We start from the raw sequence: 72,089 nt of genomic DNA on the forward strand, positions 1-72,089 counted from the left end.
GAAGGTCGTAAGCAAGGGTATGGTGCTTACTCGTTTAGAACTGGTGACGCTAAATCCGGTGAATGGGATTCAGGGAATCTTGTAACATCTCTTCATTCTACGAGCGAGCCGGTACGCAGAGCGATTCAGGCTGCTAGAGAAACGGCAAAGAAGGCCGCAGAGAACCGGAGACGAGTAGATGAACAAGTGAGTCGAGCTGTGGCTGCAGCTAATAAGGCTGCAACGGCTGCAAGAGTTGCTGCGGTTAAAGCGGTTCAGAATCAGATGGATGGTAAATTTTGTCAAAGTTAGAAAAGAAAATTGTAGATTTTTGGTTTGTTACCGGTTTAATCTGTAACCCTGATTGAAGCTAAAAGAATGTAAGCTTGGTTCAGAGGTTTTTAACAATGTAATTTTCGATCTTTATTACTACTGTAACAATTTGTACATAGAAGAAAATGGGAAATCGTTTTTTTTTTTTTCTTTGTTTTTTTATCGTATCTTTTGAAGAAGTGATGTTAGATTGATATTATTATGATTTTGATCTGGATCACTAACATGACGATTTTATATTTTTGTTTAGAGATTACACAACTAATGGCAAACTTTTTAATCCGTTACTACACAAATTTTATATTATTTAGTTGCCCACGAAAATAAAAATAAAAATTGGGAGAAGGATGAAGAAGAAGATTATGTTCGGCGCTCAGCTTGCCATTCCCCAAAACATATCGACTAAACTAATGACCCAATGTCGTGATCCAGAAAACATCAATTGCATTGGTACCATACTACCATAACACATTTATGGTCTCTGCTCCTAGTATCCGACAATGCAATAATTCTATTTAATTAATTTCTGTATTTTAAAATGCTACGTTATCTGGATTCTTATTAATTTCCACTCTCTCTATTTCATATTATAAATAGTTTTTTAAAAAATTGTTTGTTTCAAAATATAAGTAATTTTTATTATTCCATGTAACTTTTACTTTTATTGTTACATAAAATATAGATTTATTTATGATTGGCTTAACTATACGTAATGTATATATCAAATGATATTTTTTAAAATAATAATAAATTTTTTAATCTTTGTGCATTCAGCTAAAACTACCCAGTAAAAAACAGATGAAGTAACGTTAGCACTTGGCAGTTTAATTTTCCTCCAAATATTCGAGTTTGAATAATACCATACTTCTAAAATATGTTCAAGAACTTTATGTATCAACATATTGACCCCGACTTTGCGATGCGGCGTCAATATCAATGTTTTATTTTGTATTGACTTTACTCATAAAGGCAAATTTGAAATCGGTTTCTGTTCGTTACTTTGAAATTTGAATTCTAGATGATAGCAATGTGTACTTAGTTGTATCATTATGGATATAGATAAGAATATCAGACTACTTAATCAACCATAGAAATAGACATGCTCAGAGCATCTTTAATGGAGACTAGAACTTAATCCGCGCAGGGCGCAGATACTTGATTTAATTTGTGCTCAATATAAATTTATGAACCGCTGATTTTATAAAAAAAAATTCATGTATATTTTTTATGTTTTGTAGTTTATATATATAGAGTAGAATATACTATTTATAATATAGATGTTTGATAATAAATTTTTTATTTGTACATAATATTATATTTTTATTATAACTTAATACAATTTGATGTAATTGTACTATTCATATATTAACCTGTGGTTTTTTTGTTTGTTAATTTATTTTTCAAATGAAAAAAACATACCTAAATTTTTAATTTTCCATTAGTTTTCTATTAACTATTATTAATTTTATGAGATTTTGTTTTCTTGAAAATTGAACTCTCAAAATTTGTATATTTAACTAAACTAAATAAAGTAATACTATATCCGAGTACCTGTATCATCATTAATTCCGAATATACCAGGTAGATGGTGTTTTACGGACGGATCTTGGAAAAATCAGGATTTATATTCAGGACAAGGATGATATAGTACCCTGGAAGGTTTTGACGGATTAATGGGAGCAAGAAATACAAAAGCGAGTCAGTCGCCACTACACTCAGAGATAGAGGCTCTCATATGGGCAATGGAATGCATAAGGAATCTCATACAGTTCTCTGTTACTTTTGCAACGGATTGTTCTCAGTTGGTGAAGATGGTTTCGGAACCAAAGGAGTGGCCAACCTTTGCAAGCTATTTGGAAGACATAACAATCTTGAAGAGAAGTTTTAACAGCTCAGAGATCATTCACATACCACGGATGCAGAACTCAAAGGCGTACAGTCTCGCACGCAGTGCAAGGAAACAACCGTCGCTGGTCGTTCATATGGACGCGGAGCTACCAGTGTGGTTTGCAGAATCTTAGTGAATCTGCTTATGTTGCTGACAAAAAAATAAAAAAATAAAAAAATAAAGTAATACTATATTTAAAATTCTTTTATATAATATATATCATATATTTCAGTTTGTGTTTTTATTTTCACCATAAAGAAATAACAATCATTGTAATTAATTAATTAAATTGATTTTAAATGTAGTGGGAGAATCTGTAAATAAAAAAAATACAAAAAGGAAATACGTAATTTATTATAAATGCAATGGCTACATGTGTAAATAAAAGGAAGTAATTAATCTACTATCCATGTTTCCAAACAATTCTCATTTATCTTTTTTATCCATGTTTCCAAACAGTACCAAAAGGTACTTCAGTTTTAATAATATAGATATTTTTATTATAACTTAATACAATTTGTTGTAATTGTACTATTCATATATTAACCTGTAATTTTTTTTTGTTAATTTATTTTCAAATGAAAAAAAGCATACCTAAATTTTAAATTTTCCATTAGTTTTCTATGAATTATTATTAATTTTATGAGATTTTGTTTTCTTGAAAATTGAACTCTCCAAATTTGTATATTTGACTAAACTAAATAAAGTAACACTATATTTAAAATTCTTTTATATAATATATACTATATATTTCAGTTTGTGCTTTTATTTTCACCGTAAAGAAACAACAACCATTGTAATTAATTAATTAAATTGATTTAAATGTAGTGGGAGAATCTGTAAATAAAAAAAATACAAAAAATAAATACGTAATTTATTATAAATGCAATTGCTACATGTGTAAATAAAAAGAAGTAATTAATATGCTATCTATTTTCCAAACAGTACCAAAAACTACTTCAGTTTTAATAATATAGATGCCTTGAGAAATGCTTAGTGGTGGGGCCCAGCATAATAGAGGAAGAAAGGGTGCCAAAAACGCCAGATTTAGCATCGATGTTTGTACTGTTTCGCGGGTTCCACTGATACGTGGTGGTCCGCGATTGGTTCGTTTTTAATTTTTTTTTTAATCAGAGAAAAACTAAAAAAAAAAAAATTAAGCACGGGTTAGTGGTGCTCTTAGTAGTTAAAAAAAAAAAAAAACTAGTTTGATTACGGCAAGTAGACAATAACACATCCGATACCATACATGTTTCGTCGCATAAAAGAAATGTGGAAGCAGCCATGTGTCTTTATCGATCATTATATATGTGAGGATATTATTGAAATTTATATATCTGACCCTTATCCCTTTCCCTTTCTTATATTCATGAATTATATACGCCACTGATCACATGGTTTCTTGTTGGATTGGTCTCCCTTGGACATCAGATAATTCTCCAAGCAAAGATTAGTATATGTACCAACATCTATTCATTTGGTATATTTCATCTCTATTTCTATAGCAATATATACAATTATCACACATCTATTCATTTAATTATCTTTGTTTCTTACAGCCCCGCATGTAAAATTTTCAGACAGCATTTTAACTCAAATGTTTAATTTCATTTATTTTCAAAGTTTGAAGTCGCTAACAACTCCACATAACTTAATTATCCTGCAGAGAGATAATTACTGGTCTATAGATTCCCGGAAATAAATAGCACTTCGCCCTAAAATTTTCAAATGCATCTATTTTAGGTTTGAATATTTAGCTACGACAACGAGTTAACTTTTACAATAAGAAGGAAAAGAAAAAGAATATTATAATTTCTTTATTTTATAAAGGTTTTTCAAGAATATTTTCAGTTCTAGCATGCATTAATGGTCAACAACATATGATAACATACTCAATAGACATATATACGTACCCTCAATAATTGATTTGTAAGACCTAAAAACTGAAAAAAACATCCACCTATATTTATAAATTATTTAATAGTATTAACTAAGATAAAATAATTTATAAAATTAAGATTAAAAACTAAATAACTAAAGTCGGAAGAGGAGGAATGCGTGTCTATGCTTCATCTCGAATAATCATTTTTCTGAAAATTTTATTATTTAATGCAAGAGAGTGCAAATGTTTCAAAGCAATATTAAACCCCCGTGTAATACTAACTAGATACTAATCGACAGCGCGGATATTTTCGAAAATTCTTTTTAATTGTTACTGAGATTAGAATATATAATCTTTAGAAATCATGATTTTTGAGACTATATTTTTTTCTATATATTTTTTATAATATAAGACGTGGATACAATATACTATTTTTTTTTTGTTTTTGACATATATATATATATATATATATATATATATATATATATATATAATATAGAGCAATTGCACCTGATATACACGGAAAATAAAAATATTTTGCCAGTTGGTTATGTACTGTTCGAGTTTCTATATATTCCAAAACTGACCCTATACATAGGTGTTCGTACTCTATATCGGCTACGATATAGGGAGCTAGAAATTCTAGACGTCTCTTTAATAATGAGCATTTTGTACACTGTAGCACATAATTGAATATATCGAACACTGCAAAGAATCCATCTTCTCCATTATAGCTCACATTACTAAAGTAACAAGAACTTTTTTGCGGAGTCTACGAAGAACAGCTCTCGATTAATTACAGGAAGACGATTCTTGTAGTTATGGTTTCGGCGCGGCTTGTTGACTGTTCAGAAGAACCTGAAGAACCAGACATGCAGAAAATTCCGGAGATGATGTTTGCCGCCCGGCGAAGAACCCGTTGGGGTTCGAATTCTTACTTATCAATCATCCAGTGCTCTACAACGCATCTTTAATGCGTTAGCCGAAGAGGAGGTTGATATTATTAGGCGATCTTCATTTGGGAAGTTGATAGAGATTGCCGACAAACCCGTATTTTCCGGAAGATTTGCGCGATATATGTTATCAAGGCAGCTGAAAACAAAGAAGAAGCATGAAACTTGGTTCCGATTTGCAGGTAAACCAGTAAGGTTTTCAATTAGAGAATTTGCGATTGTGACGGGATTACCTTGTGGGAAATTCCCGCAGAAGTCCAAGATGAAGTTGAAGGCAAAAATAGCCGAGCAACCTTATTGGCCATGTTTATTTGGAAAAGTTGAAGTTGCTACAGTGTCCTCTGTTATTAAGATGCTCTACCGCAAAACGGTTAACAGAGACATCCGTATTGGATATGCTTGCTTGGCATTGCTTGAATCAGTTCTTCTTCCAACTAGTCTTAATATGAAGATATCTAGAGATCATGTTGAAGCTATTAAAGATCTAGATGCCTTTTTTCGTTTCCTTGGGGACGAGTAGCATTTGATATGCTGATGTCTAGTATCAAAGAGAGAGATGAGATAGCTTTGTCTCAAAACACCATCGCATTAAAAGGATTCGCTCTTGCAATACAGCTTGCAATGGTTGCAGCGGTTCCGGCGTTGACTGAGGTTGTGCAAGATTCGTGTTCTTCATCTGATTCTGATAGTGAAGATATTGATGGCAGTGGGCGCGATATTTTTACGAAGAAACGGACCCTCAATCCGGCACATGCACGCAATTTGGACAAGAGAACTGATGTAAGTGATTGTTTGTCCCAATATTAGTTGTTTGTTGTCTATATATAGTACTAACTTGCAATTGCCCATATATCTTATATGAGTTCTTATTTCATATTTGGTTATAAATGGATTAATGTAGCACAACTGAATTACATATTTTTCTTTTGGTTAAGGTTATTTTTCATAGCATTTTGGTTCAAGATCCGGTTCGACCTATTGATGAGGCCATTTTAGTTCGGCATGATGAAGTTCATGATTCAAGAGTTGATAACTTGGTCGAGGGCATCAGGCGTAACTATCAATTCAATAATTCGTATTTCCGCGGTGGGCTTAGAAAGATTGATGTTGTTCATTTGCGAGAAAAGGTCAAATCATCTGCAAAGTGTAAGAGAGCAAAGAAGGTTATTACTACTTCGTCGGAAGCTGAGAACAGTGTCATCGTTGACCTTGTGCTGGACAAAATTAAACCTCAGATTGATGTAATGGATTCCAACATTAAGATAGGTTCATCTCGGGTTGATGCTATAGAGGGGAGTGTTCGTAAACAAGTTGAGGCGTTGTTGGGTAAGTTTAAGGGGGAATTGATTTCATCTCATAAGGATATCGTTTCTGATGTTTGTAAAGACCACCTTGCTGCTCATAAAGGCCCGGGAAATAATCAACCTTCTTCTCCGACAAATGTAATTGTTCCCAGATGTCATACCAGCCATGTTACCGACGCAAATGCAAAGACAACCGAAAACGTTCTACGTGACATTAGTCAATACTCTACACCTCCCCGCTCGAACCGTATTTGTGAGGTACCAATTATGTGGACATAAATTTTTAGAAATTTCTATAACCGTTTATTCCATGTCTTATGAACTAACTACAGTTTTTTATTACATTCAGTCCGATAATCCTACTCCGACGAAGAAAGACCATGTTGAATCTGGCTATGTATGTGGAACTCCGGTAATTCAATCAGGTGCCCAATCAGCTAATAGCGAGAATCGATCTATGCAACAGTCATTCCAACATAAGTTGGTAAGTTGTTTGAACTGTTATCGGTTTTAATTAGTGATCTATATTATATGCTAGAATAGTTTTAATTTATTACCTTTTTTGTTCTTCTAAATCAGACTCGGCAAAAGAACCAAGACAACATTGCGGATGAACCTTCGTTTTCGCTTGGTCTAACTCAGGAAGAACAGATTCAAGAAGACAACCCTATTTTGGGAAAAACTGGTCCTGACCATGAACAGTTGTCTCACACGAATGTTGCTGACAATATTGAAGGAAGTTCATCGTCACGTAGAGAGGCAAAAGACGATTCCATTAGGTCTTGTAGAGGATTACCTTTGTGGGCCTCATTTACTGTCAAGGGCTAGGGCTAGGGAATCTCAGAGGTGCATATTTTCGACACTTGATATTTCAGAGTTGGTAAGGAAGTTCACTAATCTGGAGGCCAAAATGAAGTCAAATTTGTAAGTTTTGTACGTTCTTTGCATTATATTCAGTTGGAAATATTGAATATATTACTAAATGTTCATTGCTTTTGGTTTTTAGTGTGATCAACGTTGCTGGATTAGCTGTGTCTAGAAGGGAAATTCTTCTCATTTGTGAGAGGCAATGAAATTATACTGCCAAGGTTTTTTCGGGATTATAGTAGTATTCAACTATATATTATGGTGGTATATTTGTTCTTATATTATTAATGTCTACAGGTTGTTGATATTCTTATTAGAGTTTTACGGTCGGTTCTTTTGCATCAGTTACCTTCCGAAGGTTCACAGAGTGCTGAGTTTCTTGATACCAAGTTTGGTGCTGCTATAATGAAGAACTTTCCCAAATTCCTTAAGAGTAAGAATAAAGAGTCTTACATATTCCCAAAATCATTGAGTGGTATTTTCCCAACCAAAGAAGCTCCAAAGGTTAATCCAAGAAATTATTATTTTCCATTATATGTTGGGAACAAACATTGGGTTGGTATTTGTTTTGACGCTGGGTGTGGGACTGTCACCATTCTAGATTCATGCTTGGCATTGCACAAGGAAAAGGCATTAGAGAAGATAATTACTCATGTCATACAGATGTTACCGTATCTTGCTAGATATGCTTGTCTTAAAATAGAAACTGATCCAGTTATTCAGTGTTATGATGTTGCTAGGCTAAAATCTGTCGCCCAGTTTAAGAATGAAGCCGATTCTGGTTTGATATCTTTGCTATTTATGGCGAGTCACGCTCTATATGGACCAGAAGCTTGTAAGAATATTGGTGATGATGTGCTGGTAGAGGAAAGTAAGAGTGCAACAATACTGGCGTATGAGTTCAAGGAAAAGTTATAGGGTATGCTTGATGGTGAAGTGTTTGTTTTATTATGTTTCCTCTTTAATTCTTGTAATGAGTTGGACGTGTAGCTGTTACACTTGTATGCGATATGTTGCATGTGTATGTTTTCTATGTTGCATGTGTATGTTTTCTTTGGCTTTTCAAACTCTGTTATGTTCTTGTAATATTTTCATGTATTATATTTGGCTGTGTTAATTTTTTTTTTTTTATACATTTCAAATTGTTGAGGAAACAGCTATAATTGAACATTATTGTATATATGGGAAGTAATCCGGTTTTAATAATAGGTCATTTGAGTTCAGTTACCCGATTAATGCATATGACCCTCCTATTTATGTTACTAGAGGAAAGTATTGTTAGTTTTGATGTTGCAAATACGACAACAAGTGTTGTTGTTGATGTTTACAAGTAGTGCACGCGTATAGAAAGTAGTGTGAGTTGTCTTATCTTTCCTACACATTTTTCAGCTATGTGTTTGTTCTATCAAGTATCGAATATCATCATCATACCTATAGTAGAGTAGGCAACTATGTCCTTCAATTATTTTTGTGGCTGAATTATTGGTTTATCTTATCCATGGACGTGTTACCACACTTCGTCTATAAATTTGGATACTTGTTTACAAGTTATCATCCATTTACATACGGTGAGACGGGAGCAGTCCAATAGAGTAATATTGTTTAAATTTTTTGTTTAATATCTTTTACCAAACTCGGTTTCTAATTCCTCCTTTCTATTTTGTAGATGGCAACTCCATTAGTGTAACTTTATATCACGGTGCATGGCGTCGTGCCGACGATGGACATTGGACTTTCCATAGGAAGCCAAGTGATCTCGGCTGGGATCCTTTGATTTGGAGCAAGAGGCAAATCAATAACGCCTTAAGTCGGGTGGGTTGAATGTGCATAGTACACTTCATAGTCATTTTCATGAGCGGCAATACCATCCCAGTATTCCTCTTCCTCCGTCATGTCTCTCCAAACATTAAGCGGCTCCACTTCTATAGAGGGGTTGAATGGTTCAGAAGAGATGCTGGTTGGCCAATTGGGATTGCATATTGCAACTCCTCAATAGTCATCGGTTCACCATATAGCACTAGGAAGAAATTATAAAAATTAGTATTTGCTTTATAGATTAATTATAATAAACTAAAAATTCATATATAAACCGGATGTTCTTGTTTCCATTTCAACTTTTTCGTATATCAGTCACACGTCAAACAAGTGATTTATAAATCAATATACTACTTTTATATCACATTTCAAACTTTCTGTATATATATTATTGAAGAAACAAATAGTATTACTAGTCATTACGGTTTAATTAGTACTACTACAAGTTAAAAAAATTAAGTCCCGTATACCTTCATCATTTTCAGCGTAGTAGAACTCTTCTTCCGGTGAAATGGTACCGGCTTCTGCCATAGATATAACATCGTCGACGGTTAACCGTGGAAACTCTGTTGCGTTTTGTGCTTGGACATCGTCATTAGGCAGACCATGTACCATTTCTATATCAAGAGCAACATGAAATACAATGAGGAGTTGTGGCTCATTGAACATTATTTCCAATATGTGTTTGCTACAAACGATCGGATGGCCTCCAACCAAATCTATGAAAAATAAATATAAAATCAGTTAACCCTTAACATATGATTTTTAATAATTATTATGGAACTTGTATGGACTAACCAAGAATTGCTTGGCGATGTTGGGCTTCTGATACGCCCTCTTCAAGGTAAGTTGTATCACCTATAGTGAAAGGCGATCGAAGCAAGAACTCGTACTTTGCAACTAGTTCAGGTCCACTAGTTACATAGAGCACCGCCTCAGACATGTAGTCTCTTACACTTGTCAGAATCTCAACATCCTTGTCACATGATAAGGTGATCGGCAGCGTTTTTGTACCATCAGGGACAAGCATCCAGTCAGTGAGTTGATAAGTCAAGGCAACGGGAGTTAGTATCCCGAGATTTAACCTTATACGAATCAACTCGACCAGACTATCAAAGGTTTCGTTGTTGTTGATTATGATGGTTTCACCGTGATAACAAGACGTTACCTCAAACGACCAATCTCCAGTTGAATTTTTAGTCCAAAGCCCTAAAACGAGCTTCACCAATCTTCCCATCTATACAACGAAACAAAAAAATTGCAGCAATTTTCATATACTTGTGTATGGAAATCGTAAATAAACTAAAGCAGCAAATTTTTTTTGTGTATCAGTAAATGATAAACCCTAAAAAAAGGAAAAAAAATTGGTTACCTTATTTGAACCCAATCTCCGGAATGGAACAAAGAAAACTGGATTTGGTGATGCTTCCTTATATCGCCATATTGATCTGGGAGCATGTATTTATAGCAATTATTGGAGGAGAACTTACACAATATCCAGCTAATACGCAAGTGTATTCTGCACCGGCTACCTAGTGCTAGGCATCATGATTCTATTATAGGTTACGAAAAATATCTCTGACAAATGCAATATTATATTAATATACTGTTATAAATTAAACATTGAAATGATCATCCACTTCTTTACCAAACTCAAGCACTATGATCATCCACTCTTTTACCAACTCAAACACTATGATCATCTACTCATCAAACACTATGATCACCCACTCATTTACCAAATTAAGCACCATCTTTGTTATTTTATGTATTGTTGTTCACTATAAATACCATCACTCATCTCACTCTTTTGTACACCAAAAACAAGAACAAGAGTTTATAATCAAAGAACCATTACATCTTCTTCTTCTTCCTTATAATAAACTCTCTCCCTTATACTAGTGTTATTTGCTTCCTACGGGTATCAAATTCTACTCTTATTTAAATTTCTCGATACTATAAATTATAAGTTATTTCTTAACACGTTATCAGCACGATCACTCTGCGATTCGGTAAAATTTATTTGTATCATTTATACCCTGTTATAATGGTCGGTATACCGCCTCTACTATTATTTATATCATGTTATAATGGCCGGAATACCGCCTATATTATTTACTAGTAATTTAATTTATTTATTGGTCGGCCGAGCCGCCTTATATCCTGTTTATTATTTATTGGTCGGCCGAGCCGCCTTATATCCTGTTTATTATTAATTGGTCGGCCGAGCCGCCATATAATTTATTTATTATTCTGCATTGATCGGCTGAGCCGTCGCATGATTTGTTGTCATATAACATAAATATTTCATTGTCATAATTTTTCACTTTTATGAAATTTTATAGATTTGATTGACCGTTTAATACGATATTTTCAGACTAATTTTTGGTGCACTCGATTTAACCCCAACGGTCACAAAGAAAATTTTTCAAAAATTTCCCCTTTCTCCAACGGTCATGAACAGTAATTTTCATCTATAAATACAACTCATTTTCACTCCATTTCATCATCCAAAACATTTCATCTTCTCTCAAAAATTTCAAATCGCTCTCCTCCGATTTTTCATTTCAAGAAAGATGATTCGCGCACTTTTGTTTTTATGTGCCATTTTTATTTGTGTTTCTATTTATGGTTTATTCGTTGGAGAATTTACTCCGAGTGAATTTAAGATGAATATCGGTTTAATTTTATTTACATCGCTTCTCCTTGTAATTTCTTGTATGATTAATGTAAACGGTTTTTAAATTATGAAGTTCATAATAAATGATTCATTTTAAAATTGCGAAATTCTAAAAAAAAAAAATAATATATATATATATATATAGTCATTTTAGACGATGATATATATATATATATATATATCAACGCTTGTCTATATGTAAGAATAATAGTTATTTTATGAATTAAATTTTGCTTATTATACTTTAATATGCTTCATGATTTAATGGTATTAAGGAAACATACTTTATGATTCATGGTCTAACATCATAAAAGAAATTATTTGTAATCGGTTAGTTTTGTTGTCGATTAGTCTTTGGTCTAATATCATAAAAGAATTTGGATTATATGTTGATATTTACTAATGTAATGGCCATGTTTATATGAGCAAAAATTTAAAGTTTTCAGGATTGTGTATTCTCTCGGAAAGATATGTACAAGTTATCAGCCAATTCAGAAACGTGAACAGCTGAAACTTTCATCGCCGATATACTTCTGTTTATAAGATAAGTATTTTTATGCTTTATATACAAGTTTAACAAACTTGATTAGATAAATCAATTTGCATGAAGTTGGCAGTGATATAAATTTGTTCATTAAATTGATTGATAGGTTAAACTTTGTTAAATAGCATGAGAGTAATAATATAGTCTATATAATAATTACTATGAAAGTTTTATTTATTTTCTGATATAATAAGACACCTTTGTTAATACATATTTATATATATTTGAAATATTTTGATTTTATTACCATTTATATTGAGGATTTTAAGTTTAAAGCTTGACTCTAAAAGATCCATAAGTTTTGGAAGATAATATATATAAAAAAGGTATTATCACCTGAAGTGATTACCTAAAGCTCATTTTGTATTTTGCATTTAAAGATTACAAGACCTGAAGTTTGTAAATAAAGCCAACTATGTTGGATATTAAGTTTAAAAGTAAAATTTTTTCAAGAAATTTTTTTTATGATGCATATATATTGAAAAATATCTATTGATAAATCACGTCTAGTTGATTATGATTCATTCTCCTGAAGAGAATATGACATTTAAAAAACTCATAAATAGTGGTTTTAGACGTGAGCATAAATGAGGTCAAGGTCCAAAGAGTTTCTTTATAGAACTCATACTCTCACTTAAAGTTGAGAAAATAAACATGGTAATAAAGAAAAGAAATTATGAATTCATCTGAAGATGAAAGAAAATTTATTGTGTGTACAATACAAGGTAGTAAAAACTTATAGAATGCTTAAAAAGAGGATATATATGATGCTCCAGAAGTGTACATAGTATTACTGCACATAAAAATTCAATTTAAAGTTCTTAAGAATGCAATTTAAAGTTCTTAAGGTATTGTATTTTTATAAGTATCAAAAGTTAAAAATACATAACCCATGTAGGATATGTTGTTGATTAAGAAAATGAGATACATTCGAGATTGATAAACCTGTAGTATTATCATCTCGAGGGGAAGAGTTAAAGAATCTCACTTTTTATGATAAGTCAAACATCCAGAAGATTATGTTTACACTAAAACTAAGATTGATGAATTTTTCTCAAAGTAAATCCATGAGATTTTGAGACACTTATGTTGAGACAATAAGCAAACGAAATGATATATACATTTCAATCAGAAATAATTCTCAAAGCAGTATAAGTATTTTAGAGAAAATATCTACAGCCTCTTATATATTGTACTACACAAAGATTAGTATAATGAAGATAAATGTATAGTAAACTAGAAGTTTACATTTGGCATGAATCAGTTAGACCATTTTGGTTCATTAATAATGCGAATATATACTTAAAGGTCATATGCATAGGAACCAGAAGATTCTTCCGAATGATTTGACAATGTTGCTTACCCATAAGATAAAAGGGTAATATGGTTTTCACCAGCCAAAATAAGATATTGGCATAAATAACGAAGATGTTAGTGGACTGATCACCCACTATGCATTTTTATAATATTGGTGAATTCACTTCTTAAAGTCTTTAACGACTATAGCACATTCACTGAGATAAGTGCTAAACATTTTGAGCAACACTGGTTCGCATCAAGCCAATAAATATTCACTAGTTCTCCCCATCATTGGTATAGGATCAGAAACCAATCATTTTCATCTAAGAATGTTGGATGTTGCTCCGCCACAGAGCTTCAAATGAAGATGTGTTTTCAAATGAGGTTGGAAATATATGTTGGATATAAATCTCTATTGACACTTAAGAATCCAGAGCCATCCCGAAAAATATAAGTAAGGCTATACATGAATTCTAAAAGTGAGTTAGTACTTCCAACATAAGGGGGAGAAAATAAACAGCTGGAAAAGAAAATAAGTTGAAATGAATTATCATTGATCCTCGGGCTAAACACAATGTGAAATAGAAGTCCAAAAGATAATTCATTTCAAAACTTACTAAAGCAGTTGCCAGACACGACCCATATAAATATAGTGATCAAGTCACATATACCAGCTGTAAATGCTCCAATAAGAATAAATGTTCTACAAGAACAATATCAAACTGCTAGTCACGCCTGCAGGGTGGTAGACAGATTGGTTCCAAAGATAAATCCTCGTAAATGAAAAAGGAGCATATATTGATAATGGTCAAAACGAGGCAATATAGTTTTGTATGATCTCCAGAAGAGAAATTAAACATGACTGACGAAAATTCAGGTACCTGAGACAAATGAAGAGATCTCAATAAGTTATGTCATGTATGAAACAAAATGGAACCGATAAGAAAATTGACGTCGATGATATTATACATGCAAAGTAGCAGTTGATATAATAAATGAGAAAGAGGATCATGAAAGAAAGTCTATTGAAAAGTGTACACAAAGAAATGATTGGCCAAATCAGAAAGATGCAATAGACAAAGATATAAACTTCTTGTGAAATAGAGAAGTATTTGGACCAGTAGTCCATACACTAAAAGGTGTAAAACAAGTGAGATGTAAATGAACCGTTGCACACAAAGAAGGATCAATATGAAATTAATTGTGAAGAGACATAATTTCATGTGGTAGATGCAACTAGTTTCAAATTCCTTATAGTCTGGTAATAAAGGAAGAACTTGAATGAAACAATCCACTTGAAAAATGTTAATCCCTGAAAGTATAATCCATGAAGGATTGATGATATCAAAATCATGTTCCCGGGAACTCTGCATATTCGATCGAATTGAAACAAACTATTTTATGGGATATATGAAATATTATAAGGTTAACAAATGTATCCATTTGTATTTATCAAGAGATTATAAATCAATAGAATCATGATTTGAATATAATCAAAACTCCTGAAGAGTTATAGAAAAATTATATTTTGGAAGAAAACTCTTGACAATACTATATTGTTTTATGTATTCTAAACTGGAGATCTAAAACTAAGATGTTATCATAAAGATCCTAAAAGTATTTTATTTAAGACGCTCGTATATGTTTGGTCCTGAAATACCATACGTAAGAGTGTTATTTAAGAAAATTATTAATCTTTTTCATTACTGAAAGATGTAATTTCATATGAAAAGAAAGAAAATCATAATAGTAACTTCTATAGTTACAAATGAATAATTCGTATGTACAAGACTAATTTCTATACGATTATATGTAAGAAATTTGGTTTGAAATCCAAATAGACCAATAAACTATTGTCTAAGTCAAAAGAGAATTATGGACAAGAAGTCTAAAGGACCTAGATATCATAATAAAAATGAATAGAGTTTATTCTCTTAAGCTTAATTCTCTGAAGAGAGTTGATTGGAATGCATATCCTGAAGATATTGTTTTCAGGAAACGAAATATGATAGTAAGTGTGGTTGTACTCTTTTTCCTTATCATTGTTTTTTTTTTATCCCATTGGGTTTTTCCATGACAAGGTTTTAACGAGGCAACAAAGAACATACAAAAGATAGACAACCAAAGAGAATGTTACAATTTGAGAGATGAAAATCTATCATTGTTCTAAAGGTTCTATGACTACTCATTCGAGGGGGAGCTTACGTAGTTGTACTCTTTTTACTTTTACTACGGTTTTTCGTATTGGGTTTTCCATGACTAGGTTTTTAACGAGGCACCACGTAATACAAGATGGATGATCAAGGGGGAGTGTTATAAATTAAGCATTGAAATGATCATCCACTTCTTTACCAAACTCAAGCACTATGATCATCCACTCCTTTACCAACTCAAGCACTATGATCATCTACTCATCAAACACTATGATCACCCACTCATTTACCAAATTAAGCACCATCTTTGTTATTTTATGTATTGTTGTTCACTATAAATACCATCACTCATCTCACTCTTTTGTACACCAAAAACAAGAACAAGAGTTTATAATCAAAGAACCATTACATCTTCTTCTTCTTCCTTATAATAAACTCTCTCCCTTATACTAGTGTTATTTGCTTCCTACGGGTATCAAATTCTACTCTTATTTAAATTTCTCGATACTATAAATTATAAGTTATTTCTTAACATATACAACATTCTCGAATTGTTCCTTGCAACAATTGCATTGTGCAATTGGTTTACAGGTTTCGGTTTGTATAATTTATTTTACCAACATGTATAAACCGATTAGGTATGACAATATATCTTATTAATAGTATGCAATTAAAATCGGTATGTTAAATGTTCCACTATCCTTGCGTCGAACCGGCTTGGTTATCATATTGTCACGTTAACAGAACGTGTTAAGCACAAGAAATTTTTTTTTTTTTCAACATGATTTTTTCTTCATCAGCGACACACTATTGATATTGATATTTTATTTTCCTTTTTGATTCTATGGATTGATATTCAGTTTGTTAATGATAGTTCCTTTGATTTCAACCCCGTTGGTTACCATATTGTCCGTTTCACCAGACCTGTAAACTTCAGTCAAAAAAAAACCTTAATATTTTACCTACATTAGGCTTTATTCCCCATGCTACGTAGTATTGATGTCGAATGTTTTTTTTTCTCTTTATGCCTTTGCAGGAATATGTACTTCATTATTGATTCAAAGGTCATCTTTTTTCATTAGCCAAACATTTTCTTTTATTGTACGGACACTTTCCGTGACAAAAAGAATAAATATTTCAATGTTGTTTTTTACATATATTTGTCTTCCTTACCACATAAACCAAGTTTCAAAACCTTCAATGCGCGGGAATATAAATGAGACAAACTGTCATGTATTCTGACACTAACTGACAATAATATCTATAATAGATATTCCCTACCTACGATACCGATATAGCCTATATATATATCATCACGCAAGTGTAAATTCACATGAGTCTTCCTGTCCGAGTACCTAAAGAAAGTTGTTTCTGCATGATTTCCTAATAATCTTGTGTTTCGTGTTTTTGTGGCCAATTAGGCCTATAATATATTGGATGTTTGTTTGTTAAAACCCAAAAATTAAAAAGATATGGCCCAGATCAAAAATTATTGATAGACGTTAGACCCATTAATTTGCAAAGTAACAATACTTTTCGTCTAGGAAATTGGCCCATTAATTAAAAACATTATAGTTTGATCAAAATAAAATTAAGGCCACAAGTTTTTTTTTCCGGAAAGGTCAACTATTTGTAAGTTGTAACGTGTAACCTCGAAAGTTTAAAAACTTTATTTTCTTTGTCTTCTCTTTTGGTGGTTCTGGAGTAAATTTTTCTCCTCGATAAACATAAAAAAATCGTTTCAATCTAAACCAAATTTTTCACTCCATCACCAAAGTCAATCGATCTAAGTACTCTAAGGTTAGACTCTTTAATTTTTGTTTGTAAACCTTCTTTGTAAACGATTACAAATTTTTACCAACAGTTAGATTCAATATTTTTCTCATGTTGATAGATCTCTCACCTCTACTTCTAGATCAACCATCATTATCGTCTTTGAAGACATGATTTTTTCTGGTTCGACCATCACCAACGGCCGGTCAGACATTTTGACTGAAATTCATACTTCGGAGTCTTTGAAAATAGATAACTGTGACAGAAATTATTTATACACTCTATGTTTTATCTTTTTGTACCGGAAAAGATTTTAAATTTCTTATACTTAAGCTAATTGAATTCTTTTAAATCTGTTTCGGCCAGCTTCATACAGATCTCTTAGAGAGATTGTTGTGTCATATATGGATATCTCGAAGAAACAGAGAAAAAGAGAATTTCAGATACCAAAGGTTAATAGTTAGTACGAACTTATCAAACACACATACAGTTTTATCTGCGAGGAACCGTTGTATGAAGTTAAGATATGAAATCTAATGAATGTAGATGGGAAGCTGATTGATAGGGAGCTCGTTGGTAAGGAAGAAAATCGTGTGAAAATATATTCAGTTTTCAAATATAAAAGAATAAGGAAAATATAGTAACCGAGTTAAGTTTTTTTTTTTTTTTGGCATCAAAGAAATTCATTCAAACTTAAGAGTTTTCTAAATAGATATAATTAGATATACATATACATATACAACTATTTACTTAAAAGCTAATATATAAATGAAAATATTAATATCTCTACATATACGTGTATGAATTCTACGTTTAGGTATGATAATCAAAAGACAAAACTTATCTAATCTATAATGGTGAAACGGTTCTAATCTCCATATTATAAAAGCTTATATGCTTGACAATATTGTGTTTATAATGGGAGGACAATATTGTGTTCATTATTGCAGGTTTCTGAAGGTTTATAATATAAGAAAGTGATTTCAGATCGTATGTCATATTACAGATACAAATGTACGATATATATCATGAAAAAGTGTATGTTTGGCTGTTTAGTAAGATTGAGATAGACAATATATGAATTAATTTGAATTTGTTATGTTGCACTTAATGATCTGAACATAAGCAAACACAGAAGAATTTGTTATGTTACATCTTACGTACAAACTTTTCTTGAACAGCAGGATAGTCTAGACGACCAGGTTTGCTTCACTTATGTACGTAAGATGTAATCTATAGATAAAAGTTGTGTATTGTATATTTATTTTAATATATTAGACAACCAACGGTTCATTAATAATTTAATTTAGACTTACAACAGCGGTTTTGTTCTATAACCCGGTGTTGGTCTGATTTAAAAATATTTCGGTTGAATCATTAAGTAGCGTGTATGTAATATTATTGTAACATTCTAGAAAATGTCCAAAAATTAATGATAATTTTCAATGGTTGATAAAAAATAGAACTCTATTTTAATAGATTAGATATCTGCATTATCCATTTTTCAACTTTTCATTATTTGAAATTTTGAAATTCAAAATATGAGTTGACGAGTAAACATCTCCAACGCAATTATCATGCTTTCAATAGTATTGAAATGATCTTATTTATTTATTCATTTATTTACTTTTTTAGCATTGATCTTTTCTTCTCTTTATGTAGCTAACTACAAACGTGCAAACAGACAACATAATTACAAGTTGCATTATTTGAACAAAATAAACTCTTTTTTGTTTGTCAAGAGAAAAAATAAACTCAAGTTGCCTTTTCTACCTGATGTCTTAAAAATTTGGAGTTTGTCAATTTGCTAAGGTCCCTCCCCTGCCAGTTGCCCAATTGGTTGGCTCACCTTCCCAATTACTCCTTAAATTTGTTTTAAAACAAAAAATTGTGTATCCTTAAATTTATTTTAAATGCAATTAATATTTATTTTTTTTAATGAAAATGCAATTATTGATTCGGGTTTTAGTTACATGTGAATGCTAACTAGGTACTAAATTACATAATTGATATTCTAAATTCCAAAATTTAACTGTGTTCTGATAACACGTTGAATAGTGATTATTCTGCAACAAATACATTGAATAGTAAGTGTGTGGATTGAATTGATATCATCTTTTAATGTGAGTTGTTATCATGGTTTAAGATTTTGTCACTCATTCTAAAACCATCTCCAATGGTTTATTTTATTTTCTTCAAAATAGAGTAATTTTATAATAGAATTAAATTCTATTTTGATAATACTATATTTTAAAATATAAAATAGAGTAATAAACAAAAAATAAATGGATTACTCTATTTATAGATTAAATTCCTTTTTATTCTATTATAAAATAAAAAATAAAGTATTACTTAAACATTTTATTCTAAATTCTATTTTAAAATAAAAAGAGAAAATGATTAGAGATGTTTTATGAGGTGATATTCTGGTAGATTTTTTTTTGAAACACGTGATATCATGGTACACTATCTATACTATTATTGGAGGGGTAACTTTGCTTATGTGTCATGTTCTCTATAATTTTAGCTAATTTTGTTTATTTGTCATGTTTTGATTAGTTTTTAGTTTGAGTCACTAATTTATTAGTTTAAATAATATTACTATTACAAATTTTATAATTAGAAATTATTAGTGATTTTGTTTATTTGTTAGTTCTCCATTTTAGAAAATTTTGATTATTTGTCATGTTTTTATTAGTTTTTAGTTTGAGTCACTAATTTATTAGTTTAAATAATTTAACTATTACAAATTTCTTAATTAGAAATTATTCTGTCTTTTACCAATTAAGACCAATTCTTAGTTTGTCCCTTGTCATGTGATGTAAGAGGTTTTAAATTCTATAATTTCTTTTTTTCTCATTCATTCCAAGTTGTCTCAGTTATAGTTTTTTCATCGTCTAGGTATAGTGTGTCCTCATTGTTTTAATTGATTGCATTCTTTTCATCAATTTCACGCTGATACAGATGTTCTCTTTTTAGTGGTTCAATCATTTTGTGCATATGGTTGGAGTTGCTTGCATGAAGGGCTATATATCAACAACATCAAAGCTTGGTTTCTCCCTTCTCTCTTTAGATCTATATTTTTTTTGGATTCTTAATATCTATATTTATGTGCGTTAGATTTTTTTTTTGTTTGGTTAGAGTTTTCATTGTTTTTTTTTTCTTTCGTTTGGTCTGAAAGATTCAGAATCAAATCGGTTTTGTTACATGCAATTTGAAATTATGGATAATGTATTTTAAATTATTTAATGATAGTTATTTCACGTGTACGTTTTATTAATGTTTAATTTAAGGAAAAATATGCTTTGATGTGATGTTTAGAGAGTTGCCTATGTAATCATGTTATGAACATGTGTTTAATAGTAGTTTAATGAATAATTAGATTATCATTATATAATTAATCATAAATTAACTATAATAATAAAGCTATCATTATCTATCTTTCTTTTATAAAAATATATTTATGAAATATTAAGATAGGCCAATATATATTTATTGAGTAAACCAATGAAATATTATCATTATCTCAATTCGTTTTTTTTTAAAAGTTTGTATTCTAAATTATCATTAAATTTTTTTATTTACTTTCTATTCATTTTGTTCTTACTTGGATTTTGTTTGTTTCAAAGTTTTAGACACTTCTGGTTTAAAAATGTAAAGTAGATTAAGAGATACCCAAAATTCACCTTCTTATTTTACTTTATTGTGTGAAATATTTGATATGTTGTTATGGTCTCATGGTTTCATAGTTTTTTAGTTTTCATTTGTGTTAAGATGACATAGACTGAGATGAAAATAAAAAAAATTGAAAAAATTTAAATGATTAAGAATATACAGAATAATTTACAATGTTATTTAAATATTAATAAATATTTGTAAGATGATTATGCTCTGCATATACGGACAAAACACCTAATTGCTTTTATTTTTAACATATCTATTGTAAGAAGATTGTCGAGCTATTGCCTTTTTTTTTAATTTTAGTTAAAACAAAAAATCTGCAAGGCACATCATTACGATATGACTTATAAAAGGAAATGGACAACGGGTTTGAGGGTTTCGATAAAAGACAAAGCATATGAACTTCAGCTTAAATACAATTACACATAAATTATTGATGTCCTCAAATTATCCTATACAACTTGTTCAAATAAGAGATCGATCGCAGTATTTAAAGATCGAATCCACATCAAGCATGGATCACACAGTAAACTTTAAAATTTAAATTATGTAACAATATTAAAAGCAATAAAATCGGTTGTGAGATATATAAGTAAAAAACGTCCGACTTTGAGAATTCAAATAGCCAATCAGAACTTAAATCTATAGATATTAAGGGTGTGATAAGAACCGTCCTATAACTCAAATTCAATTAGTTAGATATTCAGCTATCGATGCGAGTCCAATCAGATATCTAAATCCTATTATTCCAACTCTTGTATTTGAATTCAATTATTCAAGATAAGCATTAATGTTCAGTTCGATATGTTCACTAGCTTTCTAAACCAACCATCGCTGTATTTATCAACCTAGCTCAACAGAATTAGATTCAAGAGTTGAACCCACCCTCATGGTTGTAGATTATTCTATTATCATGTTTTTAGTCAGCTATTTTATAATACAAACAATAAAAACAATCATGTGAATGATCCAAGTTAACAAGTAAACTACTTAGACATAATTAAGCAAGGAAAAAATATAAACTGAATGAATTGCATTAGAAAATAGAGATTGAAACACTGGAGTGTCAATCAAATCTCGCAAAGTGTCTTCTGATCTTTTCTCCAAAAACTCTCTAAAAATTATAAGAAGTTTGGTCTAAAAGTAATTAAAAACTATAAATGAGTCTAAAAGTGCCCCAAAGACAATTTATAATTTGTAGAAAATTTTGGGCCAAACTTGATTCTGAGTCGGCCCACATAATCGTGTCGGTGTCAAACGACACCAAAGAGATGTCGATTGACACTCCTTCAAAATCTCGGGTCTAGCTTTTATTTTCCTGCGTAGATACGAGTTTCTTCATATTTAAGCTATAAATGGCTTTATAATTTCATAATACTCTAAATGTATCTAGATCTGAAAAGGTTTTAAAATAGACTCGAAACATAATACAAACTAGATTTTGACCCAAAGCGCGGGATATTTTTTGTTTAAAAATTTATTAATCTATCTATTTGTTCACTAATATGTTTAGGCACGTGCGTTCAATTTTCAGTTCGATTGTAATTTATTTTTATTTTTTTGGTTTTCGGTTTCGGTTGTGATTTTGTTTTTTTTTTTAATTAAAAAATATAGGGACCGTTCGATTATTTGTGAATTTAGGTTTGGTTTCAGATTAATTAGTTTAGCTCTCAGTTTGATTGGGATAAAAATATTAAAAATTCGATAAAGTTTTGAGTTTAATTTGATGTTGGTTCGGTACCTATTTTTTGGATAATACGGTTAAAAATCACATTTTTGTATTTTTAGAACAAAATCGACTAAATTCAAATATTTAACATATAATATTCTTGTGATTTCGTTGTATTGAGAAATCCGTATCTTAAATAGTAATATTTCTTATCTTTTATAAATCTATTTATGTTGAAGTTGATTTTAATAATGAAAATAAATTATATTTAAAACTCTTACAATATATAATAACTTCCCGAAAACTATCAAATTTTTTATTTTAAAATTAACATTTATAATACAAAATAAGAACCATTTTAAAATTAATTCATAAAAATAACCATTTTTAATAAGAACAAAATTATCCATGTTTATGTTAACAAATATATAAAAAAGTAAAAACTGAGCTTTAAAGCCTATAGGATCAAAAATTACATGAAGGGTTACTGGTAAATTGGGCTTACAAATCAACAACCAACTTTTGTTTTCTATAACTCAATCCAAAACAGGTTTAAGTATCCTCAAACCGACAAAAGAGAATGCTTAGGTTTTAGGAGAAACTTGAGGAGAAAGTTGGGGGATCTTCTCTTTATTATCGAATATCTCTATCTTTTAAGATTGGTATTCGGAAAATTCAGTTACCATGTCAAACAGAATATATTCTCTGCGTGTTCATCAAGTTAATTTAGTTAAATCGGAAAATCTTGTTTCTATATATTATCTTTTGAATTTATTGTATGTAGCAATTACGAAAATGGATGTTATAGAGAATTCTTGAAATTTATTTGATTTGAATCCGAAAATCTATGATTTTCTATTTATTACGTTTTATATTTATATTTATATACCAAATTTGGTAAATATAAATATTTAATTTTTAAATATTATTTGCTGTTTAAAAGGTCAACAACATTGAAAACCAACGATTTCGAAATATGCTAACCCTATACTATAATAGTATAATTAATATTATTGAAAGATAATATTTAATATATTTCGGCAATTTTATATAAGAAAATTTTAATTAAGACATATACATTATAATAAACTCCAACTTATTTGGTATAGTTGTTTGGACAATGGGTTTTTGATGGTGTTAATAGGGTTTGAATAGAGATAGGGTATGAATAGAGTTTTAGGGTATAGGGTTAGAACACAAACGAATATGGATGAGTTAGTAAACATACATGAAATGAGCTTAAAAAACAATGGATAAATTGTTTAAATTATTGGGCTGTTTTGTTTACTTGGACAAATACATGTTACTTTCTAATTTGTTGGGCTTTTAATTTCCGAAAACCATTAAAAATAATTGAAAAAAGTAATGATTTTTTTTTGTAATTAATTGGAAAAGTCAGAGGCATAATCCTAAAAATGATTCTGCTTTAATAGTATAGATACCCTAAATAAGATTTATACTATAATTAAAAACCGGTAAAAACCATAATATATCAATTATTATCTTAAGGTTACTAGCAAACAATTTTGTTTGGTACAAAGTCTCTTTTCTCAAAACGGAAGTGTTTGGCCTGCAGAGCTTGGCATCGCATGTTTGGTACCTACTGATTTTTGAGAGCGACCAAAAAAACAAAACAAAAACTTTGTTTAAATATATAGTACTTTATTGTATTTTTCTTATTCAGTGGTTATAAAATCAATCTTATTCAATACGTCAAAAGAATGATAAGCCTGTCATCCGCCGCCAGTTTTCAGTATCAGGATAAGTAGAAAAAATCTAGTCGTGGAAAGACTGTGTATTAAAAGCCTACTCCAGTCGACTATCTTGACGTTCGTAGATTATATATTATCTTAAGCATGACCACAATTATTCATTCCGTTGTAAATTTTTTTTTGTTTGCTTATGTATATAAGTATATGATCAGAAAACACTTCAGAAACACTGTATATCATCGAATATAATTATTTCATCACAAGTTTTGGTATTTGCTAGTAGTAGTTTTCATGGAATATAATTATTTAAACAGTGTATATTTCGTCATTCGAATACTGAAATTGCATAGGAGTCCACTTAAACTCGAAAGCCAGGCCCAGATCATTGCAGGTGTTCACTAGCGTAAAATTAACGTGCGAGTATCTTTATGCTCGATGCAATTCGTAAGCCTATTTACTCTAAGTAGGGGTTATTGGTTGTTGTATTTTAATGGATTTGAAAATCCGAACTAAATCTAATGTTATTGGTTCTATGATTTTAAAATCTGTATTAAAATCATGTGTTATTGGTTTAATGATTCATAAATTCTATATCAAATCAAGTGTTATTCAATCGTACGGATTTACTAATATATTTGATTTTATAATGGGTTTGAATGGATTTGTTTGGATTTTTTAGTTAAAAATACAAAGACTCAAATCCGAGGAAAAACCTCCGGATTTGTATATTTTACTTGGATTTATAAATACTGTAAGGATTTCTAAATCAATCAAAATATATAAACCAATAACACCTCATAATACTGAGAAAAGATTTGATAGGCATAAGTCTAATATATTTTTTTTACTAAAAAGTTTAAAGATAATATTTTTTTTTTTGGTAAAAAAAGGATAGTAACTTTCTAAGCATAGCAATTTCAAGTGAGCACAAAACTGAGAAAGTTCCAAGCAAAGAAGCAATGATCCGAACAGTATATAATCTTACAATACTCGGTCCAGCTTGGTAAGTGAATTTTAGCTTTGTCCGAACAAAACAGCATCAACTATAGGCCTTTAAAGATTACTATTTCTACAAAAATTTATAGAAACTAGTAAAAATAATAGTTAAAGAAACTATAAAAATAACATGTTTCTATTTGAAAACAATGTTTGTGGTCTTCAAATATTCCTGAAGGTGGGTACAAAATCGGTAATGGGACACAAAATGTCCATGTACGCTGCAGCCCAGATCACGAAAGAGTATTGAGCAGGAGACAAATCATACGGCTTCATTATCTAGTCCTAGTAACTGAGTTTAGATGACCCTGTGATACAATCTACAGAGTTAAGAATCATATGAATGTGTTATTAAATCACGTTATATATATTCTTAAGTATGGGAACCCGTGATCTAAATATGAAAAAGAAAAACCCACTTAATAATGTCCTCCTATTGTATCTTCAATACTTTTGTTGTATTAAGTTTTAAAGCCAACATATATCATAATTTACTCACATCATGTATTTGTTTATGCATATATTTGGTATTCGTATAATCTTAGATTCATTGAATACGATCGGAGTACCTATCCACTCAGGAGCGGAGAAAGCTTTGAAGAAGGGGGTCACTTGACCCCTATTATATTGTTTTATATATAGTTCAAGTTTCAAAGATATATGAACTTTTTGCCCAAGAAATGTGTGCATTATTTGCTATACCAAACATTTTCAAACCACATGAAACAGTAAGATTTCAAATACCTAGAAACACAAGAATTTATAAGAACAACTTTTCTTATTAGGTTTAGAAACTACTCAAAACAAAAACTTTCGATATGTTTCTCTTAGATCTTATCTCAGTCTTATTGATCTTATGGAACACCTATCAATTAGATCTCTATTTATATGAAAGACAATTTCCTTTAACATGTGAGATATGTAAAACACAAACCTAACCTAAATAGAAACTTTCTTTTCCTATTTCTAGGTTTCCTTATTGTGTTTATCTTAACGTATTTAAACATCTAATAATATGTTAAGTTTCCACAAGCTTGGAATTATCCAACATTCACCCCTTTAATTCCAACTTGAATTAGAGAGATCAATTTCTTGAACTCCGATTAAGCTTCTCATTTGCTTGAACATAATCCTTGCTAATGGCTTGGTAAGGATGTCGGCCTTCTGCTCAACACCCGGCACATGCTCCACTTCGATCTGCCCGTTCTGCACACACTCACGAATGAAGTGATACTTCTTGAGTACATGCTTACTCCTTCCATGGAAAACTGGATTCTTGGTTAGAGCAAGGACTGATTTGTTGTCGATCCTAAGCTTGACCTTCTCGCCTTCTTTGCTTAGTATCTCACTCAACAATTCCTTGATCCATATAGCTTGCTTCGCTGCTTCTGTTGCTGCCATGAACTCTACTTCGCATGATGACAATGCAACCGTCTGCTGCTTCTGCGACGTCCAAGTAATCAATGATGAACCGTAGTAGAATGCATGTCCTGATGTGCTCTTCCCATCATCGACATCAATGTTGTGACTGCTGTCACTATAACCAACAACACTCCTTGACCCATCTCTCTTGAAGAACAGACCGTAGTTTGTTGTTCCTTTCACATACCGCAGTATGTGCTTGATGGCTTGTCCGTGAGAGTCTCTCGGATTGTGCATGTATCTGCTAAGAACACCTACTGCGTAACACATGTCGGGTCTTGTGTGAAGCAGATACCTCAGACATCGTATGATTCTTCTGAACTCTGTAGCATCTGTCTCTCGTTCATCTTCGGCTTTTGAGATCTTCAAATTCGCATCCATTGGAATTTGAGTTGCGTTACACGCTTCCATCTTTGTGTCACACATGATTCCATGAGCATACCTCTCTTGTTTTATTCTGATTCCGTCTGCTCCTTGAATCACCTCTATGCCAATGTAGTACATTAGCTTACCTAAATATGACATCTCAAACTTCTTAGACATCTCCTCCTTGAATTGCCTAATCACCTTAAGCGAAGTTCCTGTCACAAATAGATCATCAACGTAGATGGCTATGATCAAGATGTCTCCTCCTTCAGTCTTGCGGTACACTGATGGTTCCTTCGTGCACTTCTCAAATCTCATCTCCTTGAGAACCTGATCGAGTTTTACATTCCATGCCCTGGGTGTCTGGCGTAACACATGCAACCTCTTGTGTAACACACAAACTCGATCTTCTTCTTATTTCTTCTCAGAACCAGTCGGTCTATCTACAAGCTCCCATATCTTGTTTCTTGTGATAAACTCCAACTCGTCTGCCATAGCTTCAATCCAATTTTCTTCACAAACTAGATTGAGCTCATCTGAGGCAAACTTTCCTCCTCTATCGGTGCATCCTAGATTGAACATAACTGGGGCAACCTCTCCTCCTCTATCGGTGCAACCTAGATTAAACTTAGCTGAGGCAAACTCTCCTCCTCTATCGGTGTGAAATCTTTTGAACCGATAGAATGCCTCACGATTATCTGCTGGCGTTGGTGGTGCGATTCGTCCACACAAATCTCCAAGCAATAACCCAATGGATTTGATGTACGAACCATGGCCTTAGTCGGGAATGAATCTCTTATTTTCTTCCTTGCAAGACATGTGTCACACACGGCTTCTCTGTGTATTACACTCGGGAATGAGTGTCTCGTTTGCTTCCATGCGAGACATGCGTTACACACGCCTTCTTCGTGTGTTACACTCGGCATTCCTACGATCATCTCATTTCTTACCATGTTGTTCATCACTCCATAGCTTATATGTCCTAGTCGAGCATGCCACCTCCATGTAGCATCTACGTCCCTGACATGTAAACACTCCGGGTAGCTTATCTCCATAGGGGTCTTGTAGAGACGGTTTGGAGATCTTTTCACACGAACTAGCAACCTTCCATGCGAATCTGTGAGCGTTAAGTAGACATCTTTCATGTTAACCTCACATCCGTTCTCTGTTGCTTGCCCAAGACTCAATATATTGTGCTTCAGGTTGGGTATGTAGTATATGTCTTTGAGTGCCTTCTTCTCTCTAGTCATGCACACAAATGTAACCAAACCCTTTCCTACAATGTCAACACACGGTCCATCACCAAACTTCACCTTCCCTTTGGTGTTGAGATTCAAACTCGAAAAGAACTCCTTGTTTCCTGTCATGTGATTGCTCACTCCATTATCCAAATACCAGACACTTGCATTGCCTTTGTCGATATCAAGATTCTTCGGAATTACCTTATCTTCGTTCAAAACACCACCTCATGTACATAGAGTGCATCAGCCTCTTCTGTCTCGTTTACGTTGGTTTCTTGATTCTTCTTTGTCTTCTCTAGACAGACAGTTGCGTAGTGACCAGACTTGTCACATCTCCAACATATCAGCTTTGAACGATTCTTCTTCGAGTTGTTATCTTCGGTGTGTGACGCACAGTTTTGGTTGTGCGACCTACCTCGACCTTTGCCTCTACAGTTCCTTCCTCTTCCTCTACCACGGGGATTCTCATAGCCCCTCTGACTATGCTCTTCATTGTTTGAAAACATCAGCTTCCCTTGGTCTTCTTTTTGAGTTTCTTCTCCTACACGCTCCTCGTACGCCTTAAGCCTTCCAACTATGTCTTCAAACCCCGTCGAGTTGAGATCTAGGACTTGCTCAAGTGATGCTACGATCTGGATATACTTGTGTCTCGGAAGACCCTTCAAGAACTTCTTGACCATTTGGATTCTTCTATGTTTTCTCCCAAAGAGGTTGCTTTGGATGATAGGCCCGATATCTTCCCCGCGAAGTCATCGACCGTATCGTTATCATCCATCTTCAACCTATCAAACTCCGTCATCAACGTCTGAAGTCTCGCCTCCCTTACACGATCAGCTCCTAGGTGTCGCGACTTGATGGCGTTCCAGATCTCTTTTGATGCGGTTTGTTCTCCCACCTGGAGAATCAAAGTCTCTGGAACAGATTGAAACAAAAGGTGCCTAGGAAAATCACTTGAACAAGATGCCATTTCTGTCACTTTTTGACATTTTCATGTGAATTTTCCTTTTAAATCAATGGTAATAACAATAAAGAATATAATGTGTTGTATTGTATATGGATTTGCCGTATGTTTATGAAATAAATCAGATTTTGTTTCATTTTTCAACTGGTTCACGTGTATATGATATGGGCCGAGTATCGACCTGAATTTTGCGATCCAGCACAAAATTTACCTTTGCTTTGAAATTCTGATTTGGCCAAGCGGTAAACCTAATGACGTATATAATTAACAATCATTAGTAACAAGAAACAGTTAATAATTATAAAATTCTTAACATAATAAGATCATTATATTTTATTTTAACGCAATAACTAATTAATGCTAGTTAAACGTGAGCAACTTTTTCTGGATCGATGTCTCTCTTACTAATTATATATTTAGTTGTTTGATTAAATATTATTATGAATAGTGTACTTATATTCAGAGGAATCTCGTTGGATAATTCCAAGCTTGTGGAAACGTAACATATTATTAGATGTTTAATATGTTAAGATAAACGTAATAAGAGAATCTAAAAATAGAAAAATAAAGTTTCTATTTAGGTTAGGTTTGTGTTTTTTATATCCCACGCGTTAAAGGGAATTGTCTTTCTTATAAATAGATATCTATCCATCGTCAATTCTCTCCAAGCAACAAAGAATTTGAAAAAGTATAACTACACAAGGGTAAACTAACTAATACATCAAAAGAATTTAAAAATGATAAAAATATATATAGTCTGACCGTCGGATCAACTGAAACTCCAAAGCGGAATATCAGCATCTTCGTAGAAGTACTGATCATTGACCATATTCATAGTCGAATTCAGTTCAGGGTAGTAATCAAACGGAGCTCCATCACCGAAGAATAACATTTCATGATGTTCACCATCATACCATGATGATGATGTATCCATCAAAGACACATGACAGTCCACCAAAGGCCCTATCAAAGACTGCATGCCATCATCATCATGCTGCTGATCATGATCGGGCGGTGACGAGACGGCTGACGAAATACAAGGGGAAAAAAGGTCAAATGAGTTGTTGGCAGCTTGAGCCGCAATTCTTTTGATAGATTTCGGGGACAAAATGGTACTTTCGTCTAATAGAAAATGAGAAGAAGAATAAGAAGTGGGGAAGTTGAGATTGGCTTGAGGGCCTTTGAGACACAAAAGTGCAACATCGTAAGCCCTAGCTGCTACCTTAGCTGTTGAGTAAGAGCCTAGCCAAAGCCTTGTCTTTTGGTTTGGTGCCCTAATCTCAGACACCCATGATCCCCAACTTCTCATCCTCACTCCTTTGTACTTCTTAATCTTATTCTTCTTGCTCTTACACGAAGACGAAGATGAAGAATGAGATGGTGAAGTCAAAGACATGTCCTTCTTGGAGCTGGTTTGGATCTTAGGTTCTTGTTTCACCATGGTGTAATGTTGTTGCCGTAGCCCGTAGGTTACTTAGACTGGTTGGACAACGATGTATTGATCAAGTGATGAAGATATTGTTCTTGAGTTTTGTGTTGTTATGTATAGCTATTTTTGGATAAGTGTTAATGTGAGGTATTATATTGAGAGATGATATGGGAGACGAAGAATGAAATATTATTTATAGACATAAATCTAAAAAATAGAGTCAAATGTAATATGGTACGGTTTCATGCATATAAATGTGACACTGGTGGTGCATGCATGACAGGTGTTTTTCTTCTCATAGCAAATTGTTAAATGTAGCATTTTTCTTTTTATCATAGCAATTAGCAAATTGTTCATTAACATTAAGACAAACTTGTTCCTTTCTCATTTATAAATAAAATGAAATTATATTTTTGGGATCTTATTATTAATTCGAATTTGGATTCATTATATATGTGATGCATGTTAAGGCTTCGCACTGCACTAGGGTTCGAAGAATGAACCTGAACATGGCCTTCTTTTAACCTTTTTCTAGTTCTGCATCTTCTTATTAAAAATTCGAATGTTAAATTAAAATATAATTAACAAATCATCTTGGAATTTAGAGAAAAATATGTATATATAAAGATACCAATCACTATCAGTTATATGCCATCACGTAGACATCTGTCAATTGGTTATATATACCAAAGATACCGATTTGTATTGTTACCGTCAGAATTGACATTTGTTAAAAATGTAAATTACCTATTTAGAGTCAATATTGTTAGGAATAGTTGCTTAGGAGCGTATAATAGTTAATAACCGTACGGAAGCCACTTGATGAGCAAAACGAGGGGTGATTCTGAAATGCAATATTTTTCTTTAATACTAGTAGTATTGACTATACTTATGTCAGGAGATTACACATTACAGCTACGTTTTAACGCGTTAAGTCATATGCAATCTTTCCAAGAAAGAGACCGCATTGCTCTATGTTTTATTCTCAAACGATTCAACTATTGCATTTAATCTTTAGTTACTCTCCCTGATTACCGTATCACACGCTTGTTTTAAAAAAAAAAAGAAAATTGACAGTAAAATCTCCCAACGTGCACATAATAAATGTTATTTCTTGCATAGTAAAATCTCTCTCTGTTCCTAAATATAAGACGTTCCAAAAAAATTTGATATTCCAATATATATAATGTTTTTCAATTTTCTAGGTAATTTTTATTTTATTAAAAACTGTGTAACCAATCATATTTAGGATCCGATTGGTAACGGTTGTAGCTTTAAAATTTTTACTGTATAAAAAAATTTGTAGATTTTTTGCTGTGGCTTTAGATTTTAGTGCTGTAGAATTTTATGGAAAGCACTAAAAAATTGCTTTGGATATTTGGCTCTGCAGAGGACTTGTACAGCTGTAGGTTATTTCAAGAGCTGTGGTTTCAAAAAAAAATTTAAAGTTTGATTGCCCTGAATTTGGTGCTGTAGAAATAAATAGGGCTGTGGAGAGCATCTACAGCAACTACCAATCATCCCCTTAATAATCTATTTTGTAATTGGTTGAAAACAATTATTTTATAGTTTTAATGATACTTTCTAGACAAAAAAATAATTTTCTTAATATGTATGTTTTTTCTTAAACATCTTATATTTAGGAACATATCCAATATTTAGGAACAGAAGAGAAGAGAGTATATTTTACTTAATTATTTTACTAGATGATACGACCTTGTCTAAGCTTTTGATAATGGGTTCAGATCTTTCCAAAACAGATAAAAGACTAAAAATAAAACATTTCATCCACGGATTACACTCTAAAGTTGGTGATGGATAGATAATTTTGACCGGAATAACCAAGTGATTGACGTGTAGGATACACAAAAGGCCCTAAATGATGATTGCTCTTCAAACTGTGAGTATATTACCCTACGTGGTTAAGAAGATTTGTTTCGGAGATCCTCTTTTTGCAAACGTTACAATGTTAATAAACAAGAGATTCAATAAGTTTAAGGAAGATTTTGTTATTAAAAAGTATCAAAGTCCAAAGTAGGAATGTTTTTAAGTTTGCATGACAACTTGGTATTGAATAACATTTTTTACTACCATGGCTTGTGACTTTGTTACAACTTACGCGTAAACAACAGATATACATTTGATAACCATAAAATGATAAGAAATGAAAAGGAGGAGCCAAAATAGCGAAGAGTGAAGTCAGAAGAGTGTGAGAGATGGTGATGATGCTCAGAAATTGATAAAAGATTACAGCTGTTCTCACTCAGTCTTTTTGCTACTCGTTACCCAAATCCAAACCGCGTTGTCTATCGTCACACTCACATCTTTAAAAAACATTGTTTGAGTTATGAGTTATGAGTTATGAGTTTAGAAAACAAATGATATCTTAATTCCGGATTGCTTTTGAAATATATTTTTATATCAAAAGAAAAATTTCTATCTTAAAAGAAAAAACAAGTGACGATGTCAGAATCACAATATAACATGTCCTTAGATTATATGATACATACGGAATTGCAAACAATGATAAATTTTCCAATGAAAAAATCTACGCCTGGGATTTGTCCGAACCGAATGGGCCGAACCGGACCGAACCGGTTTTTTTTCGGTTTTCGGTTCGGTTCGGTTTTCAATTCGGGTCAATTCGGTATGGTTTTGAAAATTAATTTGGTTTTCGGTTCGGTTCGGTTTGGTTTTTGATTTTCAAAAAAAAAAAAATTTAAAAACCGAAAATAACCAAAAACCCGAACCGAAAATAACCGAATAACCCAAAAATAACCGAATTTAAACGAAATAACCGAATTTAACCGAAAATATCCGAATATTTTGGAAAAATTATACCAAAATTAACCGAAAATTTAAAAATTCGGTTATTTTCGGAAATAAAATTGAAAACCGAAATAAACCGATAACCGAACCGAACCGAACCGAAATTTCATTCGGTTTATTTCGGAATTTTTTTAAAAAACTTCGGTTAACCAAAAACCAACGGTTCGGTTCGGTTCGATTTCGGAAAACCGAAGTCGCATGGCTAAAAAAATCACTCGTTTACAGTTTCCAATTTGCTACAGATCGTCCCATCACTAAGAAACGATGTATATATATATATCAACCATTTTGCTGTGGCAAACTTAGAAATATGTAAGGTTTCACACAAATAAATCATAACCAATCGTTTGAAATGAATGCTCCACAAAACCGTAATAACGACCAAACATAGGCACTACGAGAAACACACAATTTTAACGACGAAAAATAACGAGAAAAATAAATTTTCGTAAAATTTCGTCGTTTTCTTACGCGGAAAAAACAAATCGACGTAATTTCGTCGTAAAATAATAACAATAAAGTTTTGTCGTAAAAACGACGCAATTTAACGTGCTTTTACGAGGAAACAAGGTTTCGTCGTAAATTAGACGTAGATATAACAAGGAATTTACGACGAAATGTTTTACATTTATTTAGAGTTGATATCTCGAGTGCACCAACTTTTTAGTTGTAAACACGTTTTTTGTTTCAGTTAGCTAACTATATTTCCTCGTAAATTCCTAGTAAAATTTCACCTACCAATTTCGAAAATTTCCTATAAATATGTCCTTTGTGTTTCATTTGAAACACACCACAAAGAAAAAAAACTAAAAACGTGAAAGAAAAAAAAAATGTCGGGTGATAGGAATATTTTCGAGTTGTGGAGATGGATGTATACACACAGAGATGCTAACGGGAGAGTGACAAAAGAATATCTCGAAGGGCTGGAGACATTTATGCATCAAACCGATTCTACACCGCTCGTCTAGGAAAGCGGTAATATGTTTTGTTCTTGTCGAAAATGCAACAATTCAAAATTGACAACTCGTGAAAATGTATGGAAGCATTTAATATATAGAGGTTTCACGCCACGTTACTATATCTGGTTTCAACATGGATAATGTTATAATTATGTGAATGAAGCTAGTAGTAGTAATAGCAATTTTCAGGATGAACCGGTTGATCATTTGCATAATGAACATCGTTACCATCAGGAGGAGCAGATGATAGATTATGATAGGGTTCATGATATAGTAACTGATGCATTTGCAGTTTTATGATGAAGTTGAAGAACCTAACATAGATGCAAATTTTTTTTATGAAATGTTAGATGATGCGAATCAGCCAATTTACAGTGGTTGTAGAGAATGTCTCTCTAAATTGTCGTTGGCTGATAGAATGATGAATATTAAAACTGATCACAATCTACCTGAAAGTTGCATGGATGCAAGGGCAGACTTGTTTAAAGAGTATTTACCGGAATACAATGTGTCTGTTGATTCTTATTATGGGATTCAGAAACTGGTTTATAGTCTTGGGTTGCCTTCGGAGATAATAGACGTTTGCATTTACAATTGCATGATCTACTGGGGAGATGATGAGAAGTTAGAAGAATGTCGATTCTGCAAGAAGCCACGATTCAAACCGCAAGGACGATGACGTAATAGGGTACCGTACCAAAGGATGTGGTACCTACCAATTACAGATATATTGAAAAGATTGTACCAATCTGAGCAGACTGCTAGAGGGATGAGATGGCATGCCGAGCATACTCAGACGGATGGTGAGATGACTCATCCATCAGATGCAATAGCTTGGAAACATTTTAACAAAGTACATCCAGATTTCACTAGCAATAGCTGAAATGTGTATCTTGGATTATGCACAGATGGATTTAGTCCATTTGGAATGTCAGGGAGACAATATTCATTGTGGCCAGTCTTTCTTACGCCATACAACCTTCCACCGGAGATGTGCATGCAACATGAGTTTCTATTCTTGACCATATTAATACATGGTCCAAAACATCCAAAAAAGTCTCTGGATGTTTTTCTACAACCACTGATAAAAGAATTGAAAGATTTGTGGTCAACAGGGGTGAGGACGTATGATTGCTTAACGAAAACGAATTTTACGATGCGAGCGATACTTTTGTGGACCATAAGTGACTTTCCTGCTTATGGGATGTTGTCTGGATGGACTACACATGAGAGATTATCTTGTCCATATTGTAATGGAATGACAAATGTGTGTCAATTGAAGAATGGTAGGAAGACAAGTTGGTTTGATTGTCACCGTCGATTTATTTCCATCAACCATTCGTACCAAAGAAACAAGACATCGTTTAGGCATAAAAGGGTTGTGAGAGACACTCCTCCTCCATATTTAACTGGAGAGCAAATTGAAGCGCAAATTGATTACCGTCTTATTGGTCTTTCTTGAAAAACCGACACTCCGACTTCATGTGGCCCGGCTTGCCACAATAGTTGCAGGTAACTCTCGGAAATGACTTGGATCTTCTTCAGGATTGGTCTCGTCTTCTGCTTCTGTTGTGTACACGAGTCTCTTCTTCATTTAGCTTCTGAGTAAGAAATCGAACCTCGCTCCTTCCTCCGACCTTCTTCATTTAGAAGGCTATCACTGACGGTATCCATGGTAAGCTTTCCCTCCGGTGCTGAATTGCTTAGAGTGACAACTAGCGTATCCCAACTCTCTGGAAGTGAACTGATGAGTAAAAGGGCTTGCATTTCATGTTCAACCTTCATACCAACTTTGTTTAGCTGATTTCCGAGCCGCTTGAAATTGTTCAAGTTCTCCATCATGCTCTGTTCATCCTTGTACTCCAACTTTACAAACTGTCGAACAAGAAGAGCTTTGTTACGAGGCGTTTCCTTTTGAATCATAGATTCAAGTTTTGTCCATAATTCAAAAGTATTTGTGTAGGTAGCGACATGTTCAAAGAGGGATCGGTCGGCGTACTTACGGATCACAGGAACCGCCTTAATACTAAAAATCTCCTATGCTTTGTCATCCTTTCCCTCCGGCTTATCTTTCATGATGATGGGCTCATGCAAATCCTTGCAATAAAGGTGATCTTCCATCGTCGGTTTCCAATAAAAGAAGTTGTCTGTCGTGAGTTTGAACATGTCACATTCAAAGGTAACGGTAGCCTCCATCTTCGCTTCTTCAAAGATAAAAGTATATGAGGCCAGATGTTGGAAAAAATAACCGAATAATGTTTTCTTCAAGAGGTTAAGATGGAAAGTGGACAGCTAATGTTAAAGATAGCCTTCTTGTTTTGGGAAAGAGATTTTCTACTAAAGCTTGTATTTAGAGATTTTTCTTAAATTCTCTTGGAACTCTTCCGAAATGTATTTATCTTTAATGTTTTGTCTTTTTTTGCTTGAATCAAGCACCTCTATTTGTACTAGTGAAATTAGTTCTAGAATACTCTCTTGATCATATCTACAATTTCTTCTATGTACCTCTTCTTCTTGGGCTTTTTGGGCCAAAGCTTAATTGTTATTTTGATTATTCTTGGACTAATGAGGGAGACCAAACATTTTGGTACATATATATATATGCACTTACCACTAATATAATAATCATTTTTGGTTAACCATGCAGGGCGGGCTGAATAGGGAGACAAGTGGTGCGACCGCCTCGGGTCCAAGCCCGTGTCCCCCGTATATTAATAGTTAATGGGTCTAATTTTTCTTATAAATCTATATTTTTATATAAAAAAATTAAAATATGATAAATAAATTTAAATAGGACCCAAAATTATTTGATATGAATAGGGTATCAGATTTGTCAAATTCAAATATAAACCTAAAGAAGCAGCTGAAAATATATTTATTAAAATGAAAATTGAAAAAAAATTCTAAACATGATTGGAAAAACGTGTGAAAATTCGGTTTAACTAAAAGTTCATTAATGATCCTACACCGGGAGGTCTAGGGTTCAAACCCCAGAAACTCCAGAAAATGCAAATTATGCAGATTATGGAAGAAAAAAATTACAAGAGATTTTCAGCATGGTGCAATGCGTACCATCAAACATGGATCTCATAGGACGGTTCTAGGTTGTACAGTAGACGTGTACTCTCATAAAACGGTTGAATCATTAGTTATAGAATTATTTATTTAATATATAATTAATCGTACGTTAAGAAAAATGTGAAAAACGTTATATTTGACAATAACTGGGCCTGCCTACTAATCAGCACAAATTACAATTTTTAAAATGAACCTAGGACTATTTAGCGGGCTCATAAAATTCGTAAATGGGTTTCCAATGCATCCCAATCATTTTATGCTTTATTAATACGATCTTCAGATTAGTTACAATATAACACTTATTTTTGCTAGAGAGAGCAGGTATGCAGGGCCAGCTCACAAGGGGGACAAGCGGTGCGACCACCCCGGACCTAAGCCCGTGTCTCCCCGTATAATAGCAATTAAGGGATCCAAAGTTTTTATAAATCTATTTTTATATATATATAAAAAATTATAAATATAATAAATAAATTTGAAAAGGGTCCAAAATTATTTGAAATGTATATAGTTTTATTTTCATCACACATATACAAAATATTACTGATTAAATATTAAAAATATTTTAAACATTATCTGCATATAAATTTATAAATCTTAAAGGAAAAAAAAAATTTGTCCTAGGGTTTAACAATATTGAGCCGGCACTGCAGGTATGTATGAGTTATTTTCTGCATAGAAGACATATGTATGTGGTCTCTATCCTGTTTTATATCCCCACATCAGTTTCAACTTTACTAAAACTAACTACATCATAGATGTAATACATAAAAAGGACTTGGTAGTTGAAACTAGTTCGTTGAAACTAGTTCATTGGATTGGATCCATTATAAATACATATTTAATACTAATAAGAAAAAACTTTAACTAGAACCGCGTCTTCCTCGAAGTTTCCTTGACATGCTGTATAACGTCGTATACATAAATAATATAAATATATATACTTATTGAGGTTGCGGTTAAGACTGTATGTATTTGATCTCGTAAAGTCCTTGCAGTCATAACGGTTAGGCATGAGACTTTTATCCTAGATCCGGATTCGATCCGAGATTCGATCCAGATCCGATCCAAAAATCCGGATATCCGGAGGGGCCGAATCGGATCCGGATAGTAAAATGTTGGATCCGGATATCTTGATTTTTTTAGTCTGGATATCCGGATCCGTAAGTTTTATAAATATCTATTTCAAAAATAGTAATATCTATATATAAAAATTAATTTTATTTCATATATTTTCATTTTTATAATAGTATATATATATTTCATGTAAAATTTTTAATATTATACATAGAAATAATTAAAAACATTATATATATTTTTATTTTAAAATATTATTGTTAATATTTTTTATATTAATATTTTATTTATTTATTTTAAGAATCCAAATCCGGATCCGGATATCCGCCGGATATTATAATTTTTAGAAGGATATCCGACATCCGGATATCCGAGAACCCCAGATCCGGATAAGGATAGTAAAATTATGGATCCGCCGGATAAGGATCCGGATACCTTAAAATTGCCCGGATACCCGATCCGTCTCATGCCTAATAACGGTACCAGTTAATTTATAGAGTATATTAGTTTTTTTCCATTCACCAAGATACCATTTTTCACCTCACCACAAGAAAACGACGGTTTTCGTGGTTATTTCGTCGTAAAATAGAGTTTACGACGAAATAACTATGAAAGCCATTTCTTCGTGAAGCGTTCGTCGTAACGTATATATCCTCGCTAATTCGTCGTAAAGTTACGAGGAAAGGTTTCGTCGTAAAGTAGTATCAATAATTTCGTCGTAAAAGCCACGTAAACTATTTCCTCCCAAAAGCCATGTAAACATTTTCCTCGTAAAGTACAAGTAAACTATTTCTTCGTAAAGTACAAGTAAAACTTTTCCTCGTAAAGTAAATGCTTGATTTCGTCGTTCTTTACATGTAATCTTTACGACGAATCTGCATGTCTTTTGTAGTAAATTCCTCGCTAACAATCTTTCAATTTCCTCGTTAATTAGACATAATTTAGCTACAAATTTGCTTTGACTCTTTATTTCTTACAAAAAAATATAATCAAAAATATTTTTTAATTTATTTCAAAATTATCAAAAATGTAAATAATAAATTAATACGAAAATATTTTATAAATATTTAAGTTTCAAATTTATAATACAATAAAAAAAAAACTAAGGGTTGTTGTTCTGCATCTCCTGGTTCGAGACCCTGTGTGCGGGGTGGTTCTGGAATGGGATTTTGTCTCCGCATCTCCGCCAATATGGTCTCAAATTGAGGATTTCTAGCCGCTAGATCATCTAGAAAGCCGTCGACTGAACTCATATGAGCTGTGAACGCAGACCACGTCGAGTCCAACTCGGAACGTAACTGAGTGATTTCATCATCCCGTCTCTGACCATAAGACGATGTCGCTCTTCGGACATCGTTGACGGAATCAATCCCAAACGTATGTCCCTTTTTCTTAGGGACAACCTTAAAAAATGATTAATGTTAGTGATAAAAATTAGATTAAATGAATAATAATAATAAAAAATTTAAATTTTTTTATCTCCTCGAAAATCTGATCCACTTTAGGTGTGGATATGTGACCGGTATTTCTTTCGGGGGACTGCTGGGTCAGTTGGGTTTGGCGGTCTTCAATCGAGCAACCACTTTGTTGTAGATTTGTTCGGACCTAGTATCTACAAATTGCCCAGTCTTGTTCTTGTGGGTTCTCTCGGAAAGATCCTTAAGAGACGGGAGAACTCCCGTCTCTTTGACCTAAAAACATTTAAGAAAGTTAGATTATATTTTTTTTAAAATTAATTAATTAAAATATTTACCATTTCCAAACGAACACCGGCGTGGGGTTTTTGACCCGTAGAGTGAAGCATCGGTCCGTTGCGGTGCTCATCTTTCGTCAGACGGGAGGCGGAGCAACTGTTTGGGACTTTAATGGATGATGACAGGTTCCAATAACGGATGAGGCCATCTCACACATCCTTGGTGAGCTCAGCGCGTTTTCTCTGCTCATAACCCTTCATGATCCAATCATCCTTCTAGTTGGATACTGTGTCCAACAATCGACCTTTCGCCTTCCCGACAAATGCTTTCTTCACCCTCTCGTTCACCCCTATGGACCAATGATATTTTTGCTGTAACAGAAAAAATTAGATTAATAATTAGTTTAATAATAATAAAATTTGTAATAATAAAAAATAAAGTCTATATAATTAATTAATAGTAATTTACAGCGAGCATTTTGAACCACGTCTTTCTGACGTGGTACGGCGTCGATTTCCAGTTCGGATGAGCGTCGGAGAAGTAGCCTTTGATCATCTCGGTTATGTTCCGAGCAAAAAAACAAATTAAAAGTATTTAAATTATTTATTATTGTTATAAAATAATTGCACAATAAAAATATAACATACCACAAAGTTCCGTCCGGTCGGTCGGGGTCTAAGACTGGTAAACCTTCTCTGCCTGGCTGAGCGAGAAGATCCTCGACAGTGTACATAGCATAAGGAGCACTCAGCGGCACTTTCAAACCGGGATGAATCCCAGCCGCCATCGGAGGATGGTACATCAAACCGAGGAACCGGTGGTGCAACATACGGAGGAACCGGTGGTGCACCAAAAGGAGGCGACTGAGAGACTCTCGGAGAAGACTGAGAGTCGGGGACAGTCTCTGGAACCGAAGAACTAGGAGCTGAAGAAGACGATGCACATGTACGACTACCAGGCTTACCAAACATCTCTCTGTAATGCGATGTAAACTTGTTCTTTCTAACCATCTGATTTTTTTTTTTTCATTATTAACCATCTGAAAAGAGAATATATAAATAGATTATTAATTAAAATTTAAAAATCATCATCTTATATTATCAACAAATTCCATAAACCGATCTACAAATTCACTACACTAACCACCTAATCAACACTAATTACCCTAAACTAACCACCTACGCTAAACTAGAGAGGAAGTAGAGATGAGTACCTTGCTAGGAGGAGGAGAGGAAGTGACTACAAAATGAGAAGTGAGATGGTTCGGGTATATATAGGAAATTATATTTCGTCGTAAAATCCTCGTGAAATATCGAGGAAGTAACAAGGCCCACTTTTTCATCTTTAATTTTCATCGTAAAGACCACGTAAATTTACGAGGAAATAACAAGGCCCGTGTTTATTTTTTACGAGGAAGTAACAAGTCCCGTGTTTTCTTTTACGAGGAACATATTTAAATCCCTAAAACCCGAAACCCGAAACCCCCAATTGCCTTACACAAAATAATATTATATAATTTAATTTTCATGATTAAACAAACTAAACACATGCATTTTTAATTTTCGTCCTAAAGTACACATAAATTTACGAGAAAATAACAAGGCCGGTTTTTTCTTATTACAAAAAGTGTACGACAAAGTGTTTTTAAATTTTGTCGCAAACAACTCGTTAATTTACGAGGAAATAACAAGACCCGTGTTTTTTTACGAAAAAGTAGCAAGGCCCGCGTTTTCTTATTACAAGTAGTTTACGACGAAGTGTTTTTAAATTTCGTCGAAAAGACCTCATTAATTTACGAGGAAATAACAAGGCCCGTGTTTTTTTAACGAGGAAGTAGCAAGGCGCGCGTTTTCTTATTAAGAGTAGTTTACGACGAAGTGTTTTTAAATTTCGTCGTAAAAACCTCGTTAATTTACGAGAAAATAACATGGCCCGTGTTTTTTTAAGAAGAGTTTACAAGGAAAATATGTAAATCCCTATAACCCAAAACCCCAAACCCCAAGTTCCTTAACTTATAATCTCAATCTCTTCTTTCCAAACCCCAAACCCCCAATTGCCTTACACAAAATCAAATTATATAATTTAGTTTTCATGATTAAATAAACTAAACACATGCATTAAGTCTGAAAGTAAATCTTATTAAAAAAAATTACATCATCATTTGGATACGTCATTGACATTCTCGTCATCACTAGAAACATCATCATTTTCATTAAACTCGTATTCAACAGCTTCGTCTGTTGTATCGTCGGAAAGATCTTCGTAACATGATTATGTGGATCAAGAGAAGGATGTCATCAGTTTGTTGTTCAGGTTCGTCAACTTCATTGATGTGTTCTTCTTGCAAACGTTGTTCTTCTCCACCGATTATTCATCCACGAGGTGTAACTTTGATAACGGCTAACCAATTTATTCCCGATTCTCTCATCCGAGGGTATGGAAGGAAGCTAACTTGGTCTGCTTTTGAAGCTAATATGAAAGGCTCGAACTTGTTGTACCTTCGTCCACCATTGACATCATCTACACTGAATTTGTTAAACCGAACACCCCTATTGACGACGGGGTCGAACCAATCAAATTTGAAGAGGACGCTTTTCAGCTTCAATAACCCTATGAATTCCACTTCAATAAACTCTTGCAAGATTCCGTAGAAATCTGTTCCTTTCTCACATATTCCATAATTACTTGTCGCCCGCTGTCTACCATACTCATATGTATGGAAAGTAAAGCCTCGTGTGAAATACATCGGTGATGTGGTGACCTTTGCAACTGAAGTTTGAACTAATTCGTGAAACCATGTGGTAATCTTGATCGTCATAATCAACCTGTAAAAATAAAGAGAACGTTGAAATTAAACATACTAACGGCGAATACATGATATGTATGCCAACTTACAAAGTTGGGTTAATACCTGACCCTTCAACCACTTAATAAAGTGTTGATTTTTCCTTCTGTCTACCTCACTTGTGGATATACCTGTGATTGTTTCTTCGACTTGAGTAACAAATATGCCGTAAAATCACATTTTCTATTAATTAATCATTTGAAAATTATATAATTTATACATATATGTGTTTAAAAGTTTCCAGATATATTACCTTTCAAAATAATGCATCAATGGATCATGGCAATTGAGTAGAATATAAGTGTGTGCACTATGGGCGTCTTCATCACTCGACGACCAAACCTCATTCAATTTCTCACTGAATCGCCCAATCTGGCTAAAGATATTTGGAACAACATCAACTGCATATGTTGGCGCGACACCACCATCATCATATCTTCTTGGAGCTATTTTCCGGGTACTTACTTTTGGTGCAAAGTAGTACGATGTGAAGTGAGATGTTTCTTCTATCAAACTTCCAGCAATTATAGAACCTTCAACTTTGGCGAGGTTTTTTGCTTTTCCCTTCAAATATTTCGTTGCCCGCTCATACTGATACATCCATCCATAATGTACAGGTCCAAGAAGCAATGCCTCATACGGGAGGTGGACAACTAGATGCTCCATGACGTCAAAAAATGCCGGAGGAAATATCTTCTCTAAGTTGCACAATAAGATGAGAATGTTCTCATGAAGTTGTCCTACGACATCCTCTTTAAGAGTGTGTGTGCTCAGGTCCCTGAAAAATGCTCCAATGCTTTGAATATTCTAAAAACAATTAAACACATTAGTAGTCATATTATTTATTTGTGCATATTATAGAGCAATAAAGAAATTAATGCGTACTATATTACCTGCAAGTGCTTCATGTAATTTTGTTAGAAGTAGCTCCGCTAATGCAAAGGGAAGTAGTCGTTGCATAAAGACATGAAAATCATGACTCTTCATCCCAGATAACTTTTGACCTTTTCAACACCTCTAGAGAGATTTGAAACATACCCATCGGGGAAATTCACTTCTGATGCCACCCAGTTGAACAACACCGACTTTTGTTCTGATGACAATCTGAATATCGGAACGGAAACTTGTCCATTGATTTTTATATGTAACTCACTTCATGAGCAAATATCAGGTAAGTTGATATCACTCAAATTACCTTAAGGAGCGAATTACTCTCTCAAATAAGAGGTTCAGATGTAGTACTTAGGGATCGAATCCACAGAGAATCTAGGATTACACAATAGATTATGGTCTTGAAATAAATCAAGATTAAATGGTTTATGGGTTTTAAAGCAGTAAATTGGTTGGTGAGCAAGTTTATTGCTCGATTGATTGTTATGAGTTTGTTAACAGTTGGTTGAAGTAGCTAGATTCATGTGTATTCTCAAGTATGATAAATAATACTTAATATGGGAAATTAGGAGTTTATTAATATTAATTGTTCTTGAATTCAAACTATGGTATAATCTATTAATTATCTAATCTGGATCTCGGACCTCAACTCTCGTTATTTTGGTCCTGAGAAAGAGTCGATAGATAATCCAATGGGCGTATCGATCGATACACCTTTCAAAATATCGATCGACAGGGATATCACTGCGTCGATTTATACTTCTTCCAAAAAAGCTTTACGGACGGGTTTGATTTGTATTCTCTAACTCACTTGACCAACTCTCGTTTGTATCTAGTCAGTTAGATCATTCTAGTTATTTTCAGGTATTGGGTCAAACAATGGCTTGATCCCAATTAATCATAGGATCTAAGTTTAAAGGGTGATCAATCCTAAACTTAGCTTTAATGCATAACTAGATGATTGAACTATATTTCTAAACATCCTAACAATTGTTGTGTCAGTATTACATTTATCAACCTATTTTGAGAAACCTAAATCTAACAGTAAAGACTACTCAGACATATTCATGGAACACATGGTTATGATGGTCTGAATAATACTTAAATAAACAAAATAGCAAAAGTAACAGAAATAATGAAAGCAAGGGAGTTCAAGATCTTCTCTGTTTTGCAGTAGATGATCTATATCTCCAATCCTAAGCTCTCATATTTCAATGGTGGCTTCTTGCCTCCTCCAAACTAGGTCTAAAAAGGTCTCTAGGCAAGTCTCCTTTTTCTAAAACAATACAAAGCCCTAATAAATAGCCTAACAGGCGGCCAGGGACTAATGATGTAATTATTGAGACTTTTGTGAAACTTGAAATCTTCTAATTTGTCATTAACTCTCAGATGGCTTCATAATCGATCGATACAAGGGACTTGACATCGATCGATATTTGGTGGTGACTATCTGTCGATATTGAGCTGCGACCGTCGACCATCTCTTGCTTCCAGCGAAGCTCAAAAGATCTCTAAATAGCTCCAAATACATCATTTCCTTGCAAATGGTACCTGGACCTGTAAATACTCTAAATAGACTCTATATAATAATAAATATATCTTAAAACACTTATAAACCATGGTTAAAAACGGGTAAAATCCATGGTCTATCAACTCCCCTAGACTTATTCTTTTGCTTGTCGTCAAGCAAAACACAACAGAGCAGTCTCTATGAAAGAGGTTTGAAAACATCAGGAACTCACATGATTTAAAACTCATAATCATCATCTCTTTTAATATTGCAATCCATATCTAAAAGATCCTAGTCACAAAAACACTTTATACCATATCCTAGTTTAGCAACCAAATTAATGTAGCCAGCAACTTAAACAAACCTTGTCCGACATTCCCCTCTACCAACCTTATTTCTTTGCATAAATAAAAGTGTAGGGTTTACCTTTGGGGTATCGATCACTGGATGCAAGGATTTTCAAACAAGTATCTGGACCTGCAGGTAAACATTAGTTCCTATCCTCTCTCTCTAATAATTTTCTCTCTTAGTCAAAATCTGCTTTTATTGGCAAAATTATTGACTTAGATTGGACAGACTTCCATGAATCAAGACTTAATGGTGATTGCCACCAAGTCCTGTTCACTTCTTTTTGACATATATCCAAAAATTCATATGAATCGAGCCTTGAAGATTGCCGCCACCAAGTTCCGTTCAAATTCTTTTTTGTTGGAATCCTTATGAAGCAAACCTTAATGGTTGTAGCCACCAAGTCCTGTTCGGATTCCACCTCATAAATCTCTAATAGATCTAATTTTTTTTTTAATTTTTGAAAATAGAGAGAGAAAGGGTGATTAATCTATCTACACAAGGCTTTACCTTCCAAACTTGTTTGAAGAATCTGATCCCATGTATACCAAGCCCCAAGACAAGCAGTTGCGTCAAGTTTAGTGTTGGAGCTCAGCTTTGGTTTCTTCAAACAATCTCAGCAAGTGTGGACAGTGGACATGTTGATCCAATTTAGTATCTTTAGTACTATGTGCAATCAGAAAGTTTAAAATGGTGCTAATAAAATGGTTAGATAACAAGCAAAAATATAATAAGATCATTATCCCCTTCTTGACTCGATAAAACATTTTTCTTTTTAAAATATTGTTTTTATTATATATTTTTTTAGAAATCATAAACCAAACTGATATCAGTAAATACCTCCCCGAGACTTAAATTTCATTGTCCCCGGTGATAATTAGTCTAAGATTGGTTGGTTAGAAAATTATAAATATTGGTTAGATGTTAGACAAGAGAAAAGAATTTGTTACCCTTTGTCTCGGGAATCGATCGATATGTACACCTCATAATCGATCGATAAAAGTGCGTCGCTGTCGATCGACATAACCTTCTTGTTATCGCTCGACAGTGCAGAGACACAAAATGTCTGCGCTAGCTGCAACGTATCCATGTGTCTAACTCATCATATAATTAGCATCAGTCAGCTAGGTTAGCTCTGTTAGACAATCCAAACACATGAAAAATTAGCGAAATAAGGAAACTCAAGTGATAACATAGAATAATAAGTTCGAAAGTAAATCCTAAAAGTTCGAAAATAAGGAAAAACATAAGTAGATAGGGATAGAGATATGAGGACTAGTCCTCATCAGTGGTCTCGTCACTGGAGGTGCCTCTGCGCTGGCGGGACGGTCCAGCTGCTGACGGTGAGCTGGCTCGCACACTCCTCCTGCTCGAACAGCGACATCTCGACACTCTAGCCCAGATGGCAGTGAGAATATCGACTACAACGCACTGGAAGTCTCCCTCAGGACGTGTAGACATGTCTTGCATGGGACGGTAGTGCGTCCTCAGGCTGATGCGGCAGGGGTCCTACATTGCGCTGGACCGTGTAGAGGCGCGGGTGGGCTACTGGGGCTCGGATTAGGCGAGGGTCAGGTCGGAACTGAATGCTGCTAAGGCCATGGGAGAAGTCCGTAAGTGACCGAAGTGGAAGCCTCACCAAACGTATGTCGTCCCCAACTTTGAAGGACCAGTCGCGGTCGTCCTTGAGCCACTGTGCGCTCGTGAGATGTGCCGTGTCCATGTAGAGGATCCGATCGTCCATATCGGCGTCGTCTAGGGGGACTCCGCAATGGACGAAGATTGGAGTGAGTAGGCTCCCAACCGTCTCCCTCTTCCTTCTCGTTGACTGGAAAGGCTTCATCTTGAGTTTGGTCAAATGCTCAGTAAATTTGGCTCCAAGGTTGGGCCATGCGTCGTCCTCGGGCTCCTCGATGCCCTCCATGTGAACCAAACTCCTCACTGCATAGTAGACCTGAGTGAGCTCCTGGACCCGAACCTTACTAGGTTCCATCTTACAAAACAGGGTGTTGGCAAGGGTCTTCATGAAGTATCGCATAGTCGGGTGACGAATGTCCGTCTGAATGGTCTTGGTGGGGTCGAAGAAGACGGTAGCAATGAGGCTCCAGAAAGTCCCTATCCCTGGGAAGTCGGGTACGGTGGCGTGCTGGCGCTTGGTCTCGAACCCGTAGATAGTGTAGAGAGTCAAAAGAGGGACTCTGTAGCGAATGCCACATATGAAGAAGGTAAGGACGCCCTCGCTAGCCTTCTTTGCTCTCTCGTGGGCGTAGTAGACGTTCACGGTAGCCATGAACTGACGGACCAACTCCGGGTAGAGAACCTGTGGGTGAGTAGCAAAGTTCCCCATACCCAACTCGACAAACAAGTCCTCGAGGTCTGATCGGATGCCTAAAGCTTGGACCACGTCTGGATCGACGAACCTTGTTGGTTCGATGGAAACTTGCCACCACGCGATGTAGAATATGCTATCGTAGTCGTCCCAGGCGTCCTGGATCGCATGGTTGCGGCATTCTAAGCTCTTCGCCGCTTTTCGCGTGTCGGGAAAGGTCTCAAAGAGTGGAATAGGTCCATCTTCGGGAATTCTCGGCCAGGGGTCTCTGTCACGGACAGGAGCTGGGCTGTTGGTGTCGAACCTCCTCTTTGTTCTCCTCTCATCAGCCTGTAAACAAAGTTCACAAACAAGAAAGGATTAACGAGGTTCGTATGTTAAGTGGTCGTTGTCGATCGACAGAGGTGCCTCGTTGTCGATCCACATGACGTGAAGAAAATCGATCGATAAAACCGATGGTTATCGATCGATATCTTGTTCGCGAAAACCTACAAAACCAAATCATGCAATTCGATTTGCATATTACAGAAAATCCCCTAAATCGATCGATTATATTGTTCCTCAAAATGAATCGATTTCTTGGAACTCAAAAATCTCAGTTCAAATCCGATTTCTATTTCAACCATAGGAAGAACAAAAAATTAGAAAATTTAGTGTTCATACCATGATGATGCGTGAGTTAAGTGATCTAAACGGAGAGAAGGGTGAATTTCGAGCGGAGTGAGTGAAGGAATCGTCTGATTTGGGTGAAAAACTAGAGAGAAAAGAGATGGGAAATTTTTCGTAGGGTTTTCGGGTTTATGCAAATGTCGACTTAAGTGTCGACTTAAGTGAGCTCGTGTCTGTTCATTTGATGTCGACCGATAACGAACTGTCGTTGTCGATCGACATAGGCCTTGTGTTTCGATAATTCGTTCTTCTTTTTTTTTCTTTTTTTTTTAAATCCTAAAGAATCTAAAAATTCTAAAGTTAAAATTTAAAAATAATGGGTTGCCTCCCATTCAACGCTTATTTTAAGTCCTTAGCTTGACTTGATATTCAAATTTTCTAATTATCGGGAAGTGAGCCTAGGTCAATGGGCTTGATATTTTGCGGTTTAGCCCAATAATTCTTTACTCGTTGGCCATTTACCGTGAATTCATATCCTTTATTATTTGTAAGCGTAATGGCTCCATAAGGATTGGCATTCACAACAATAAAAGGACCAGACCAACGAGATCTGAGTTTTCCGGGAAACAGCGTTAGCCGAGAGTTATACAGTAATACTTGATAATTAGGTTCGTAGTGTCTGGAAATGATCTTTTTATCATGATATGCTTTGGTTTTCTCTTTGTATATTTTTGAACTTTCATAGGCTAAATGTCTAATCTCGTCCAGTTCGTTAAGCTGTATGAGCCTTCTTTCGGCAGCCGGTTTGATGTCGAAATTCAATAGCTTAATGGCCCAAGCTGCTTTGTGATCCAGCTCGACTGGTAAGTGACATGATTTCCCATACAAGAGATGAAATGGGGTGGTTCCTAAAGGGGTTTTGAAGGTAGTCCGGTAGGCCCAGAGTGCATTATCCAGTTTTCTAGACCAATCTTTTCTCGATGTGCCCACAATCTTTTCTAAGATTTCTTTGATATGTCGATTTGAGACTTCTACCTGCCCACTCGTCTGCGGGTGGTAGGGTGTAGCAACTATATGGTGTACTCCGTTCTTACGGAGTAGTCTTTCAAAAACTTTGTTGATGAAATGGGAACCACCGTCACGTATGACTATTCGGGGTATTCTGAATCTCGGAAAGATAATGCTTTTGAAAAGCTTAATAACTACAGATGCGTCGTTTGTGGGGGAAGCTACCGTTTTGACCCATTTTGACACATAGTCAACAGCGACTAATATGTATTTATTTCCGTACGAAGAAGGGAAAGGTCCCATGAAATATATTTCCCAACAGTCAAAGACTTCTACTTCCTGAATAGATTTATGTTCTATTTCATGTCTTTTACTGATTTTTCCCCTTCGCTGACATCTATCGCATTGTACTATGAATGCATGAGCATCGCGAAACATTGTTGGCCACCAGAATCTTACTTGGAGAATTTTTGATACCGTCTTAAAGGTTGCAAAGTGCCCACCATAATCGGATCCATGGCATTGGAATAATATATCGTGTATTTCAGTATCGGCGATGCAGCGTCTATACATCCCGTCAGAGCAGTGTTTGTAGAGATATGGTTCGTCCCAGCGATATCTCCTAACTTCTCTTAAAAATTTATTTCTCATGTATCCTCTCAACTCTTCGGGTTCTATGTCGGCATCTAAATAGGTTACTATATCAGCGTACCAAGGTCTGTCATTTGAACCTTGTCCGACCACATGCACTCCTTGACGCAGACTTTCATCCACGGGGGAATCATGGCCAGGGCATAGCTTGTTGTGCGCGACGTTAACCTTTATATCGAAGGTGAGGGTTTTGGGATTAGTCTCTTTGTTCAAAATAATTGTATTGTCGATCGACATACAATCGATGTTATCGATCGACTTGGTACTATCGTAATCGATCGACATCGAATCGTCAAGGTCTGTCGACAGGTCCTCGGAAGTGAGATTTACATTCCCGATGAATGACTCCATTTGGTAAACGTTTTCAGTTGGTAATAAATCATCGATATGGACGTCGTTTTCTATTCTTATCCGGGAATGATGGTCTGCAACTCCGTTTTCTACTCCTCTTTTATCTTTCATTTTGATGTCGAATTCTTGGAGTAGAAAGATCCATCGCAGAAGTCCCGGTTTTGCGTCTTTATTTTGCATTAAGTATTTAATTGCAGCATGGTCGGTGTGGACGACGATTCGCGAACCGACCAGGTATTAACGGAATTTTTAGAACGAATAAACCATGGCTAGCAGTTCTTTTTCTGTTGTTGCGTAATTTCTTTGTGCTTCGTCGAGAGTTCGACTGGCATAATAAACTGCATGCAGCTTTTTGTCTTTCCTCTGGCCTAGAACTGCTCCTACAGCGAAATTGCTCGCATCACACATGATTTCGAAAGGAAGATTCCATTCTGGAGCTTGTACGATGGGGGCAGTTATCAATGCTTTCTTTATTTCTTCGAAAGACTTTACGCATTCTGGTGAGAAGTCGAATTTAACTTCTTTACAGAGGAGGGAAGTGAGAGGTCTAGCGATTTTGCTAAAATCTTGTATGAATCTCCTGTAAAATCCGGCATGCCCGAGAAAACTTCTCACATCTTTTACGTTTGTGGGTGCTGGCAGGCCAGTCATTACCTCAATTTTCGCTCGATCTACCTCTATACCAGAAGCAGATACTTTGTGTCCTAGGACGATTCCATCGTTAACCTTAAAGTGACATTTTCCCAATTCAGAACGATATTCTTTTCTTCGCTTCTTGCCAAAACTTTACATAGGTTATCGAGACAGTTTTTGAAACTGGATCCATATACTGAGAAATCGTCCATGAAGACTTCCATGAAGTCTTGTATCATATCAGTAAAGATCGACATCATGCATCGTTGGAAAGTGGCAGGAGCATTACAAAGACCGAATGGCATTTTGCGGTATGCGAATGTTCCGTAGGGGCATGTAAAGGTTGTCTTTTCTTGATCGTTAGGATGTATAGGGATTTGAAAAAATCCAGAGTATCCGTCAAGAAAACAATAGTATTGGTGATTTGCCAATCTTTCCAACATTTGATCAATGAAAGGTAAAGGGAAGTGATCTTTTCTTGTAGAAGCGTTTAGCTTTCTATAATCGACACACATTCGATGTCCAGTGACGGTTCGGGTGGGAATGAGTTCGTCTTTGTCATTCTTCACCACAGTGATTCCACCCTTTTTTGGTACAACATGCACGGGGCTAACCCAATTGCTATCCGGAATCGGATAAATGACTCCGGCATCCAGAAGTTTGATTATTTCCTTTTTAACCACTTCCTTCAAGTTCGGATTTAGTCTCCTTTGGTGTTCTATTGACGATTTCGAACCGTCTTCTAGGTGAATCTGGTGCATGCACAGATCTGGAGAAATGCCAGGAATGTCTTCGAGAGAGTACCCGATGGCCTTCCTGTACTTGCGTAGTTTATTTAATAACAGTGCAAGTTCTCCGTTTGTGAGGTTGGCGTTCACGATTACTGGATATAAATCTTTATTGAGAAAGGCATATTTGAGTCCAGTGGGCAGCTGTTTTAACTCAATCTTCGGTGCTTTTTCGGGTTCCCCTTCCTTTGAGAAGGTTGGTTGTCGATCGACAGAGTTTAGTAAGTATCGATCGGCGTTGATTTCTGAAGCGTCATCCTCTATGTCATAACGCTTGCTGTTTCCATGCTTGCGTCCAATAGTCGTGTATATTCTTCAGCTCTACTATCGATACTGAAAGATTTCTCTTCACCAGTTGTGAGTACTTCCTCCAAAGGATCGTCTGAGCATGAGTTTATAAAAGATCCTTCGGCCAATTCACTGATGTCGTCCACATAGGATGTCTGTTTATCGATCAAGGGTCGTCTCATCAGGTTGTCCATGTTGAAAGTCATTGGAATATTTCCAATGTTCAGACATATCCTACGCTCCTTGACATCGATTATCGCACCAGCAGTGGCTAGGAATGGTCTACCCAAAATAAAGGGGTCCTTTGGTTCATTTTGGTATTTCAGTACTACGAAATCCGTTGGGACGTGACAGCCATTAATCCTTATTGGCACGTCGTCAAGCACTCCCTCAGGTAGTCTAACGGATCTATCGGCCATAACCAAAGTTATTTTGGTAGGTTTGAACTTGTCGTATCTTAGGGATATTGCGACAGAATGTGGCATGAGGTTCACACTGGAACCTAGGTCACAAAGGGATCGAGGAAAATTTTTGTATCATATAATGCAATCCAAAACAAAACTGCCCGGATCAGGTCTCTTGATCGGGATCTCGCCTTGAATTATTGCACTAACTTCCTCAGAAAACATCATGACGCTGCGCTCAGTGGCTGGAAAGCTGTTGGATACCTTATCTTTTACGTATTTTTTATCGAAGGTGATACTTTTATTGCGTCACTCAATGGCATTTCCAACGTGATCTTATCGAATGCTTTCTTGCAGATTGCTTTGTCTAGCTCTCACTTAGTCTGCGTCTGGTTAGGAGAAAAGGGTGGTAGAGTCCTATACACTCTTTCAATTGCAGGTTCAGTGGGAGTCGGGAGTCGATCGACATTGTTTTCAGAGTGTCGATCGATATTAACTGTGTTTTGTCGATCGACATTTGTTCTTCCTTGTCGATCGATTTCGACATCCTCTTCTATTTCTCCTTCTTCTTCCTCGAGTTCGATGGCCTCTTCCTTAGTGTTGGGCTTATGTCTTTCTCGAGGTATTCATGACTCGGTACTGGGATCATCGAGGTCTATAGGGCATGACCTACTTTCACCGGTTTCCTCAACCACAGCATGTTTCTCTGTGTTGTTGATTTCTATTGCCCTCGGGATGAGGCGTTTTTTGCTTCTCAATAACACGGCATTAACTTGACGTTTTGGGTTCGCGTCAGTCCGCCCAGGGATACGTCATGTCTCTCTTTTGATGGCGGTTGCATTTTCCGCGACCTGACTGTCTAGTCTCTTAATTTGTACACTTAAAGTGTCAAACTTCCTCATCAGCTGACTGAAGACTAAGTCTATCTTTCCGTTCAGGTCAGTAGCCAACTTGTGATTTCCCGTGAAAGCTTGGTCCAGCCTAGATTTCGCTCTTCCCTGGCGTGATCCAACAGTAGCATCGTAATTTTGGGTAAAGCTATTGGAGTTAGGGTAATTATTTTTCAAGGTATGGCTATCTCCGAAATCTATTTGCTGTTCTAGTTCAGATAAGGTGTCATCATCAATTCGGTAAATCCCAAATTGGTTCTGTCCCTCAAGAGCAAGATGGGGCGAGTCTAGATGTTCTTTGATTTCGAGTAAAGGTGACTCATCATCTGGGTCAGCTTTTCTTCCTAACTCTACGTCTATCATTTCGTAGGTTCTACCCGTAGCTATATTTTTGATCAAACGCTTTGCCTCCTCAGGGTTTCTGGTACTGAAGTTCCCTTCAATGGATGTGTCGAGTGTGATCTGGTAATGAAGGTTAACACCTCTGTAAAAGGTAATGAGTTGCGGCTCTGAATAGCCATGGTGGGGGCATTCAAGTTGGTAGCTCTTGAATCTCTCCCAGGCATTTCTGAATGATTCCCGTGGGTTTTGACGGAATGTGGAGATTTTCCTCCTTGCATCCCAGTAGTGCGCCTCATCGAAAAATTGATTTATAAAAACACTCTTTATCTCCTTCCAACAGGTCAGAGATCCTGTTGGTATTTGGTCTAGCCATTTTCTGACTTCGCCTTCTAAGGAAAAAGGAAAGAGTTTACAGCGATTGTACTCGTCATTTATCAATTCTTCTAGATATTCGATGTGATCATGTGGTCGCTCTGAGACGGTCCCACGGAAAGGGTTTTGACGTACCATGATTAAGTATTCGGGACTGATCCCAAATTTCTCGGTATCATCTTTTGGTAGTTTAATTACGGACCTATTGGAATAGGTCCTTCCAGGATTTAAATAGTCTTGCAAAGGAAATTTCCATTCATTATCTCTTTCTGAGATAGATTTAATTTGAACAGGGATTTTAGTCTCCTGTTCACTTGTAATTTGGTTATTTGCGTTGCTGAGTTGACATTTAGGTTTTCCTAGGACTACTCTTTCATTAGCATCATTGGTAAGAGAATACTGACCTGCTTCCGGCGGGGTGTTGTCGATCAATGTTTGATGTGCGTTGTCGACCGATAATTCTGTCGACTTGTCAATCAATATTGCTCTCGCTCCGTCGATCAATATGCCTATCTCTTCGTCGATCGATGTCTGGCCGAAATCCATGTCTTCCATCTTGCAGCTCCTGTATTAGCAGGAAAAGAGAGAAAACTTTTTAGCAAATTTTGTAACAAAATCCAGATTAAATTCTAAACGTAATCTAATGGTAATAAGAAAGAGTCCCCGGCAACGGCGCCAAATTTGATATCACTCAAATTACCCTAAGGAGTGAATTACTCTCTCAAATAAGAGGTTCAGATGTAGTACTTAGGGACCGAATCCACAAAGACTCTAGGATTACAGAATAGATTATGGTCTTGAAATATATCTAGATTAAATGGTTTATGGGTTTTAAAGCAGTAAATTTGTTGGTGACCAAGTTTATTGCTCGATTTTTGAGTTTGTTAACAGTTGGTTGAAGCAGCTAGATTCATGTGTATTCTCAGGTATGATAAATAATACTTAATTTGGGAAATTAGGAGTTTATTAATATTAATTGTTCTTGAATTCAAAATATCGTATAATCTATTAATTATCTAATCTGGATCTCGGACCTCAACTCTCGTTATTTTGGTCGTGAGAAAGAGTCGATCGATAATCCAATGGGCGTATCGATCGATACACCTTTCAAAATATCGATCGACAGGGCTATCGCTGTGTCAATCGATACTTCTTCCAGAAAGCTTTACGGACGGGTTTGATTTGTATTCTCTAACTCACTTGACCAACTCTCGTTTGTATCTAGTCAGTTAGATCATTCTAGTTATTTTCAGGTATTGGGTCAAGCAATGGTTTGATCCCAATTAATCCTAGGATCTAAGTTTAAAGGTTGATCAATCCTAAACTTAGCTTTAATGCATAACTAGATGATTGAACTATATTTCTAAACATCCTAACAATTGTTGTGTCAGTATTACATTTATCAACCTATTTTGAGAAACCTAAATCTAACAGTAAAGACTGCTCAGACATATTCATGAAACACATGGTTATGATGGTCTGAATAATACTTAAATAAACAAAATAGCAAAAGTAACAGAAATAATGAAAGCAAGGGAGTTTAAGATCTTCTCTGTTTTGCAGTAGATGATATATCTCTCCAATCCTAAGCTCTCCTCTTTCAATGGTGGCTTCTTGCCTCCTTCAAACTAGGTCTAAAAATGTCTCTAGGCAAGTCTCCTTTTTCTAAAACAATACAAAGCCCTAATAAATAGCCTAACAGGCGGTCAGGGACTAATGATGTAATTATTGAGACTTTTGTCAAACTTGAAATATTCTAATTTGTCATTAACTCTCGGATGGCTTCATAATCGATCGATACGAGGGATTGACATCGATCGATATTTGGTGGTGACTATCGGTCGATATTGAGCTGCGACCGTCGACCATCTCTTGCTTCCAGCGAAGCTCAAAAGATCTCTAAATAGCTCCAAATACATCATTTCCTTGTAAATAGTACATGGACCTGTAAATACTCTAAATAGACTATATATAATAATAAATATATCTTAAAACACTTATAAACCATGGTTTAAAATGGGTAAAATCCATGGTCTATCATAAGTTCAACCTCAATTTTTTGTTGTCTTTTCTCTTCTCTGAGACATTCAATATTGTATTCACGATGTTCTCAAAAAATTCTTCTCTATATGCATCACATCCAAGTTGTGGCGCAAAAGAAGATCCTTCCAATATGGCAACTCCCAAAATATACTTTTCTTGTGCCCGTTGTGTTGAACTCCGTAAAAATCAGGCATATTACCGGGAACATGCCAATTACCAACCGGCCACACCGACATCAATTATGGAAAGTTGCCAACCTCTTCAATTTGGCTAGAACCAAAAAATTATATGGAAGCCAGGATATCATCTCATCCATCCAGAAGACATCCAAAGTGTCCTTAGATGCACCAGCACCCAGAGGATCATGCAGATTTTCATTTACTTTAACTTGCCTTATTTGGAATCTCAAGCATTAAAACTCTAACATCTCTTTTTCTTTCATTCTATGCACGACATCATCACTTTCCAGACCATAAAGAATATTCCCAGGAAGCTCACTTACCCCCTCAAACCGTTCAGAAACAAGGAGGACACCAATCTACATTCATTTGGCCAAGATTCTTATCATTAAGCCTTAAACGGCTAGTTTTCATGGAGCCATCAATTCCTTTGTTTCCAAGTTTATTATTTCGACTTTATTAGTTTCCTTTTATCATTTTTAGACTGTTAGAGAGTTCTAAGGTCAAGCATATATAAGCTCAATTAGTTTGTCTTTGTAAATCACCTCTTGATCATTGAAAGTGATAGAATACAGTTTTTCTTTTAAAAAAGTTGTGTATTCTTTGTTGTTATTTCTCTTGTTCTTTGTGTGTGATTCACTAACTCCTAAGGAATCCACATCCAGAGAGTCTTGTGAGATTCAAGGCAACCTATTCGTCCATTGATTGAGCGATTCAATCCCTATCCATCGATCCATCTCATCCAACGGCCAAAGCTTGAGAGTGTTATACAACCAGCAAGCCTAGCTCCATTGCATCCATCAATCCGACCATTTCTTCTCACCTTATTACCTACATTATTCTATTTTCATTATTAGTTTCATTCATACTCATCTCATTTGCATTTGTTTCAGGTTCATTTGGTTCAAACAGCCTTAAATCGGCTTCCATCAGCTCTTGTCGATTACTCGACCATTGAACAATCAGAAGTCTGATTCTTTCTTCAACCAATTTGTGGGTTACCCCCCTGTGCCTAAAACATTTTTGGTATCAGAGCTCAAGCTCCTGAATCCGGTGATATCTATCCTTGCATCAAATCTTATTGTATTTGTTCATCATCTAAAATCATTAAAAAACATTTGTTGCATATTCTGTCCAATTTTGAATTGCTTGTTCTTGGTCTTAAAACCAGTTATAGGCACGAAAAGTATAGCTCATTATCTTGTTTGATTCATTTAGAAAACTCAAAAAAATTTTGTCCCTTTTTGCATTAAGTTGTCTAGCTCTAGTTTCTTTTTTCGGTTTATTTGCATCAATCATTAAATCTGTTTTAAATTCTGGATTTTATTTCTTTTAAATTGAGATCCAAAATAAATATTTATTTCCTTTGTTTTATTTTTTATATTTCGTTATTCCATTGATAAGAAAAAATAAGTTAATTTTCCATTTGTTTACTTATTTTCAAAAACAAAATAAAAATAACCAAGTTTCCAATTTTGCTTATTCTTCTTTCCTTCTTTTGTCAAGGCACACATTGATTCTTCTTGTCTCTCTTTGTGCAAGGTACCAATAATTAAAAAAAGAAGGATTCCATGGGAGATTACTCGGAAGCTCGGAACTCATATGATTCAAACCAAGACTCAGATCTTGATGAAACCGACCAAGCATGGATCAATGAAGAGGATGGCTGTGATTGGTCATGTTCTGATAATGACTACTCCATTTCAGAGTATGGAGACGACCCTGGTGAACAGTGCCATCCCATAATTTGGGGTGGCCTAAAACACAAAAAAAAAATCATGTGGCCTCTTATACAAATACCAACAATAAATAGTAACAGTCAACCAATACAAAAATATATAAAGTCATCGAATGGTAAAAATTAAAACTATGTTGGACAAAAGGAAGATCGAACTACGATATGCTAACTCAAATTGAAGTACTAAACCATCTAACCTAACTAATACTCAGTGACATGTGGCCTTAATGTGTTCTTTATATTTTGTGGCCTAAAGCAGATACTTTAGTTGCCTTATTGCAGGGACGGGCCTGCTGGTGAAGCATATCCTGATCCGGAACCACCTGATTACTCACCTGAATGCCATGGAGAAGAGACAGCACGTGATGATCCTGAATCTGACCAGGAATACTCATGGAAAGAGGAAGCTGATACTGAAATCATTATAGAGGAAAAACGTGAGCAAGAAGAAGATTTCTCTGAAACCAATGAAGATGTTGATAGAAGAGAAGTATGTCCCAATCCGGTGAAATAGAAAACAAAGAAGATTCTTATGCTGAAGAGAGACCATGGTGTGATTACTCTAATTTGGAAGATGAGGAACAAGATGAAACTGAATCCCAAATCAGTTTAGGCTATGTTGAAACCAGCTTTGAAGATGAGGCAGAAAACCGGCATGGTTTTGCTAAAGAGGAACAATTCTTAAGTGAAGCTGGAGAAGATGAAGATGAGTATGAAGCCGACCATCAGCCGCATTATGTTTGTTTCTCAGGTCATGAACAAGGACCAGAAGCTTACTTAAGGTGGGAACATGACATGGAAGATTGGTTTCAACACCACAACACTCAAGAAGAAGAGAAATCAATCATTGCTGAAGATACTCTTACTAAGAATGCCTTTTGGCATTAGGATCAGGAAGCTTATTACTGGCTCGATGACCACCCATCAAAAGCTTCCTGGGTGGATATGAAAGAAATACTACGAGTATGTAGTAGAAGCTGAGATCAATGGAAAGGATTATTTAGAGTACCACTAATCCTAAACCAAGGCATATGATATTGGCAACCAGGCTAAGCTGAAAGGTCAAGCTCAAGAAGGCCCACGACCCAGAACCAAACCAGGAGTCTAGACTCATCATCAAGGGAAAAACCGAACCTACATCATCATACAGGGTCAAAGACGTGCAAGTAGATCCAATTCTACAAGTCCAAGCTCAAGAGCAAAGCACCAAGCCATCACATAAGGTCCATGAGAAGAAGAAACCAAGTAAGTCTTCTAAATCTTCAAAACCAGTAGAATCCATTTGTTATAGATGTCATGAGAAATGCCACTTTGATGTAACATGTCCAACTAGGCTAGTGACTTCTCATTCACAAGAAGTTAAATCGGATTCAACTAGTGAAGTTATATCTCACTTGGTATGTAAATTTTCTACTTCTGGTATAATGCACTTGTCTTGCCCAACAGAAGATTATGTAGGTCTCAATAAGGACAAGGAGGACGTGGGTTCAAGGTTAAAACAAGAAGGCATCATCCCTGAACCAGACCCACAAAAAGAACTTAAACCAACCACTAATGATACATTGAAACTAGAAGATGTTTTGGTTCAAGCACATGAGGAGGAATAACCCCCAGACCAGACATCAAACAGACATGCCGTGCCATTAGATGCACCAATCAAGCGTCCAAATCAGGTAAGTGCAATTATTCCTTGTTTGATAATCAATGAATTAGAAGTTGTGCATACATATTTATTATGCCCTGATGAGTTTGAAGAAAGATTAGGATGTCTAGATCATAGTTCTTGTCTTAGATCACACTTAGATAAGAAGCAAGAATTTTTTTCCATCTGTTGAAATTGGAATACATCAAACTGATTTATATTCTGATTATTCTATGACTACCATAACACCCTTGTCTCTTGCCAAAGATGTTGAGTTTATGACAAGAGCCAAAGCTGAAGATTTTAGAGGAGATCTGTCCTAGACAAAGATCAAACCATACCAGACCAAATGGGTTACCATACCCTATCTGCTCAAAGAAGAACCACCAGATGCACCATGCATCACTAAATCAAAATCCTACCAAGGTAAACCTTAGACTCCCAAAAGAGGATGAAAGCTGACTTCTATGCCTTGGTTCAGGTTATAAAGTTTTGAGGTGAAAACCTTGTCAAGAGGAAGGGTATGTTATAGTCATGAAATCCGAGGTCCAACCAGAGTCTCACCGAACCTTCCAAACCAGCCATCTAGGAGGTACCAGCGACAAAGGTTCATTCCAAAGAGTGCATCTCAACAACCAGAGGGAATTTTCGCATGAAACCAATTTTCACAGAAGTCCAACTCAACCACTCATCACTGAGGCTTGGAATTACAAGAAAGGTTTCACGGAGGAAGAAGTTATGGATTTTAGAAACTGGAGGTTTCCCAGCCCGTCCACTTGCGAGTATCAGCTCTTAGAAGTGGAATTCAGCCCAACCATGAAGTGGCCTTCTCCAGAATAAATCATGGGCTTCAAGATGAATGTTCTAGCTTTCCAGAAAGCTCAAAATCAAAATAATTGGTCAAGGAAAAACCAAGATGCAATCAATTTCCCAAAATCTGCAAAACCGACATCAATTATGGAAAGTTGCCAACCTCTTCAATTTGGCTCGAACCAAACCTTTATTTGGAAGCCAGGAGATCGTCTAATCCATCCAGAAGACATCTAAAGCGTCCTTAGATGCATCAGCACCCAGAGGATCATCCGGATTTCATTTACTTCAACTTGACTTATTTGGAGTCTCAAGCATTAAAACTCCAACAGTTCTTTTTTCTTCAGTCTATGCACGACATCAGCACCTTACAGACCATAAAGAAGATTCACAGGAAGCTCACTTACCCCCTCCAACCGTCCAGATACAAGGAGGACACCATCTACATTCATGTGGCCAAGATTCTCATCATTAAGCCTCCAACGGCTAGTTTTCATGGAGCCATCAATTCTTTTGGTTCCAAGTTTATTATTTCTACTTTATTAGTTTCCTTTTAGCATTTTTAGACTATTAGAGAGTCCGAAGGTCGAGCATATATAAGCTCAATTAGTTTGTCTTTGTAAATCACCCCTTGGTCATTAAAAGTAATAGAAAACAGTTTCTTTTAACAAAGGTGTGTATTCTTTGCCGTTATTTCTCTAGTTCTTTGTTTGTGATTCACTACGTCCTAAAGAAGCCACATCCAGAGAGTCTTGTGAGATTCAAGGCAAACTGTTCGTCCATTGATTGAGCGAGTCAGTCCCTATCCATCGATCCATCTCATCCACCGGCCAAAGCTTGAGAGTGTTATACAACCAGCAAGCTTAGCTCCATTGCATCCATCAATCCGACCATTTCTTCTCACCTTATCACCTTCATTATTCTATGTTCATAATTAATTTCATTCATACTCATCTCATTTGCATTTGTTTTGGGTTCATTTGGTTCAAACAACCTTAAATCGGCTCCCATCGGATCTTGTCGATTACTCGACCATTGAACAATCAGCAGCCTGGTTCCTTCTTCAACCAATTCGTGGGTTACCCCCCCCCCCCCCCATAAAGCAGATTCACAGGAAGCTCGCTTACCCCCTCAAACCGTCCAGATACAAGGAGGACACCATCTACATTCATTTGGCCAAGATTCTCATCATTAAGCCTCCAACGGCTAGTTTTCATGGAGCCATCCATTCCTTTGGTTCCAAGTTTATTATTTCGACTTTATTAGTTTCCTTTTAGCATTTTTAGACTGTTAGAGAGTCCTAAGGTCGAGCATATATAAGCTCAATTAGTTTGTCTTTGTAAATCACCCCTTGATCATTGAAAGTAATAGAAAACAGTTTCTTTAAACAAAGTTGTGTATTCTTTGCCGTTATTTCTCTAGTTCTTTGTTTGTGATTCACTAAGTCCTAAATAAGCCACGTCCAGAGAGTCTTGTGAGATTCAAGGCAAACTGTTCGTCCATTGATTGAGCGAGTCAGTCCCTATCCATCGATCCATCTCATCCACCGGCCAAAGCTTGAGAGTGTTATACAACCAGCAAGATTAGCTCCATTACATCCATCAATCCGACCATTTCTTCTCACCTTATCACCTTCATTATTCTATGTTCATTATTAGTTTCATTCATACTCATCTCATTTGCATTTGTTTCGGGTTCATATGGTTCAAAGAATCTTAAATCGGCTCCCATCGGCTCTTGTCGATTACTCGACCATTGAACAATCAGCAGTCTGGTTCCTCCTTCAACCAATTTGTGGGTTACCCCCGCCCCGTTCCTACAACAATTCTGGTGCTTCCTTTCATGCCACCCCTCATGGAAGCTTCTTCACAACCTACCAAAGTTGTGACTTTGGTAATGTTCAAATGAGAAATCAAGGAAGAAGCAAAATCATTGGAAAGGGGGATGTTATTCTTACATCCAACACATGATGTAAGATAGTTTGCAAGGATGTGAGGCATGTTCCCGACATGCGACTCAATCTCATATCAACCGGGAAGCTTGATGATGTTGGTTTAGACAGCAACTTTGGTAGTGGCAAATGGAAGTTAACCAAAGGGAGTTTGATCATGGCTCTAGGAAAAAAAAAGGCTATTTATATGTAACACAAGCCAAGTTTTTCAAGGAAGAAGTAAATGTCGCAAGTGATGACATGGATATATGGCGCCAAAGACTCGGGCACATGAGTGAGAAATGTCTGAATATACTTTCTCGCAAGAAACTTCTTTCTGAAATGAAAGTTCTCTCTCTCTCACCATGTCATGATTGCTTAGCCGGAAAACAACATAACTTTTCTCTCTGAAGATCGTCTACACATATGAGGAGGAAGCATATTCTTGATCTTGTGCATACTGATGTATACTCCATATCAGAGAAATTCAATGGATGTGCATCAAATTTAGTCACCTTTATTGATGACTATTCAAGGAAGGTGTAGATATATCTCTTGAAATCGAAAAATCAAGTTCTTGATGCTTTCAAAGAGTTTGTAGCCCAAGCAGAACGAAGTACGGGTCGAAACTCAAGTGTGTTTGATCTGACAATGGTGGAGAGTATCAAGGTCTTTTTGAAGCGTTTTGCAAAGTTGACTGAATCAACATGGATACGACACCACCAAAGACGCCACAATTGAATGGGATTACTGATAGAATGAATGAACGATTACAGAAAGAGTTTGATGCATGCTCTCTCACGCTAAACTACCTAAGTCATTTTGGGTAGAAGCTATAAAGACAATAGTGGTTATTATCAACCTTACACCATCAGTTCCTTTGGAAGGCGATGTCCCGGAGGAAGTTTGGTCGAATAATAAGGTCTCTTACAACCATTTGAAAGTGTTCGGGTGTAGAGCGTTCGTCCATATCCCTAAGGATGAACGAGCCAAGCTAGACTCCAAGATTAAAGAGTTATTTATCTTGGGTCACCAAGAGATGAGTTCGGCTATCGGCTATGGGATCCAGCTAATAGGAAAGTTATCCAGAGCAGAGATGTTGTTTTCTTCTAAGATCAAACAATCGAAGATATAAAAAAATAAAAGAATTCCCAAGCTAAGGGTTGTAAGAAATGAAGATGCTCATAATCCCCAAGATCATGAACACGTGATTGGAGATGATGACGTTAACTTAGAAGAAAGGGATCCTATCATGGATACAAATGGTGATGAAAGTGAAGAAAAAGATCAAGTGGAGCCAGAGGAAGAACATGAGCCAAGAAGGTCTGGAAGAGAGACAAGACCATCTGTAAGATATTATCGAGATGAGTATGTGAATCTTACATATGAGGGGGGAGGCACAAAGCTATGAGGAGTTCCTAGGAGACACTCACAAAGACGAATGGGTAGAAGCTATGCAAGATGAGATGCAATTCTTGCAAGATAATCACACCTACGAGTTGATGAAACTGCCAAAAAGAAAGATAGCTTTTAAGATCAAGTGGGTGTACCGGTTAAAGTATGAGGAGAGAAGCTCAAATCCAAGATACAAAGCAAGATTGGCTGTGGAAGAATTCAACCACAAGAAAGGAATTCATTTTGAAGAAATATTCTCTCCAGTGGTTAAGGTGTCCTCTATCCATGTTTTTCTTGGTCTAGTAGCGGTTATAGAATTGGAGTCTGAACAACTCTATGTTAAGATGGCCTTTCTACATGGTGAACTCTAGGAGGAAATCTATATGGAGCAACCCGAAGAGTTTACGGTTCCAGGAAAAGAAGACTTGGTGTGTCAATTAAAGAAAAGTCTTTATGGCCTCAAGCAAGCTTCAGGGTGGACCATAACTTCAAGAAAACCAAGAATGATCATTGTGTCTTCATAAAGAGATATGCAAGCGATAATTTTCTCATACTATTGCTCTACATTTACAATATGCTAATTGTGGGGCAAGATAGCCGCATTGAAGCAAGATTTGGGAAAGTGTTTTGCGATGAAAGATTTGGGGCAAAAAAGACAGATTCTTGGAATAAAAATTACTCAGGATAGGTCAAAGAAGCTTTTATGGCTATCCCAAAAAAGTATGTTGAAAGGGTGTTGGAAAGATTCAACATACACAAAGGAAAGTCGGTAAGCACTCCAATTGGTCGACATTTTAAGCTAAGATCAAAACAAAATCCAACAAGTGAGAAGGAGAAAGAGGAAAATGAAGACTACCCCATATGCATCAGTAGTAGGAAGTCTCATGTATGCTATGATGTGCACCAGGCCCGACATTGCATATGTAGTAGGAGTCGTGAGTCGCTTTCTAGCCAATCCAGAGAAGGAGCACTGGAAAGCAGTTAAGTGGATTCTATGCTATATGCGAGGCGCATTGAAGAAGTGTCTATGTTTTGGCAATGGGAAACTTGAGCTGAACGGTTACACCGATGCAAATTGAACTGGTGATAAAGATTCAAGAAAATCAACATCAGGTTTCGTGACTACCTTTGCAGGGATAGCTGTTTCCTGGCAATCAAAGCTACAAAAATGTGTTGCTTTATCCACTACGGAAACGGAGTACATCATATCAGCGGAAGCGTGCAAGGAGATGTTATGGATGAAGAATTTTTTGCTTGAGTTGTGAGAAAAGCAAAACAAGTACAACATGTTATGCGACAATCAAAGTGCTATTCACTTAGCAAAGAATCCAATGTTTCACTCTCGCTCGAAGCATATCGACATTCGGCATCATTGGATCCGAGAAGTTCTTGAAGAGAAGCTCATACATCTCAACAAGGTACATACAGACGAAAACTGACCAGACTTTTTGACCAAGGTATTACCAATCAAGAAGTTTGAAGAGTGCTGTCAAGGCATTGGCATGGCGACAATTTCGAGCTAAATCGGGAAAGGGGTGATTTGTTTGATTTCCCTCATTAGCCCAAGAATAATCAAAATAACAGTTAAGCCTTGGCCCAAAAAGTCCAAAAAAAAAGAGGTATGTTGAAGAAATTGTAGATAAGATCAAGAGAGTATTCTAGAACTAATTTCACTAGTATAAATAGAGGTGTGCTTGGTTCACTTGTAATCATCAAGCAAAAAAAGACAAAACATTAAAGAGGAATACATTTCAGAAAGAGTTCTAAGAGAATTTAAGAAAAATCTCTAAATACAAGCTTTAGTAGAAAATCTCTTTCCTAAAATACAAAGGTTATTTTTAACATTAGCTGTCCACTTTCCATCTTAACTTCTCGAAGAAAAAATTATCCGGTTATTTTTCCCAACAGAAAATTTGTTTTTTTATGAAATAAGTTTCCTCAGTGATGCTTATTGTACACTTATTAGTAAATCCAATAATTATGTTGAATATCAGTTGGCTTCTGTCTTAGAGCACGTTTAATACAAGTTTGTTATGTAGGTATACACCATTGAACATGCTCTTACCATCACAATAATTTTTTTAATCATTTAATGGTGTTGTAGAGCCTTCACTCCACAGACTGTAAACATTTATAGTGAATAAATGCAATTCACTTTGAGAAGAAAACAGCAAGAAGTTAGTCTGCTATGAATGAAACAGCTAACTCATCCAGAAAGTAAGAATCAAACTATGACGCGCCACTTCCCTTTAAAGATACGCCACGTCTACCCTTATTTTGTTCCTGATTGGCTGAGCTTACGTTGAAGCAAGCCACCAAAACATTCTCCATTCGCTCTGTTTACGACGCACGTACTCGTGGATTCTCTCTGTCTTTAAATTTGGAGGACTTGAGGTAAGAAAAGAAGAAGACCGTCGTAGCTCTCCGATGGCGATTACAGGTATCAGGGAAGAGCAATTAAATTTGGAACAAAAACGTAGTAATAAAGAGCAATTTGTTAGATACAGGGAAGGCGAGAAATGAGTGAAGCAACCAACTCAAGAGTAGCTTGGTTCAGTATAATGTCACTCAGGGTTTGCCTTTCCGTTGCTGGTGCAGAAATATATGATACCTGAAACGATATTTCAACTCATCTATAAACACTTGGCTTCAGAGAAAACTTACTATAGTAACATCACAGATTCCCACCTTCAAAAAAGGGATAAGCTAAAGATTGTAGAGTCAATTGGTTAACATCGATGAGTATAGCTGTTTCATTTGTGTTTTCTGTGAAACATTATATCGATAGTTAGAGATTTTTGAGTTTGTGCACATATCACTTTCTTTTCATTGATCTCTGTTTGGAGTACAAGAACAATTGTGTGACAATGTACTAAAGATCACATTATTATTTCTTCCTAGTATCGAAATATGAACGTTTACAAGTTGTGATTATCATCATGGATATTAGTGCTAATATATCAAGATTAAAAAAAATAAAATTGGGTGACGTATGCTTGCAATATGGAAAGAAGACAGTCAGATTATCATGTAGACAAGCTTATTGCATGTTATGTCCTTTTCTTTCATGTGTGGGAACAGTTAGACATAAGATCGAATAAAATAAAATAATACTCATGTTTATGAATAAAATGGATAAACCAAAACCATTACCATTTGGTTAGGTCATCTAAGAACTCACCAGTAGATTATAGACAACGCTTGAAAAATAAAATGTTCATAAATGAATTTTCAAATACCTCATCAAGGAAAAATATGTATATTTTTATCTCTCTTCTTTTTTCTTGAATATTTAACTGTTGTTTTGATGATATCATCATCTTGCTTACCCATATATATATACAACGATCTCTCTTTAAATAACAAAATATTAAGTTTATGTCATGAGAAATAATAGAGTCTCGAATGTATAATATTATAATTGTGATAAAAAAAAAGAAGAGGTGTAATTCATTGGCCCAAGGTATGGAAGATGGAGTCCAAGCATGAATCCAACTCTAAAAGTCCTTTTCACTTTTGCCTAATCTCTTTCTTTCGTACGTCATTGTACGAACCTCACGCTTATCATTTCCATATTGATCACTCCCAATACATATACATATATGTTTAGCATTTAACTTATCTCTCTAATCTCTTCTAGTACAGATATACCTCATCTAATTCACCTGATAACGACAACCATTTAATCCAGCCTGATTCTCGTCAAGTTGCATTGGCCAAAAAAATACATGTCTACAACCTGCCAGTCCTCATGGTGACTTTTAGTGCGAAACTACTTGAACTAAATTTAAAATACCAAAGCAATACATTTATTTATATATAAGATAAATGCTTGGCAACTAGATTGTTCAAATGTGATACTAAAACCGTAGAAATGTATCGAAGTACACAATACTTTAGTTACTTGATCATGATGATTATGTGATTCCACACCCAATGAGAAAAGCAAAACAAGAAAAAAAATCCCCATTGGCTGGTAATGGGTTTCACTGCTGTTTGTGACGCAAACTCACAAAGCGTATGTATTAATATCTATAAATTTGCAGAATATAATGGACCACACTACTAGGAAAGTAGTTTATTCTCGATAACTATCGTTTGCATTTTGTCATATCAAGTCAACCCCTGCACAACTGACCTTATTATATACATTTTGGTTTCATGTAATTTTTTTCAGCTAGCTTTGGTAGATATGTTCCAACCGTAAATATTGTGAAAAAATGAATTTTGGTTTTATAGAAGGTTAACAGAAATCGAGTATTTTTAGATATATTGATACAACATCTGTACGAGCTGATACCAAAACTAATATGATGAGACTTTTGGGATGAAAGATTAATGGGAATTGAAAATTTGAAATGGTACATCTTTATGTTAACTCCTAAATAATACTGTAAGAGATACAAAATCAATCTTTGTATTTAGAAATTAGTGCTTGTCGATGCCCGTATAATATATTTTGGAGTGATGTCAAACGACAAGGAAGATATGTTCGAATAAAATTTCGTCGAGGGAGAGCGAACATAACATTACAAGCATCAAGTAAGGGGGGGAGATTGATAGCATGCTTAACAAGGCTAAACAAGAAAACATACAATGCATTTCTTCTTACATTTTGTTTCTCTCTTCCTTTTTATATAATTAGAGATATACTTTATATGTGATAAGAAGAATACACATCTACTCATCACCGAGTACTCAAACATATTTTGATTCATGAGTGAAGCAGAATAATGTTTTTTAAGTTTTTTTGAAACTAAACAGAATAATGTTTGATAGAGATTTAACGCGTCTATATAAGCTGATGAATTCTGATTGTCCTAAACTTTTAGGCTTTTAGCAGATTGACTGTTATAAGTTGAAAATGGAGTTTTTTCGCTAATATTTTTGTTGCATGCGTATAAGTTTGTTTATGATATTTGAAGGAACATTTTTTGTCCAAAAAAAAAATATTGTAGGAACATAGAAACCAATCTCAAAACGATACACGAATCTTAATATAATATTAATGGAAAATGGAAAAACAAAAGTAGGCAGCCTTAACTAGTGCTGGCGGAAGAAAGCGCATTAGTAGCCGCGTCGCACAAGAAAGACCTAACCACGCTTGTCGTTTCATGAGACGAATCACAACATAATGTATTACAAAAAGTACATTCATTTCGCTTTTGCTTCATTGGGTTTTGCAATAATCTTTTATAGTACTCTTGTTTACCGGACAAAACGTGTTTTATTACACCTACTATTTAATAAGCACTAATATACTTCTGTTGTAATTAGAGAGTTTAGAGACTGAATACTTCTGTGTTATTATTAATGATCAAGGAGGTTCTTTTATATAAGGATTACAAGATGAAGATAAATGAAAAGTATCCAAAATCTAAACACACTAGGATTAGGAAAACTACTAATACATAATAATGGAAAGATTACATCTACTAGGAAAAGGAAAGAGTTTTCTTTTCTCCAAGCTTTGTGGCCGTCTCTCTCTCTCTTAAAGTCGGCTCTCTCTCTCTCCTCTCTCTAGGGCTTCGGCCCTCTCTCCATCTTCTAGGTATTGGGCCGGTCTTGGACCGGACCTGGTTAATGGCAATCCACTCCATGATTTATAACACTCCCCCCTTGGATGCCATAACCATACATGATTTGTAGTACGCTTCAAGTTGCCTCATTAAAACCTTATCAGGAAAACCCAGTGGGACAAAACCATGATGAAGGAAAAAGAGTACAACACGCACTACTCCCCCTGATGTGAACCTCACTGTAGGTTTCTACATTCTACGCATCTTGGTGCGTGATATTTCCTGTATGTATAGGATGGGAGTAATCGGCCAGTTTGATTACTGAATCGTAATTAGACCACTTCGACTTCTTAGGTCGTTTCTCATGTCCTTTGACATCGAGTGTCCCGGTAAAGCATATGTGCTAAGCAATGTGAATCTCATTGTCCTCGGAGATCACTATTGGGTCTTTGCAAATCGTGTTTGCATATGTCCATAGTCTAGACGTGATCGTCTACTCTTAACTCTTTACTATGGTCGGATAAACCAAGTACTCATGGACAATTTACTAAACATGGTTATCATGAACCTATGTCTCGGTGTATCTTCTATACACAGATGTATATCAATGGCTTTATAATTTTACCATATTATGGCTTATTGGCCAGAACATATTCATGATCCATACATATGGTCATCGATCTTTCTTGCTTTAGGCAATACCATATGTATTTATCTCGGACATTGCAGTCCTTTATCCATCTTTTGATGGTGTCTCATGACCTCTGTTGTTGTGGATTATATCACACGCTAAGTATACATTATTAGGTCATGGACTTCGGCTTTCACGAGCTTATGGACTACAATACTTTATATTCGACAGGTAAGGATAGATTAAATATCTCCTCTTCTCCTTACGAAAAAACTTTGTGGAGTTTATACAGCAGCAGACCGTTCTGCTATGCCGGATCCTTAAGGGATCTGATTGTCGGATTGCAACCTGATGGTTGATCTTTTCTACTAGCCCGTGATCAAAGGATAAGAGCCGGACGCCTTTTAGCAGAAGGGGACGGACGCCTTTATCTGAAAGCCAGATGCCTTTTAGCTTAAGGGCTGGACGTCTTTAGTCGAAGGACCGGACGCCTACATATACGTTCTGTATCAGTCTACTAACCTCTTTTAGGTTTAGTATAATCACAAGGAATTTCAAATATATGGACTGTATTGGATTGTCTTTTATACAACTCCAAGATCAATGATCATGCGTGATCAATTTCTTTTACATACTATATGCAGCTGCTTTATGTTTCAGTCCATGAATCAGCTTAGGAACGAAGCTGTTCTTTCATCTTATCCAGTGATCCATATGCTGCTTACTACATCATTTGTATCTAATTTCTTTCTTATGACCAGACCATTGTCAATTTTGAAAACTGTAGCAGCATCCACCACATAGGAGTTTATCTCCTTATAATCTGTTCCTTTGATCTCTGTGAGTACCTTGTGTAACAAGCTATAATCGAATGTTGTTATTAGGAAACATGAACACTCTAGACCTCGTGATCATGTGTCTTTTCTCATGGTTTTTTTACCTTACAAGATCCATCTATTTCACTGGTTTTATCAGATGGCGTTTCTGTATATGTATATGGCCAATACGCTCATCTCTCCTTTAGATACTTTGAACCTCCACATTTATCTTTCAATCTAATCTTTATTCTTTATGATTGTATGAGTACTCATTCGTGGGTTCATGATCCTCGTTCATCTCTTTATGTTCAAGTGCTATAACTTTATGTACCTTTATACAAATGTGTGTGTGTGTCGACACTTTCATGTGGTTCCATTATGTTCCAGACATGATCCAATGGATTTGAGATCTTATTATCCAGGACCTTTGTTACCTAGTAGCTTGGCGTCCCAAGCCACATGGTTTGGTACCTTAGATGTGTAGCTGCGCAGCCTTTTCTCAATGTCTGGTATGGTTTCTCTTATAATCTCGGATATGTATTCT

The 72,089-nt window shown here is 35.2% G+C and overlaps 5 protein-coding genes and 1 non-coding gene across 6 annotated transcripts in view; 4 read left to right on the forward strand and 2 right to left on the reverse strand.

Annotated features, from left to right (window-relative positions):
• LOC106425670 overlaps positions 1 to 459 on the forward strand; it is a 1,834-nt gene extending 1,375 nt beyond the window's left edge. The window contains exon 2 of the mRNA XM_013866382.3: positions 1 to 459. This exon is cut by the window's left edge and continues 100 nt beyond it. Coding sequence (XP_013721836.2) covers positions 1 to 291 — 291 coding nt within the window. The 3' untranslated portion in view covers positions 292 to 459.
• Positions 460 to 1,985: 1,526 nt separating this feature from the next.
• On the forward strand, positions 1,986 to 2,333 carry LOC106425636. The gene has a single exon (XM_013866355.1). The coding sequence runs from the start codon at positions 1,986 to 1,988 to the stop codon at positions 2,331 to 2,333; it is 348 nt and encodes a 115-aa protein (XP_013721809.1).
• Positions 2,334 to 5,569: 3,236 nt separating this feature from the next.
• Positions 5,570 to 8,124, forward strand: LOC106425634. The gene is made up of 6 exons (XM_013866353.2): positions 5,570 to 5,815; positions 5,971 to 6,597; positions 6,689 to 6,823; positions 6,919 to 7,118; positions 7,346 to 7,405; positions 7,524 to 8,124. The coding sequence occupies exons 1-6, from the start codon at positions 5,570 to 5,572 to the stop codon at positions 8,122 to 8,124; spliced, it is 1,869 nt and encodes a 622-aa protein (XP_013721807.2).
• A 364-nt stretch (positions 8,125 to 8,488) lies between these two features.
• LOC111210798 lies at positions 8,489 to 10,721 on the reverse strand. Its single transcript, XM_022711413.2, has 4 exons — positions 10,394 to 10,721; positions 9,820 to 10,258; positions 9,492 to 9,740; positions 8,489 to 9,223 (listed from the first exon to the last, which is right to left on the reverse strand). The coding sequence occupies exons 2-4, from the start codon at positions 10,256 to 10,258 to the stop codon at positions 9,129 to 9,131; spliced, it is 783 nt and encodes a 260-aa protein (XP_022567134.1). The 5' UTR covers positions 10,394 to 10,721; the 3' UTR covers positions 8,489 to 9,128.
• Positions 10,722 to 29,540: 18,819 nt separating this feature from the next.
• Positions 29,541 to 33,607, reverse strand: LOC106425654 (ethylene-responsive transcription factor ERF012). Its single transcript, XM_048762744.1, has one exon. It carries the CDS (start codon positions 30,957 to 30,959, stop codon positions 30,288 to 30,290), a length of 672 nt encoding a protein of 223 aa, XP_048618701.1. The 5' UTR covers positions 30,960 to 33,607; the 3' UTR covers positions 29,541 to 30,287.
• Positions 33,608 to 54,640: 21,033 nt separating this feature from the next.
• Positions 54,641 to 54,746, forward strand: LOC125590961. The gene has a single exon (XR_007326958.1). It is a non-coding gene; the product is annotated as a small nucleolar RNA R71 (small nucleolar RNA).
• The last annotated feature ends 17,343 nt before the right edge of the window (positions 54,747 to 72,089 follow it).

This window comes from Brassica napus, chromosome C7 (genome assembly GCF_020379485.1).
Source record: "Brassica napus cultivar Da-Ae chromosome C7, Da-Ae, whole genome shotgun sequence".
Classification (NCBI taxonomy): Eukaryota; Viridiplantae; Streptophyta; class Magnoliopsida; order Brassicales; family Brassicaceae; genus Brassica; species Brassica napus.

Coding starts and splice junctions, on each gene's coding strand:
- LOC106425634 (XM_013866353.2), top strand. CDS start 5,570: ATGTCTAGTATCAAAGAGAGAGATGAGATAGCTTTGTCTCAAAACACC. Junction 6,824..6,918: donor AGTCATTCCAACATAAGTTG/GTAAGTTGTTTG, acceptor CTTCTAAATCAG/ACTCGGCAAAAGAACCAAGA. Junction 7,119..7,345: donor GCAAAAGACGATTCCATTAG/GTCTTGTAGAGG, acceptor TTTGGTTTTTAG/TGTGATCAACGTTGCTGGAT.
- LOC106425636 (XM_013866355.1), top strand. CDS start 1,986: ATGGGAGCAAGAAATACAAAAGCGAGTCAGTCGCCACTACACTCAGAG.
- LOC111210798 (XM_022711413.2), bottom strand. CDS start 10,258: ATGGGAAGATTGGTGAAGCTCGTTTTAGGGCTTTGGACTAAAAATTCA. Junction 9,741..9,819: donor ACATCGCCAAGCAATTCTTG/GTTAGTCCATAC, acceptor TATTTTTCATAG/ATTTGGTTGGAGGCCATCCG. Junction 9,224..9,491: donor CTACGCTGAAAATGATGAAG/GTATACGGGACT, acceptor ATTTCTTCCTAG/TGCTATATGGTGAACCGATG.
- LOC106425654 (XM_048762744.1), bottom strand. CDS start 30,959: ATGGTGAAACAAGAACCTAAGATCCAAACCAGCTCCAAGAAGGACATG.